Here is a 72,089-nt window from a genome sequence, read left to right as displayed (position 1 = left end):
TGTACTAATGTCATAGGAAAGACAGAAAGTCGTACTAGTGTGTTGCGAAGGCAATTAAGGATGGATCATTTGAACGCTGAAGAGAAAAGCGCTCTAGCAGAGGTTTGCGCGGAATACGGAGACGTATTTCATCTACCAGGGGACAACCTGTCCTATACTTCCGCAGTGAAGCACAGAATACCGATTGCACCGGAACACGCGGGAAAGGTAGTAAACGCTAGACCGTACAGGATCCCGGAAGCGCAAAAGGAAGTGCTAAGGGAGCAAATAGAGCAGATGCTAAGAGATGACATAATTGTCGAGAGTAAGAGCGCATGGAACGCACCGTTACTGTTAGTTCCAAAGAAGCTAGACGCTAGTGGCAAACAGAAATGGAGAATCGTAGTGGACTACAGACGATTAAATGATATCACTGTAGGCGATGCATTTCCACTACCGAATATCTCCGAGATACTGGATCAGTTAGGGCAAGCTAAGTACTTCTCGACGCTTGACCTCGCAAGCGGGTACCATCAAATATTGACGGACGAGAAGGACAGAGAGAAAACGGCATTTAGCTCAAACTATCAGCATTACGAATACAAACGAATGCCGATGGGACTGAAGGGAGCCCCAGGATGTTTTCAGAGACTGATGAATACAGTCTTGGCAGGTTTACAAGGAGTGAAATGCTTTGTATATCTAGACGACATAGTGTGCTATGGGAAAAACCTGCAGGAGCATAACGAAAAGCTCCGGGAAATATTTGACAGGTTGCGAGAGCACAATTTGAAGCTGCAACCAGACAAGTGTGAATTCCTGAGGAAGGAAGTCATCTTCCTAGGTCATTGCATCACTGACAAAGGAATATCACCAGATATGGCGAAGGTGGAGAAGGTGAAGTTCTTCCCACAGCCAAAGACAACTAAGGAACTAAAAGGGTTTCTCGGATTGATAGGTTACTACCGCCGTTTCATTGCTAACTTCAGCAAGATTGCGAAACCTCTCCATGAGCTCTTAAAAAAGGGAGTGGAGTACCGATGGAGCGAACGTCAGAACAATGCGTTCGAAGAACTAAAAGAGAAATTAATAAACCCTCCGTTACTTCAGTACCCTGACTTTACGAAACCGTTCATCATTACAACGGATGCGAGTAACGCAGCCTTGGGTGCAGTGTTATCGCAAGGTAAGAAGATTGGCGAAGACTTGCCCATCGCATATGCATCCAGAGCATTGAACAAAGCCGAACTAAATTATGGCACAACGGAAAAAGAGTTGTTGGCTATAGTTTACGCAGTAAAACAGTTCAGACCATATGTATATGGCAGAAAGTTCACTGTAGTGACAGACCATAAGCCACTAACGTGGATATTTAGTGTCAAAGATCCGAGTTCGAGACTCCTGAAGTGGAGACTGAAACTCGAGGAGTATGATTATGAAGTAATATACAAGCCAGGAAAGTTAAATAGTAATGCGGATGCGCTGAGTAGAATAAGGCATGAAGGGAAGGAAGAGATAGATGCGAAGCAGAAGGTGGAGACAGAGATCTCGGCAGCAAAAGCAAATGGGGAAGAAAGTTCCGTAAACGTGCGGCAAGGACAAGTGTCGAGTGAAATAGAACAGGAAACGGATAGTGGTGAGGAAATTAGTCCCGAAGAAAAAGAAAATATACTAAAGGAAATGCATGACAATCCCTTGGGAGGTCACCAAGGAATGCACAGGACACTCGAAAGAATTAAAGCATACAAGCAGTGGCGCGGAATGAAGCGTGACATTGAAAATTACATTAGGAAATGCCCATCGTGTCAAAAGAATAAAAACACGCAAATGAAAACTAGGATGCCCTTAGAAATTACAGACACAGCAGGAACAGTATTCGGAAAGTGTGCGATGGATATAGTGGGTCCACTAGATGTATCTAATACAGGAAAAAGGTACATGTTAACATTCCAAGACGATCTGAGTAAATTTACCTTAGCAATCCCAATTGACAAACAAGATGCCGAAACAGTAGCTGAGGCATTTGTGGAAAACGTAGTATTAAGGTATGGAATTCCATCAGTATTATTAACAGATCAAGGGTCTAACTTTCTGAGTGATGTATTTAAAAGTGTATGTAAATTGTTGAAGGTAAAGCGTATAAATACTACAGCGTACCACCCTGAATCAAATGGTGCACTAGAAAGAAGTCATAAAACTATTGTAGAGTATCTCAGACACTTTGTAACAGGAGATCAAAGTTCTTGGGACAAATGGGTACCATATGCAATTTTTGTGTTCAACACTACACCACACAGCAGCACAGGATACACACAATTTGAATTACTATACGGAAGAAAGGTTAACATACCAGGAGTACTGCAGCAAGAAACACAGCAGGTAAGTTACAATTATGAAATGTATGTAAATAAACTAAGAGCGAGAATGCAGGAAGCCCACAGAGTGGCCAGAGACTCGATTATAAGAAGTAAGAAAATCAGTAAGGAACAGTATGACATGAAACAAAATCCAAAAAACTTCAAGGTAGGAGATAAAGTATTACTGCACGATGAGTCGGTGAGACGGGGTAGATCTCGGAAATTAGATTCACAATGGAGAGGTCCATTTGAAGTAGTAAAAGTCGAAGGTCCTAACGTAGTAATAAAAGTTAAAAGAAATAAGGAAACAAAAGTACATGCCAACAGGCTGAAACAATTCTTTTAAAATTCAGGTATGGCACTCAAGTGGCAGGTCGTGAAATTCGTCATAGTGATAACAGCATACTACATCACTGCATCAGAGCATGCAACAAATGAGTACCAAGTGACGCCATTTCCGAGTTCATCAGGACTATATTACGATAATAGAGGACAGGTAGAAATATACAGTACCACATGGAGAATAGTCACATACGTAAATCTAGATATAATAACAGAAAGGTTTCAGAATGCAGAGAGGAATGGTAGGGCAGCGGTACAAAGGTGCCGAGAAACACTAACACAATTAAATGTAGGATTAATAGAATGCAGGGTACTAGACCAACAAGTAACCCATCATGTGGAAAAAATCACAGGATTGCAACTTTTAGTACAGCAGCTAACGAAACACGAGACCAGAAGGAAGAGAGGAGTATTCAACTTCGTCGGGCAGGTAAGTAAAATACTGTTCGGGACGTTGGACGAAGCAGATGCAGCATACTATAAGGAAAGAATAGACGCTATGGAGAAAAACTCAGAAGGGTTGTTGAGGCTAACAAAGGAACAGGTGGCAGTGGTAAGAGCCACATTGGCGGGAGTAAACAGGACGGTATATACACTAGAGTCAAATGAGCACGTTCTGAAGACAAGTATGCAAAGACTAGAACGATTCATGAAGGAATACGTGAAGAAAACCGATATAGGGTTCAAACGTGTAGCGTCCTTCGCCACAGTAACAGAGCAAGTATTACAACTATCGGCAGTGTTTGGTCAGATCGAAGAGGAATACGAACAAATGATAAATGCCATTGTAAATGCTCAGAAGGGAATACTACAGCCTCATATAATTAATCCAGTCCAAATTGTAAAATACCTAAGTTTAATACGGGAAGAACTAAAAGATGTAAAGTTTCCTGTTCCTCTTACGGAGTCCTCAGGTTATCTATTGTTAAGAATAATTGATTTAGATGTTTTCATCTCGGGTAGCATACTAGGATATGTAATTAATATTCCATTAATAAATAATAACAATTTCAATTTGTATAGAGTACTCCCACTACCAAAAGAAATTCCAAACATGAAAGGTAAATATGTGTACATACAGCCAGAGAAAGAATTCTTACTAATAGATGAATCCAAAAGGCAGTACGCGAAACTTTCTGCGGAGGAACTAAAATGCAAGGAGCTAAGTAAAAATAGGAGACTGTGCAAACAAGCATTCGCCTTGCTGTCAACATTCGACCACGAAGAGTGCGAAGCCAAATTGTTGCAACCGGTAAGAGAAATTCCGGAAGATTGTGTGCGAAAAATAGTCGCACTGAATCAGAGCCTTTGGACTCATCTAAACAGTAACGAATGGCTATATGTAGCACCGAAGGAAGAAGGCTTAACAGTATTGTGTGGAAGGGAACCACCAAAGGTCCTAGTAATAAAAGGGGTAGGAAAAATTAGTTTTTACAGTAAATGTAAGGGGTATGGCACTAGAGTGTTCATACAAACAGATAGAGTGATCCAGAGTAATGTGACGAAGAAAGACATAGTTCCGCAGATCAATCTAGAATTCGATTGTTGCGTGGTAAACAAGGAAAAAAGGAATGTCTCAACGTTAGCATTAGATTTGCCATTGGACCAGGTAATAACACAGTTAGACAACTTGAAAGTCGCAGGAAAAAGACTGGATGATGTCCAGAAGATGGTAGAGAGACAAGAGGAGGAAATGAAGTACTCCAGGTACTTCACACATTACTCCATAACTACGTATGTAGCCATATCAATAGTTATTCTAATCATAATAACATGCTGTTGTAAAAACTGTAAATGTTGTGAAGACTGTTTTAAAAGTATATGGAAATATTTTGAAGACAGTGATTGTTGTGGAAAAGTATGTATAAGAAATACCATAGTGAACCAATACCCAGAGACTAGTTCAGCTAGAAGACACAGTAATAAAGAAACTGAAGAGATAGTAATTTATGAAAGATGTGGAAAAGACCAAGGTGATACGGTCGCTTTCAGAAACAGACGTTAAATAACTGTATTTGAAATGTGTAATTGAAATGTAACTGTATTTGAAATGTAATTCTAATTGAAATGTGAATGTATGTATCAATGAAAGTGTCTTTTGATTTTAATGCAAATGCTTTTGACATAACTGAATGTTAGGCATGTATAATGTAATTGTATTATTGTGTGTTTAATGAATTTGACTTTACTAAATGAAAATGAAAAATATAACATATCAGATGCTAATGTAATAAACAAATCTGTAAAGCATGTAATGGAAAAAAAAGAGTCACAATTGACGCTACTCTGAGGAGTAACGCCAATTTCCCTGGCGGGGGAGGTGTTGTAACCGCAGAAAAGCCAAGTCTAAATGCAGTTGTTCTCAGACGATACACCAGAAATCATACGGGGAGACAGAGTTAACAGGGGACGCCAGGCGTGTCAGAGGGGTCACAAAAGATAACGACGCAGCCAGATAGCTGAGGCGGCGGTCCAAGCGGCCAGGCAGCTGCGCGTGATAAGCAAGGAAGCAGACTCAGCTATTAAGATAAACAGGGCGCTCTGGGCAGGTCCCTTAATAAACAATAACTTGCAGTATCAACACTCTTGGCTAGAGGGAGAAGTCTGGGAGCGGAGAGAGAAAGAAAGAGGGCCCTAGGTGGGGACCGCACTACGTCATGAGGAGCCAATGAAGGGCTCAGGACGCAGTGCGTGACCATATAGGGAGAGGCCCCTCTACCCCTCCACCCAGCTTCTGAAGAAAAGTACTGAAGTTAATACTAAAACAATCCCTAATAAGGAAAAGTTGCACTCGACGCTACGTCATGCCAAGCGCTGGCGGGGTCGAAGGGGAAGAGCTAACAAAACTCGGAGGCACGCCGCTCCGGGGATCTCTCTCTCTCGGGTTTAGGCAGCGACGGTAGTCAGCGTGAGTAGCAGCCGACTTGGGCTGAGGGCGGGCTGCAGGCAGACAGTTGGAGATAGTCGCCGATGAGCGTTTAGGCAGCGACCGCGGGTCTCTGACGTAGGGTGCTAGTGTGGGCAGCAAAGTGCTGGAAAGTTCTATCAGGCAGCCAGAACGGTGGAGGTCAGTCACCGTCTCTGTAATGGGCTTGGCTATTCTGTAGGTACAATCACTACGCAGTTAGGGTGATCTGTATTCTTTATGAATAAATTAGAACTTTTATAACGTCCATACGAGTTTACTTCTACCAACATCCTAGCCTTGTACCTTCACACCAGGGAATTTAACATCTTAGCCAGATCAAAAGTCTCCCTCTCAATTAGGTCAACCGGCTAATTCCCGTTTACGAACCGTGTCGCTCAATCCCTCGCAAAACCCACGCTTGGGACGCGACAAGCTGCATGAAACCAGTCTCTCTGAAGGCCACAACATATCTCCATTTGGAGACATATAGGCTAACAGTTATTATATTTTCTTCAGTCAGTCTTATATAACTACATCCTGCATGTATTTATGAAAAATACGGTGTAATGTCTAATTTTAAAATTTTAGATCAGGCTTGATGTAAATTCCAGTACCATCCTTTTTCTCTGTTTCCTACACCTTATGTCAGTTAAAATATATCCTTGAGGATTGAAACTGTCAATTTGATTTTCTGTTAGCTAGTGTTCAGATCTACATCCTTACCGCTACAAAAAGTTTGAGGTCTAAAAGTTTATTTCTTACATAACAGACATTGACTTGCAAAAGAGTAAATATTTAATCACTGTTTTCTTTCTCTAGCGAGGTTGGAATGTTTACTTCTGCTTCTGTTTCATCACATCAGCAGCTGAATTCTAGATTCACATCACTTTTGCCTTATGCTTAATACTCACTGCATGTTTGATTTCATATGAACTGCATAAATTCTTCGAAGTTTCCAGCCAAATTTTAACTTCACATATTACAATGGAGGGGAACATATTATTGTTACATGGGAGAGTACATTATTCACTGAAACAGTTGAATGCTCCACAAATCAGTAAACACCATCACAGGTGATGGCAAGGGGAGGGGGGGCTATAGCCCCCCTCCCAATGGAGTATCATATTACACTGGATAAAATGACTTCAGAAATCAGCAAATACATTACTTCCACAGAGTCAATAATTTTTATAATTATGTAGCAATATAGGTTGCAATGTATTTCAAACACATTTTAACATAATAAGAGTGGCAAATATCATTTAACTTAAAATGGGCATCATTATTTATTAATATACACTGGATCTATATTAATGTATGTGTACCACTTACAATAATCAAGAACCCTAAATATGCCAGGTATGCCTACCAACACTTAAATTGCTGACCCCCAGACAAAAACTTTGAAATCGCCGGACATCTGGGTCAAAGTGTATTATTTTTCTGAGCGCACATATTCTGTAGACACGCCTTTACCCTGAACTCCATAACAGTTACCAAAAACTACTTTAAACAACACCAAATTTCACCAATTTGTCGGTGGAGGACCCTAACTTCACTTTTGTTAAGTGATATTCCATTCCCTCAACCCCCCCCCCCCCCCTGCCATTAGCTGCCCCCTTGACCGACTTCCAGAACACCATTAAGCCGAGTGAAAAATGTCCCCACACCATTGTTTGTTGTTGTTGTTGTTGTTGTTGTCCTCAGTCCTTAGACTGGTTTGATGCAGCTCTCTATACTACCCTCACCATTATAATATGTAAAAGCTAACATTTGGCTAAGAACTTCGAAAAATTTACTCAATTTAGGTCCAATAAGGGATAGCAGAAATTGTAGGGTGCCTTTTTTTTTTGTGAAACCTTCTAATTCCTGAATTGTTTACTGCGTTACATGGAAATGCACTAATCTCATAAGAGCCACCAATTTTATGCATCTAAGACAATGGATATTACTGTTCAACATGCAAAGGTTACACAGTGAAAGAAGATATCATTGGTTCCACATTGCAGAGAGAGAGAGAGAGAGAGAGAGAGAGAGAGAGAGAGAGAGAGAGAGAGAGAGAGAGAGAGAGAGAGAGAGAGAGGCGGAGGGGGGTGTTTAGTGCTACAGTTTTTAAGATACTTCTCAAGGTATTTTGTGTGTTATAGCCAGACAGAACTACAATCATCTGGCCATAACTGCAGGGTTTGATTGCTCTGGCAAACAGCTCATTGGAAGTGCAACATATAAAAATTTTAGTTCACTGTATTACACAAACGTTAAAAAGACTTACCTCACTTGATGCAATATGCAATCCTTTGCCCAGGAGTGCTTGATAGTTTAAAACTGTCATTGACTATTAATGCATCACTTGATGCACTAATTAACAAATTGTTCTCTTGGTCCAATGTTCAACATTTATGAAGGTATATTTCCATCTGAGATTTGAATAACTCTTCAGTCCTACTCGATGATGTTGACTGCTTCTGTCGACGTCACGAACTGATCCAGAGCACTTCCATAATTAAGTATATATTGACCTCTGTGCAAGGGTAGTGCTGTGCTGAGAGAGACTGCATGTCTGCAGAAGTGCCTCACATTCATGGTTGTAGATTTCAGCAGGACACCACTAATGTCTCTGGTACCAATGTGCACTGCTGTGATGTGACACCGTGATCTTTGGACAATACCACATTTTGTGCACTCCATTTTGCTTTGGGTTGCTTATAGTTTTCTTTTTACAGGGTGTTTCAAAAATGACCGGTATATTTGAAACGGCAATAAAAACTAAACGAGCAGCGATAGAAATACACCGTTTGTTGCAATATGCTTGGGACAACAGTACATTTTCAGGCAGACAAACTTTCGAAATTACAGTAGTTACAATTGTCAACGACAGATGGCGTTACGGTCTGGGAAACTCTATAGTACGATATTTTCCACATATTCACCATGCGTAGCAAATAATATGGCATAGTCTCTGAATGAAATTACCCGAAACCTTTGACAATGTGTCTGGCGGAATGGCTTCACATGCAGATGAGATGTACTGCTTCAGCTGTTCAATTGTTTCTGGATTCTGGCGGTACACCTGGTCTTTCAAGTTTCCCCACAGAAAGAAGTCACAGGGGTTCATGTCTGGCGAATAGGGAGGCCAATCCACGCCGCCTCCTGTATGTTTCAGATAGCCCAAAGCAATCACACGATCATTGAAATATTCATTCAGGAAATTAAAGACGTCAGCCGTGCGATGTGGCCGGGCACCATCTTGCATAAACCACGAGGTGTTCGCAGTGTCGTCTAAGGCAGTTTGTACCGTCACAAATTCATGAAGAATGTCCAGATACCGCGATGCAGTAATCGTTTCGGATCTGAAAAATGGGCCAATGATTCCTTTGGAAGAAATGGCGGCCCAGACCAGTACTTTTTGAGGATGCAGGGACGATGGGACTGCAACATGGGGCTTTTCGGTTCCCCATATGCGCCAGTTCTGTTTATTGACGAAGCCATCCAGGTAAAAATAAGCTGTGTCAGTAAACCAAATGCTGCCCACATGCATATCGCCGTCATCAATCCTGTGCACTATATCGTTAGCGAATGTCTCTCGTGCAGCAATGGTAGCGGCGCTGAGGGGTTGCCGAGTTTGAATTTTGTATGGATAGAGGTGTAAATTCTGGCGCATAAGACGATACGTGGACGTTGGCGTCATTGGGACCGCAGCTGCAACACGGCGAACGGAAACCCGAGGCCGCTGTTGGATCACCTGCTGCACTAGCTGCGCGTTGCCCTCTGTGGTTGCCGTAGCGGTCGCCCTACCTTTCCAGCACGTTCATCCGTCACGTTCCCAGTCCGTTGAAATTTTTCAAACAGATCCTTTATTGTATCGCTTTTCGATCCTTTGGTTACATTAAACTTCCGTTGAAAACTTCGTCTTGTTGCAACAACACTGTGTTCTAGGCAGTGGAATTCCAACACCAGAAAAATCCTCTGTTCTAAGGAATAAACCATGTTGTCCACAGCACACTTGCACGTTGTGAACAGCACACGCTTACAGCAGAAAGATGACGTACAGAATGGCGCACCCACAGACTGCGTTGTCTTCTATATCTTTCACATCACTTGCAGCACCATGTGTTGATGAAAGTTGTAACTACTGTAATTTCAAAATTTCGTTCGCCTAAAAATGTACTGTTGTCCCAAGCATATTGCAACAAACGGTGTATTTCTATTGCTGCTCGTTTAGTTTTTATTGCCGTTTCAAATATACCGGTCATTTTTGAAACACCCTGTAAATTAGTGAACTGACTAATTCTAGTCAATCACGGTGTTTGATTCTCGCTGTATCAGAATGGATTGGCTATCATTATGACCAAGTAAATGTCATTTCTGCTTTCGCAGCAGCATAAAAAACAGTTGTAGGCTGCCAGCTCTCAAAAAGCTCTTCGCTCCTCAGGCAGTCTAAGTTCCTCCCCCCTAAGGTCATTAGAAAATTATTCATTTTCCTTTTATTATGCCAGATAATAAACACTGGCTTTATTTTTACAATCACCAGTTTTAACTAAACTTATCTTCACATTGGTGTTACCACATAAAAAGTCTCACAACACAATATTCAGAGCACGAGAACTATTTGTTTTCATTCTTTGGGAGTTTTCTAATTAACTGTTACAAAGCATTCTCTTAGTCCACTGCTCGGAAGCTGTTTGGGGGAAAAAATGTTGTGGATCTGTTCATCCACAAACAAATTAATTGGAAGATGATCTCCTTGTAGACCGCCATGATAAACGTCATGAGTTCTCAGTACTTCTCCCGCAATACAGGAGGTCAAACATTGTTTCAGTGTTGAAAAGGATGACAGTCCCATAACTGGATAACATTGTTTGTTAACACAATATACAGCATAATGAATAGATTTTTCTGGTTAATTCATGGATGTTTTGCCTATATCTTTGATATTACATATGGTTAAATGAGCAGTGTCAAACTTAAAAATTGCAATTCTCAGTAAATTGCCTTTGGTGCAAAAGCTACAAACACACTCACTTCTTAAGGAGTGGTAATCTACCTCCTCCTAAATCATCACAGTAATGGAAAGTCTTAGCTGGAATACAAAGTAACGAATGAGTAAACACTATCTCCAACTGCATACGGACAGACAAGGCAGTACTTACACATAGAAACAAGAAGTTTTAACAATATGACTTGCCCTTTATACTTACATTCTGTCTACAGACATACAGAAATCAACATCCTCCTTGTGCTGCAGACCAAACAGAATGATTATCTTGGAAACAGAAAGTAGGTATAACACTCCAGAAGAGAGGGAATGTGAACCATGTCCTCTGTGCATAACAGTCCAATCATACTGATTAAGCAGTAGATTACATGATACCAGCTCAGACTACAACTAAACCATATTCTCTGCTAGTGCGCCCTCTACACCAGACCAGACTATGTGTTCTAATACCAACTGCAGCAGCTACAACTTCTTGTGGTAGTCCCATGCCTCTCTAGTGTTGGTCTCCGTTTCTTCTGCGAGATGAAGTATTCAGTTCTGCTAAGAAATACATGCCCCAGCATTACACATGCCTTCCGCAGAGCTTTATGAATTGGTAGGAGGTAAAACCAACAAAGAGCTAGTAGCTAGACTTAAGGCAACATACCTGTTTGAAGAGGTAGGCTTTAAGAAAATCCTTGGTGCAAGTTTAAAAATAAACTGTTCATGTTCACTTCCAGTCGTATATTTATGCTTTACATGTCAATCACAGGGAAGAAAACCAAAGTGAAACAGCAGTTCTAACAAGTTAAACAATTCCTCACATCACAGTAATGAACTGGAAACTAAAATTGTGTATGTCAGCAGTAGCAAAATGTTTATTTCAAAGGGTGCTGGAGACAACTGAATGAGTTTCCCTTTAAAAGCTCCAGATCAGCATTTGAAGAGATAAAATGATCACATACACAGCCCAGGAAGAAAGGGCTGAGATTTGTAACTTTTTTTCAGTTATGTTTGATGTAAGCACAAATAATCAGTATACTTGGGGTAATGTGGGGAAAAGATACACCAATAATCAACACACACAAGTAACAGATTTTTCAAACAGGGATTCTCTGTTTGAAAGTTTATCAAAGTTCTGTGCATGGGTATTGCAGGCCTATATTTCTTAAAATAACCTGTTGTTGGTCTCCTTTTTCGTACAATATTTAGAATTTTTCTCACAGCAGTAATGTCATTGTACTGAAACTCCCCTTGGCTCTTAGGATCTAGAAGTGTGTCTACACACTGCAATACAGTACAATGACTAACAAGGTCACTGTCTTCATTCCAATTTTCCACCTTCACTGTTCTCACCTTTCTTTTGCTGTGAAGTAGTGGTCACAATTACAGCAGCCGTCATCTACTGGAAGCCAGGTTCCCATACGTCAATCTTCAGCTGCTCATTGAAGTTTTATTTTCAAACCCTGTTGCCACATTCATTATTTGTGCAATTGCTCATCACCAAAAGCTTCAAAATCTTTTTCTCCTGTATCAGGAAGGATTTACCTCCATGGTCAAACTAGTGCATGTGGATTGACTATCTGCCAGGCATAAAAAATCCTATGTATGGCATCAAGAATTGTCAACTTTTTCCAGAAAGCCACCAATTGTCCTCATCAACTAACACTTTCAGTAGACCAGCCCTGTAGTGCTGTATTACCTATTCAATTACACCTTGGGTTCATTGGCTGCCATGTTAGGAGGTAAAAATTTACTCAAGATGAGAGCATCACACGAGAATCCTGTAGACAGGATGTGAAGGGCTGTTATCAGGCACAGCCTTCTGTGACAAATCTTTCCTCTCCTAAAAATAGCCAACTTTATGGTACAAAATGTGGGTGGGATCAGTTTTTGAAAATTTCGCTCTCCATCCACACTCCTTTTTGATTATAATAATGCACAGGGAGTTCCTTAGCTGCAATATCTTTGAATGATTAGGCTTTTTTATAATCAATAGCACAGTAGTTTCACTTCCTGGTTCCTAGGAGCATTAGCAGTGCAAAAAATTGCAATGCATTCTTTAGATGATTCATCCAGGAGCATGAACTTTGCTCTTAACCCTTTGCGTGCTACATTTAAAAAAATTGTGATGAATATTTACTGTATAAGTTGTACATATGCCATATCCATTGCAAAAGTTCTTTTGAAGCTATTGGTTAATAAATAAAATAGTGATTCCAAATGGCATCATTGTCACAGAAATTCACCGTAAGTATTACTTAGGTGTAAAGTAGTCAGTATAAGTACATAAAGTAATTTGTTATTTATTTTATTAGAAAGTGTTAAAACTCATTGTTTTATTAAGGAATAAAACAGCATTTTCGCTTTGAACCTTTCATTTATTTTTAACACAAAACCTTACTACAAAGTTGATTTTTTACTGATTTATTTACAATGAAACTTTCTGAAACAGTTGCTTTGTTTGTTAAAACACAATGCAACATTGCACATTGAGCATTTAACTCTTGAATATGCCTTTATAAAAAGTCTGCGTCTTAATTTTGATTCTAAATGCTCATGGCCAAAGCACACGTTAGTGACTGGGTGAATTGCCTTAGGCTTTCTTGTGGGAGCAAGTAGACTTGGAGAGTCTGTGGTTGGACGGCCACTCTTTCTTGCAAGTGTACCAATTCCTTTCTTCAGCAAGGCACTTGCTATTTCTGCTCAAAGCCTTGTCTATAAAATGAAAAATAATTCTCAGATAGTACCTCCTGCTTTGTGTTTATTCTGTATATTTGGATCAACATATCATAGAGGTCCACTTCTCCAATGTGCATATTATACTCTTGCACAATGTTGGGCTGTGGAATGTCTATATGATCTGTTCTTTTATTTTTATTTCAATGTTCCACATTTTTAACAGGTTCCTTGCCTTTACAAGTAGAAATTAGGTGGCCAGCTTTATTATCATACCATTTCATTCTTTCATCTACATAGCAATTACAGGTTCCTCTGCCTTCTTTTTTCATCTCTGCTTCACTTTCCAGACGGCATCCACCCAATCTCTTTTTCTGATGGTTCCCACAACATATATTCCTTCATTTCTAAGCTTTTCTGCTAGGAGGCGGGAGGTAAAGGCCGTAAAGAGTTTGAAATTGGCGTGCCTAGGCAAGTTCTCAATCAGCCAAATCACTTCATTTCCACTCATTCCTAACTCAGGATTAGTTGCAGCGTTTGTTCCCTTCCCGACATACACTTCAAAATCATAAATGTAGCCACTTACACCAGCTCGAGCTAATACTTTAATGCCCCATTTGTGTGGCTTTGATTTAATATACTGGTGCAGAGATGTATGTGATGTTAGAGGAATAATAAGTTCATCAATACTGTTGTATTCAACTTTGGTTTTTAGAAAACTGTACTTTAGTTGATCTAAAAATGGCCAGACATTGAACAACTTGTCATGATGAGGGTCATCACTGGGTAACATATTTACATCGCCGTTCACATGCAAATGCCTCCCAAACTTGTAAAATCGACAGAGTGGCATCATGTCACCTATCTGATTATACCTTGTCTCATTTGCCCAGTACATCTTGTAACTCAGCACACTCACAATACTTCTTAGTAAATGAATGCCAATGAACTGTCTTATTTCATTGGCACTAGTGTTTATACTTTGTCCTAACACTTGAGTAGAATATAGATTTGTCTACATAGCTAAATTGTCAATTATAGTCTCATCAATAAAACTTTCAAAACATTGGAGGGGAGAAAGTTCTTCACTTGGTGGATCTGAAAACTGCACAGCACACTGGACATCCATAGCCTGCAGATCCTTGCACATCCACGTATAGTTCAGACAATTTGCATTTCCTGCTCCTTAAAGTTCAAGCCGTACAGATAGGAGATTTTCATCATGAGTAAGAGCTGCTTCTAAACTGTCCAGTTCAGGTCCTGTCTGTAGAGGCAATACTTATTGTACTGGTGGATCATAGTCACTTTCATCATCCAAAACAGTTTCGTTTTCGTCATCTGATATGTCAGAGTCATCGCCACACAGTAGAAGAAGAATTTCATCATCCTGTAGATCATGTTTTCCATGCTTAACCTATGGAGAAAATATGATGCAAGAATTAAAACTACAAAATATTACATAAGAACAAAACAATTCACTCTTATGATACAAATTCATTTTTTATTACTTCATGCATACTAATGCATCAATGACTCCACATGGTGTCATTAGAAATGTGACAACTATATTGTAAACTTACCACATTTCTTTCCCTTGTCCTTAAGGAACTAGGTAAAGTTGGTTCCATAACCAAGAATTTCGGTGTACACAGAATAAAACTAAACAACAATGGTCGTTCACTCACAAATGCAGTAGCACAACTCACTACGCATCTTTGTTCTGCACTTCAAACAAACGCCAAGTAACGAAAGCAAATGCCACTGATCTGTTGGCTGAACTTGGAACTACGCGAAGCAATACCAAATGGTTTCTTTGAAGCATTGGGAAGCTCAAAAAGCCAGGAATACTTAATGATGCCATTTGGAATCGCAGATGCAGAAAGGGTTAAAATTCAGGTTTCTGGCAGGCAGATATTTCCAATACAGGCCAGTTTCGTCTGCATTATAAATTTGGTCTGGTGTAAAACTCCCTTCTTCCACAAATTTCCGGAACTTTTTCCAAAAGGAATAAGCAGCCACAACATTTCAACTCTCACTCTCCTTGCACAGTAAGTCTGTGAATCCCCTGACATTTGAATTGTGTTAGCTAGCTAGAGGAGGCATTAAATTCTCCCTGTAACTGTAGAGCTTCATGGAAAAAACAGCTTTTTCAGCACACATCACACCTGAAACATTGACAGCTTTTGTCATTTTTGGCTACACCAAAGCAAAAAGCAGCATTTCATGAAATGTACGTCTTTTCATACTTTTACCTGGAGTTGGTCCCGAACTAGAATCACATTTCCTGAAGACTACCAGTATTTTCAGCCCAATTTTTTTTTTTTTTTTTTTTTAATGTCTTAAAACAGTCTGCTTTCCAATACCATAATCAGCAATTAGTTTTGCATAAGTTTCACCCTTCTCAAATCTTTCAGTTACTCCTCATTTTTGTTTCAATGTCAGCAAGTTTCTTTCATTGCACCACACTATCTTAAAATTTTCTTTAGCTTGCTTCACTGACACACACTGATTAACATAAGAAAACTGAGTTTGTTTTGTTTTTCACAGAACACACTGCCCAATAACAATGGAAATGGTAGCTACTCTGTTTTCACATGGCACTGGTTTGAACAATGTTAATGGGACTTGTCATGCACCAGGTTGTTTATTTATCAATCTAAAAAGTGCAAATTTTTCTCTGGTGAATAATAATAATAATAATAATAATAATAATAATAATAATAATAATAATAATAATAATAATGATCAGTAGTCTACTGTACCTGACTTGAGACAACTTTTACTAGCTTCGCATTATTCTGACATGAAGCTGCAGGTAACTGACAGAATTATAGATGTGACACCACTCAATTATAGAATAACAGGGCTTCAGAATTATAGCTGCTTGTGAAATACTGGGAAAAATAAATGTGTTCTAGATAAACTGAATTCTGTACCCATAAGTGAACCACTTAGAGAGGGGCATCCAATGGCGATGATGGATCACGTGTGCTGGAACTTATGGTTAGCTGTAAGCAGATTGCTTCAGCCACAAATAAAATAAAAGGCAAAGGAATTTAAGAGTATTAGGGATTCAGTTTTAAAGTGTACTCTGAATAACTCAGTAAGCCGACACTATTTTTCATTATTGTTTCAAAACTAAAATGCTAAATTTCAGAAGCACTATAAACATATTACATACTTTCAACAAATATTTGTAAAATATTTCTATTTCTTTGATGTAGCATCAGCCTGAGATTACATTAACACCACCACCAGTGGCTGGCAGCATTTAAGGTGAGACTGCTGGCCCATTTGATTGTTGAACACTAACGACAAAGTTTCTTGCAGCTGATACATGTGCAGGTAAGCTCCAATGGCTAGCTCTATAATGCAAGTGGTACCCTTTGAGGCCAACACACACAGGCCATCAGCACGAAGTCATGTCATGGCACAGTCATGTCTAGGGGTATTAATACTATTTGTAGGATCATATACATGGCTATTCTCAACGCGTGTGCGCGCGTAGGTGGTTTCTTTATTTACACAAGTTAAAAACAAAAAACACATTGTGACTGAGAACACAATGGAGCTGCCTGCTTACACTTAAACTATTTTCTCACATGTTTTCCCGGCACTTCATCTTTTCAGCCAGATTCTTTCTTCCTCCATGTTACTAGTTACAAATCCCTGTTAATGACTACATATAACACACACACACACACACACACACACACACACACACACACACACACACACACACACACACACACACACACTTTCGAACCTTTTTACTATTTAACTTAACAAGCATACATGACACTTTCAGTTCCAAGACCACAGTAGTTCTTTAAGTCTCGTGTGTTTTGTAGTTGTTATATGCTACATTTTAACTTCTTTGTATGAACTTATGATCATCCACAGGCTTGTCATTTTTAAAATTAGTAAATTTTTTATCTTATCTACATTTTTCCCTAGCTGATTTGCCTTTTAGTATAGCTGCATTTCTATCAGTATTCAAGGGCACAAGTCAAATGCATAAAAGAAGATGTAACTGTAGCAGTGGAAATCCGAAGATGTACGAAAATCATTAAAAAAAGGAGGTCTACAATGAAATGATCAACATTCTGAGTAACAAATATATGTCAAAATCTAAAGAGAACTATAGAAGGCAGGTAAAAGAAAGAAAAAATTTGTGGAGATGCAAATGAATTCCATTTATTAACAACGTCATGATGCAGAATTTTCACATTTTCTTTTAAAAATTAAGGAAATCTTCAAACCATCTAAATTTTTATAGTTTGCCTTTGAGGCAAGTAAACAAGTTTTGTCAGTGAGTATATATGTGGCATATAAGTATATTCACTGTCAGATACGTCTGACTGTAAAAAGCAAGTAAATAAGTAAAAAAATTTATACAGCCTTATAAAATGTGAGTTTTACTACCAATGGGGAAAAAAAAAATCAAATACCTCAATACAAAGATGTATAATCCCTTATAAGATTCATGATAGTTGCAGCTTTAGGATTAAAAAACTCTGTTCCAGGTTGGGAGTCACTAATTATGCCAGCTAATTTAACAAAAATCTCATCACCAATACCAAGTATGGCCAGAGTGCGTTGTAACTCAACACAGCGTGGGTCACACATCACCTGAGGAACATTCTTTGCTTTTGCCTGCAACTCCTGTATCTTAGCTGCTTGGGCTTGTGACACTTTAGAAACCCTCGTAACAACGTCCTGGAGGCGGAAGAGAGAATTTCTCATGCCAGCAATCCTACGCTCCCTGTCCCAGAACCCCAGCTGGGCAGGCTGTGGGGCCTCCGCTTCTGGCACAGCATCCTCAGCATCATCTGCTAGCCGTACTATTTTGGTTGGAGGCTCAGCTGTAGTCTCATCTTTTGTGGGGCTTGATGTAGTGGTGGTTGGCTGACGAATGCTCTGATCTGCCTCCACATCGAGAGTGCTGGTACTTGTAGATGCTGCCTCAGCTTGTGATGAAATGATTGGCTTCCGAAGCCGCTGTTTGGCCTGTGGAATTTGTTTTCAGTGGCTTAGTCAAAAACATTTCAGCTTTTGTATACTACTAAATGATCTTACATAAACCAAGAACAAATGTTAGTACAACATAGCAAGTAAAGCTAAGTATTGATATCATACAAGCCCAATGGGAAAACAAGGAAACCTTATTGGCTTATATCTCACAAGATTTAAAAAAAAAAAAAAAAATAAATAAATAAATCATGGAAGAACTGACCAAACTAAAAGCACTAAAATCCTGTTCTTACTAACTAATGAAGGAGGTGAAATGCTACACAATATGTAAATTCCAACCACATTCAGCTCAATGCCTGTTAAATTTAGGGAAAGTCAACATTTAGTTAAATGTTGCACTTGACAGCACATAAAATGGCATTAAAACAGAATCATGAAACATTATAGGCCTATATTTATTTATGATTACTTAGTATTCTAACTCAAGGAAAACTTTAGTAGGGCTATTTCTCCCAACTCTGAACTAAATATCACACACACATCATGCAGCACTTCCGACCATTAATCTACACTTAAACTGCAAGCATCTGCCTTTAAACTTTAATATTACACAACTGAGTACTGTTTTGCTGTACGACTACATAAGATCCAAAAATATGGACAAACAACTCAATGAGTTGATGCAAACCATTAAGGGTGCTACAAGATCAATCCCAAAAGTGTTCCTGAGTCCCATACAAACATCTAAGCTACACTAGAAAAATGCATCTGTGAAACATTGTAACAAAATCACTGTCATTTACAGAACACATGGTATGTGTAGCTGATTCTCCCAGGCTTTGATGTAATACTGATGGTGTGTCAGCCGAAAAGAAGAAAAACTGGACATAGTAAGTGGTACTGTGTCTGTGAGTGTGTTCACCAAAGTAAAACAATAGTGTGGAGAAGTAGACAGACATGTAGTACACTCTTAGTGCAGGTCCCAAAAGCCTGTTGCTTGCTGAGCAAATAAGAATTTCTGTGCACAACTCATTTGAAGCGGTTGGTATCAGATGACTAACAGCACTTACAGTGTTGGCAGCTTTCCCATGGCTTGCTGCTACTGGCAGTGGTTCACACAACAAACCATGGCAAGTGCACAAGACAAATCATGATGTAGATAGTCAACAAGATTACTGTTTGTACTTTCCCATAACTTGTAAATAAAGTGAACTCTTTACTTCATTGTCTTAGGTTAGAATTTAATCACATGATCGGAATTTTCATAAAAATTGGACATAAGACAGACACATAGGCCTCTGCACTGATGAATGTTTACTTCTGGCTACATTACATGTCAATCTATTATGGCACTCATTTTTCCACTGAGATTTGGCAACTTCTCCAACTAATACGCAAATTATCACATTCTTCCAGTCACCACAGAAACATGAAAATAAGGCACTCTCCATACTGAAAACAAATGTCACCAATTTGTATCTTCTGCCGAGGGGTGGGGTGGGGGGAAATCGCAGACACACTTTAGCCTCAGATGACATGAGAACTAGCTTCAAGAGTAGGACTGTTGACCTTTTAAAAAGTATTGTGAATCCAATATATCAATTTTTAAAAAAACATTTTTATTATCAACTATTGATATATCAAAGGAAAAAATATCAACGTACTGGCCTATAAAATTATCAACTGCACATTGTAAATATACTGCCAGCTTTAGAGCTGTACATTTAAGTATTGATTTGTTGTTGTCTTCAGTCCTGAGACTGGTTTGATGCAACTCTCCATGCTACTCTGTCCTGTGCTAGCTTCATCATCTCCCAGTACGTACTGCAGCCTACATCCTTCTGAATCTGTTTAGTGTAGTCATCTCTTGGTCTCCCTCTACAATTTTTACCCTCCACACTGCCCCTCCAATACTAAATTGGTGATCTCTTGATGCCTCAGAACATGTCCTACCAACCGATCTCTTCTTGTCAAGTTGTGCCACAAACTCCTCTTCTCCCCAATCCTATTCAATACTTCCTCATTAGTTACGTGATCTACCCATCTCATCTTCAGCATTCTTCTGTAGCACCACATTTCAAAGGCTTCTATTCTCTTCTTGTCCAAACTAGTTATCGTCCATGTTTCACTTCCATACGTGGCTACACTCCATACAAATACATTCAGAAACGACTTCTTGACACTTAAATCTATACTCAATGATATATTTCTCTTCTTCAGAAACGCTTTCCTTGCCATTGCCAGTCTACATTTTATATCCTCTCTACTTCAACCATCATCAGTTATTTTGCTCCCCAAAATAGAAAAACTCCTTTACTACTTTAAGTGTCTCATTTCCTAATCTAATTCCCTCAGCATCACCCGACCTAATTCGACTACATTCCATTATCCTCGTTTTGCTTTTGTTGATGTTCATCTTTTATCCTCCCTTCAAGACACTATCCATTCCGTTCAACTGCTCTTCCAAGTCCTTTGCTGTTTCTGAGGTTCGCTGATGACTTTGTAATTCTGTCAAAGTTTTTATTTCTTTTGAAAGGATTTTAATTCTTACTCCTAATTTTTCTTTTGTGTCCTTTACTGCTTGCTCAATATACTGTTTGAATAACATCGGGGAGAGACTACAACCCTGTCTCACTCCCTTCCCAACCGCTACTTGCCTTTCATGCCCCCTTGTCTCTTATAACTGCCATCTGGTTTCTGTACAAATTGTAAATAGCCTTTCGCTCCCTGTATTTTACCCCTGCCATCTACAGAATTTGCAAGAGATTATTCCAGTCAACATTGTCAAAAGCTATCTCCAAGTCTACAAATGCTAGAAACGTAGGTTTGCGTTTTCTTAATCTAGCTTCTAAGATAAGTCGTAGGGTCAGTATTGCCTCACATGTTCCCATATTTCTACAGAATCCAAACTGATCTTCCCCGAGGTCGGCTTCTACCAGTTTTTCCCATTCGTCTGTACAGAATAGTTATACAATTTTATTGTAATCAAACAGGAAATTTACAAGAACATTTTTTGACATGGTCTCCTTGCGTTTCAACACACTTGGTCCATCGTTTTACAAGCTTCCTGATGTCCTCTCATACAAGAAGGTTCTCGGTTGAGCTGCAAGCCAGGAATGCACCACTTCTTTCTCTGCTTTGTTCGAGACAGCCCCTTAATGCTTATTTCAGTGGACCGAACAAGTGATACTCAGAAGAGGGCAAGATTGAGACCATATGGAGGATGATCCAGTACTTCAAATTTGAGTTTCTGGAGCATTTCAGCAGTGTGGGCAGCAGTATGCGGATGAGCATTGTCGTGCTTTTGACAGCAATCCCGCGAATTGCAGCCTTTAGCCTGGCAGTAAGCATCTCACTGTAACGTACACTATTGTTGTACCCCTTTCCCAATAATGTTCCTGTACTGGACCTTGTGCATCCCAAAAAACTGTAAGCATCAATTTCCTGCAGTCGGTTGGTTCTTGAGCTTTTTCTTGCACGGCTACTTTGGATGTTTCCATTCCACACTCTGCCGTTTACTCTACGGCTCATAATGATGGATCCATGTTTCGTCACCTGCAACAATTCTAAGTAGTTGCCCCTTCGTTACCATAGCGATCCAAATGTTTTTTTGCAGATTTCCAAGTGCATTTGTTTATGCAACTGTGTGAGTTGTTTTGAAATCCATCTTGCACGAGCTTTATGAAACCCAAGTCTGTTGTGGATGATTTCGTAAGCAGAACTGTGACTGATTTGCAGACGATGTGCCACTTCGTCAATAGCTAATCATAGGTCTAAGAGAATCATTTCACAGGAACACTCAATGGTTTCTTCATTTGTGGTAGTAAATGGTCATTCGGCTACTTCATCATGCATATAACTTGTGCGACCATTTTGGAATTTTTCCAATCCATTCGTAGACACTCCGTCATGGCAAAATGACGTTCCCATACTGTACCAAAAGTCTTCAATGAATTTTGGCCCTCAATACGCCTTCCCACTACAACAAATGGATCACTGAATAATGTTGTTCTTTGGTGCAAACCAACAGCAGAGCAGCATTGATCAAACAGCATGGCAGTGATAACTAAACTAACCTAGCAGCTTGAAAATTGCAAAGATATAACAAAAAATAACCAAAGCACACATCAACATAAAACAACAGTGCTACCGCAAAAATAGCTAATTGTGGATAATAATTGACTTACCCTCACATATTCTGAAGTAACAAATTCAAACCATTCCCATCCTTCAGGAAACTTGACTGTAAAGCAGCAGATGTGGCAGAATTCAAAAACATCGGTGTTAAATATCTTGCAGATACAGACATACTGTTCATCCCAGAAACAGACCATCAAAAATCAGGCTGCCCCGTTTGGATGACTTTGTTCAAACTCTCATCATATGACACACAAAAGAAACCAATTTCCCTAACTTTGTTAGGAGATTCTGGAAATGAGGGCCAAGTCCATAATGACAACTTATCCTTTCATAATGGCAATCACGCCGTCAGGAAACAATTTGAAATTATTCTAGTGTTTCCAGAACTTCTTACTAATGAATGAGAGATGATTATTCACAGATCATATGATTTTAGATTTTATTATCTCTTTGTTCTTTTAAAAAAGTTTCAATGAGCCTGTTTTGGAACTCTTCGACTGAAGTTCTAGCTGTCGCAGGAGCAAGTGTTGGTAATTTGTTACTGCCATTCACATTCTATTCAGAAGAAACTAGTGACTGTGATGGTATTAGCTACAACAATAGGCAACTTTGCTGTCTTGAAATTAACAAATGAACCAGCATTGAAGGTCTCATGTGTCTTACACACGAAATTCCACTGGCACTAGCACCAAACTCACATTTGCTCACAATGCTCGACAGACGTGAAGTTACGGTCTGTGAGAGATATTAATATGGTGTGGGAAATGTTTTGGCTAGCGAGAAATTGGTGAAATGTCTTAAATATGAAAAAAAAATAAAAATGCACAGATTAAAGTGATTTAAAAAGAGAGAGTGGATAGAATTAAAGAAACAGCTGTTCTAACTGATAATCTTACAGCAACACTGTCATGAGCAGAGCTACAATTTGTGTCATTTTCACTAAGCATTTACACCTCATATAGCTCAACAATGCCACACCTCCAAATTTCTCCATCTCCACCTGCCCCACAACACTACCAAACTAAAATTCATGACCACCCACTCAATAGGTTCTGCAGACACCTAGGGCCACTACTACAGTACATGTATTGTGATGGATAACCTACAGAATTTATAGGATACCATCTGGTTGGCTTCCAACAGTGAAAATCCATGATTAAACAAGCACTATTGATGAGAGTTCGCAGACACAGCCTCTGTTACTGGGCACTTGACTTACAAAAGGCTGTGGAGTTCCTTTTGTTTAGTCAGCTTTATGGTAACCTGGGTAGTTTCATATCCCTTTCAGACACGATATGCACAATTGTGTGGGTGCGGTTTATTTGCGTTGCAGCATGATATTATTCCGCTATGCAGCTGAGTCCCAAGTCACACAAGTGTGCAGGAACCGCTGTTTCATATACAACTCTATTTATACCGATATCTCATTACAGACGAGAGATATTGTGTCTTAATTTTCAGTAATTTTCAAGATGGTGGGTCGGAAGCATGTCTGTCGAGTTAAATGTTTATTGTGCTTTATTTATTGCGTTTAGACATTTGGAAAACTGTTTGAGATTCCAAAAGGTGTACATAAGTAAATAAAAATATGTCCACCACAATTATTTGAATACTTTCATAGCTATAATGACTAATATCCACACGCACAATTGTGCATGTTGGGACTATTTTGCCAGCATATGGTCGCTTTCAGTCGATTATCTATTCCGAATTGTAACCACAAACATCATTTTACTATTGTATTTACACATTATTTTCACAGTTTGTTTGTTTGTTTGTTTGTTTGTTTTGTTTTAGAGCTTACTGACGAGGAAATTCTAGCCCTATTAGATGACTCTGAAGTGGAAGTCTTCAGTAGCGATGACGAATTGTTAGATACAACTTGGACTCTTCCAACAATCAAACCTAGACTTGGAGAAAGCTCTGAATCTTCTGACGAGGAGGAAAATTGTAACAATGCTTCTGCAACAATACTACCAATTGCTCCAGAAGTTCAGGACAATTTTCCCAGTCACAGTAGAAAGAATTCTAAAAAACCAGTGGAAACACATCGTTGTTTGTCCACTTTGAGAAAGAGACCATTCATCTCCAAAATTTTTGCGCACTCAGAGAGTGAGGTAGGAAACGAAATTAAAACTCCAATGAGCTATTTCAGCGAGTACTATCTAGAAGAGTTTTTTCAGTTAGCATCTGACTGCACTAACAGTTACTACTTTTCGAAGAAAGAGAAGTTGCTTCATACAAATCCTCAAGAGATAAAGCTGTATGGCATGCATGTACTTATCGGATGCATTAGATATCCTCGTACGCATATGTACTGGCAGAAGTCACTGCATATGCCAACTATTGCAGATTGTATGCCTAAAGACAGGTTCTTCAATCTCAGAACAGCACTGCATGTTGGGGACACGAAAAACATTCCATGTGAATCAGAAACTAATAGATTGTGGAAAGTACGACCTGCAATTAATGTTGTATGCAGTGTTTGAGACTTCCATGCCCCCCTCTGAAAATGATTATTCCATTGATGAGCAAATGGTACCATTTACTGGACGCTGCACATTGTCTCAGTATGTTCCAAACAAACTGCACCCTTTGGGAATTAAAAACTTTGTTTTGGCAACAACGAAAGGTTTAGTATTTGATTTTGAGTTTTATCTGTCAGATGTTGGCCATGGCCTAGCTGTAATACTTCTCCTTGCTCAAACATTACCTCCAGGTGCAAGACCATATTTTGACAGATTTTACAGCTTCACCATTATTGCAACAGTTACTTGCCCTAGGGCTAGAAGGAACAGGAACCAGGGTGAAACCAATTCACCAGACAGAAGAAAAAAGACTGAAGAGAGGAGATATGGAAGAATTCTGTAGGGGCGATGATAAAATAGTCATTGTCCAGTGGAAAGATTCAAAAGCTGCAACCCTTGCCTCTACTTGTACAGGATGTGAACCTATAAGCAATGTTGAGAGATGGAGTAAATCAGAAAAGAAGTACATCTTAGTGCCATGTCCTGCCATCTTAGTGAAGTACAACCTGTGTATGGGAGGAGAGGACCTCTGCGATCAAATGATGGAGATCAACAGGACTTTCTTGAAGACAAAAAAGTGGACTTTAAAAGTTTTGATTCATTTACTTGATTTGGCTTGCATCAATTCCTGGTTACAATACAAAGTTGAATGCGAAGCCAATAAAGTACAAAAGAAAAACACTTTAGATCTTCTTGGATTCCGACAAGTGATTGGGGAAGCACTAATTTCTTCTTCTTCAGGACAGGAACATGAAAGTGAATCCGACGAAGAGTCACCAAATAAAATGTACAAACCAGCAAATACACCATGTGATGAGAAGCGGCTAGGCGGGTATCACCACTGGCCAACTGTTGTTGATTTGCCTTCAGCTCGTTGCTGCAGGCAAAAGAATTGCAAGAAGAGGATGAAAACAAGATGTCTTAAGTGTAGTATTTATTTGTGTTTGTCAAAAGATTGTCATTTCTTCCAGTGATATTCACGAAAGCAATTACTAATATGCAAGATAATCCCGAACCACACAATCGTGTGGGTTCAAAATTTGTACCAAAATTAAAAAATAAAATTTTCTAAGCAATTGGTCCACGGTTCTGTATTTTTTGTTACAACAAAAAAAGCATTCAGTTTTCGCAAAAACCAATCCTGGTGCAATGCTAAATGCAGTGGTGGGGAATAATATAACAGAAACAAGTCAATTGGACAAAGGTGCTCACGTTGTGATTATTGGCGGCGGCAATGACATATACAAAAATAATAGCAAGACAGCCCTGCGAGGCTTCCGTAACATCTTACCAAAACTGTTTCAAACGACATTGTCATCACATCTGACACCGGAGTGACGGACACATGTTCCACTAGAATAGATTCTGCTACAATCAACGAAGATGTTATAGATAAGGTAAATTACAGTAACTTAGATTTTTTTATTCTGACCATTTCTGTCAGGTGACAGGATACAAAAATTCAGTTGTGCCTAAAATAACAAAAATTGTTCTACAGAAACAAATGCTTAATACCTCAAATATTAATGCTCTTAAAGACAAACTAGCGAATGAGAAATGGGATTCTGTTTACCAGGTAAAAGGGTCGGATAAGAAATGGAATGAATTCTACTCAACCCTATTGCTTCATTACAAATATAGTTGTCCAGTCAGAGAAATCCAGAAGGTAGTTAAATACTGTCAAAATGGACATAATCCTAGACTAAAACTGCCAACAAATCTGATTAGGCTCAGGCAGCAAGTACATGATCTAAACCAGCTTTATAAAGCTACTACTGTGCAGGTTTTCAAGGAAAAATACAACAAGGCCAAGCAAACTTTTAAAACTGAAACTGTCAATCTAAGGAAGTAGGTCAACAGCAAAACAAAATAACAGTCTGACAACATAAACAAAGCATCTTTGAAGCTGATAAATACCAAAAAGGTCCCAACAAGATGAACATGGAACCACTCAGCATAAGACATGATGGTAACATTATAAAAAACCAGATACTATACGTAATATTTTTAATAACTACTACATTTCTGGTGAACAATCAACACATATTACAAATTCACAGATAGAGCGCCCATGCCATCTCACCCAGTGTACCGAATTTGAATTTGTGGAAGTGAATGAGCAGGAGGTTCGCAGGGTGCTAAAGAAAAAAAATTCATCTGGATGGGATGGCGTATCCAGTGCTATTACTAAAGCATGCTTAAAAGAAATTTGTAAACTTCTTATTCACCTGATTAATTGCAGCATTAGAGAAAACATGTATCCAACGGGTCTAAAAATGAGTAGTGAAACCAGTGTATAAAAAGGGAAGTAAAGAAGAAGTCTCCAACTATAGACCAATATCATTAATTCCCACTATTAGTAAGATATTCAAAAGCATTATCGTTTCTCAGCTAAGTGCCTTTTTCACAAAACAAACTGCTTATAGATTCACAGCATGACTTCAGAAAAGAGCTAAGTACAGCCACAGCAGTTACACAGTTCATCCATGAAGTTTAATGTCTGTTGGACCAGAAGATGCAGACTGCAGGTATATTTTGGGACCAGACAAGAGCATTTGATATGGTAAACCATAGAGTATTTCTTAAAAAGCTAAAATCTTATAGTATTGGGGATCAAGCCTTGAATCTTCTAACCACATACCTGTTTAATCTTAAGCAAAGCTCTAAATTGTCATACAAACTAGATAATAAAATCATGAACTCCCAGTCCACCAGCGAACTAGTATTACAAGGTTTACCACAGGGCTCAATCCTTGGACCCTTCTTCTTTATATATATTAACAACATTGCACAAGCCATTAACTCCCATATTGTAAGCTATGCAGATGACACGTCAGTCTTATTCTATGGGAGCGAATCTAAAGAGCTAGAATCTCTTGCTACTAGTGGTGTAACAGAAGTAACAAAATACTTCAATGATCAGGGACTCAAGGTGAATGTCACCAAATCTCAACTACTGACATTTAAAACAGGCAGTTCTCATCACAACAATATGAATGGTGTGTGTATAATATCTGTGCAGCAGAAAATGGTAACTGCAAATTCCTGGGTGTATATGTAGATGAAAATTTGTGGTGGACATGCCAGATTAATTTCGTCTGTGGAAAAGTCAGTAGTGCCATGTATCTCCTCAGCCAGCTCACAAAGATAGTTCCTGGCCAAGCACTGAAACTAGTATATTATGGAACACTTTACCCCTTTCTCAGTTACGGAATTTAACTATGGGCCTGTGCAGATGATGTACTACTACTGCTGCTGCTGCTGCTGCAGAAAAGAGCAATAAGACTTATACATGGCATGGGACAGAGAGATTCGTGTTGTGAAGTGTTTGTGCAGCACGAATATCTGACAATATATTCTCTGTACATCTTCAAAATAGTTGTATTTTGTATAAGTCAACCAACAGACACTATCTATCAAGGGTAGCGATGTACACGATCACAACACTACAACAAAGTAGCTATTTCCATAACAGAACAATGTTAAAAATGACAGAAATCCATATATCAGTGGTTTGATTTGGTATAACAAGGTACCAAACTCTCTAAGAACGTACACGGGAAATATTTTTAAAACAAAATTAAAATCTTTTCTAATAAAATTCATTGAAAGACTATAAACATTTTTATAAGATATTGATTGTAACATGAGGCATTAGCATATCAGTTGTAATGTGATAAATGTAAGAAAATAGACAGAAAATACACTGTATTCTGTAGCTGTTGCTTCTTATAAGTACAAATATAACCATAGTCTTAAGTCTGACGTTTGCAAAGGCCATCATTACAATGGCTCCATGCAAAGAAAATGTAAATAAATAAATAATATGAATATAATAGAGGGAAACATTCAACGTGGGAAAAATATATCTAAAAACAAAGATTATGTAACTTACCAAACGAAAGCATTGGTATGTTGATAGACACAAAATTCAAGCTTTCGCAACCCACAGTTGCTTCATCAGGAAAGAGGGAAGGAGAGGGAAAGACTAAAGGATGTGGGTTTTAAGGGAGAGGGTAAGGAGTCATTCCAATCCCGGGAGTGGAAAGACTTACCTTAGGGGGAAAAAAAGGACAGATATGCACGCACGCGCACGCACGTGTGTGTGTGTGTGTGTGTGTGTGTGTGTGTGTGTGTGTGTGTGTGTGTGTGTGTCAACATACCAACGCTTTCTTTCTTGTGCATCTCTCTAACATTTGGGTACATACATTTTGTTGAGTGGCTGGTTGTCTTACAATTGCTAAAAATGGGGATATGAGGTGATCAGTCTTGGCACAATGATGTGCAAATGTAGAAGGCACTAGTATCACACACAAAATGTATAAAAAAGGCCATGTAATGGCAACGCTATCTCTTGGGCTCAGGCGATTACGTGAAAAGGTTTCCAACATGATTATGGGTGCACAACAGAAATTAAGTGACTTTGAATGCAGAATGGTAGTTTTATCTAGATGTACTGGACATTACATTTGGGAAATTGTTAGGCAATTCAATATTCTGAGATCCATAGTGTCAAGAGCGTGCTGAGAACACTCGACATTACCTCTCTCCACGAACAATGCAGTTGCCGCAGGCCTTCACTTAATCACCGAAACCAGTGGCAATTGCACAGAGTTTTCGGAGCTAACACAGGAGCAACACTGCACGGAATAACTGCAGAAATCAATGTGGGACTCATGATGAACATATTCATCAGACTAGTATGCGAAATGTAACATTAATGGGCTACGGTAGCATATGACCAACATACACTATGCTAACAGCACAACATCACCTGCAGTGCGTCTCCTGGGCTCATGACCATATCATCAATAAGGCACTTCACAAGCTGGTGGTGGCTATTTAATGATGTTTATAGGGCCAGTCTGGGTCTTCTGGCTGAACTGGGCCAATCTTTGACTGGAAATGGTTATGTATGGCTGCTTGGAGATTTGTTCCCAAACGATGACAGAATTGTTATGAATGACAATGCACCATGTCACCAGAACACAATTGTGCACAACTGGTTTGAAGAACATTCTGGACAATTTGAGCAAATTATTTGAACAATCAGATCACCCCAACGTGAACCCCACTGAAAATTTACGGCACATAATTGTGGGGTCAGTTCCTACACAAAATCCTGCTCTGGCAACACTTTCGCAATACAGACAGCATGGCTCAATATTTCTGCAGGGGACTTCCTACGACTTGTTGAATCCACACCATGGGTGAGCTACTGCACTATGCCAGCAAAAGGTCGGCACAGTGCCAGACGGTATCCCATGACTGTCATATCAGTGTATTCTATCACCTTACTCTGAAAGGAACCTAGATGGTACACAATTTGAACCAAAACCCACTTTGTTAAGTTAGTTTCGCATACCAATTATATCTACTTCCACACAACTCATGTTGACATCATCTCAATTTGAATTCTGAAATGAAATATTAACTGCATCTTCTTTTGTTACAGAACCACAGGAAACTGTTCAGTCATTCCACTTCCGTGGTGTTCTAAATAACATTACTACTGCCACTGGTATATTTTACATACGAACAGACCTCTTTGAATTTTCTACAGAAGAATGCTGAAGATTAGATGGGTAGATCACATAACTAATGAGGAAGTATTGAATAGGATTGGGGAGAAGAGGAGTTTGTGGCACAACTTGACAAAAAGAAGCACATGTTCTGAGGCATCAAGGGATCACAAATTTAGCATTGGAGGGCAGCGTGGAGGGTAAAAATCGTAGAGGGAGACCAAGAGATGAATACACTAAGCAGATTCAGAAGCTTGCATAGGATAGGGTAGAATGGAGAGCTGCATCAAACCAGTCTCAGGACTGAAGACCACAACAACAGAAACCATGTTTTGATCGAGATCTTGTTGTGGAAACTATTAAAAGCGTCACACACTGATGTCTACACTAACTCTTGAGTATCTGTAAACTGTTGCCAATCTTTAGATTCTGCATTCTACTAAATTTGGCACATTTTTTCTGTTACTCCAACATCTGTTTGCTGGCCTATTTGTGTACCAAGGGATATGTTCCACCACTTATTTACTTGGTATAAAACCATCAACTGTCAACAATATTTATTTACAAGATTTACAACTTTGCTTCCACCACTTGCCAATAGGTGCCGACAACGGTAAGTAGTGGTCGAAAGAAACAGATCGCAGACATCAGGCAGTTAGCTTGGACCCCTGTCAACATAACCTCATTCAAACATTAGGTGATTTGTCTCTGCATCTGAAAGTTGTTTTGGATTGAAAATGACAGCTTATGAGCCTGCATCTCATGATTTGCAGGAGGTGTTACTCTTTTGTTTCAATATGAAGAAAACAGTGGCTGAGTATCATAGAATGCTCTAAAGTACGTAAGGTAAGGATGCTATCAGTGAAAGAACGTGTCTCAAGTGGTTTCAAAGCTTCAAGAACGGCGATTTTAATGTCAGAGTGGCATAGTGGTGGAAGGGAGAATGTTTTTGAAGATGCACCATTGGAGACATTTTTGAGTGAAGACTTCTGTCAAACTCAAGAAGAATTGACATGATTAGTGGGAGTGACACAGCAAGCCATTTCAAAATGTCTCAAAGCTATGGGCACAATTCAGAGAGAAGGAACATGGGTCCCATTTGAGCTGAAACCAAGAGACAAATGTGTGTGTGTGTGTGTGTGTGTGTGTGTGTGTGTGTGTGTGTGTGTGTGTGTGTGTGTGTGTGTGTGTGTGTGAGAGAGAGAGAGAGAGAAACTGAAGGGATTTCTGCATCACATTGTGATCAGGGATGAAAAATGGGTTCATTATGATAAAAATGGGTTCATTATGATAATCCTAAATGCAAAAAATCATGGAGATGTACCAGCCATGCTTCCACGTCGGCAGCCAAACTGAATATTCAAGGCTCCAAGATCTTGCTCTGCATTTGGTGGGACCAGCTCGGCATCGTGTACTATGAGGTGTTAAAACCAAGTGAAACAATCACAGGTGCTCATTATCAAATCCAATTAATGAGTGAGCAGAGCATTAACAGACAAATGGCCACAATACAGCGAGAGGCACGATAAAGTGATTTTGCAGCACGACAACTCTCGACCCCTCGTTGCAAAATAGGTCAAAATGTACTTGGAAACTTTAAAATGTGAAGTCTCACTCCACCCGCCATATTCTCCAGACATTGCTCCCTCTACCACCTGTTTAGATCAATGGCACATGGCCCTGCTGACCAATACTTCCATTCTCATTAAGTCACAAATTGGACCGATTCGTGGATCGCTTAAAAAGTAACAATTTTTTTGATGCGGTGTTTGTACACCGCCCAAAAGATGGGAAAAGGTAGTGGCCAGTGATGGAAAATACTTTAAATGATACATGTGTAACCAAATTGTTTTATTAAAGCCTCAAATGTTGGGAAAGAAACAGAGGAAGCCATATTTGGTGAATGTTTACATAGTTAGTATGCAAGGGATGGGGACAGTCTTACGGAGGTATCAAGCGAATTTGCATTTATTTTTGGTAGATTTGGTTAATGTAGTATTCAAGCTTGGTGCAATAACAATGTGGTCACTAACTCCTGTATCCGTGATGACACATTCAATTTGCTCACAACTGTTTGTTGCTAGATGGTTTAGTACATCACAGCAACCATTTATCCTTCACATGGGCTACTGTTCTTATTGCTTAAAAAATTTTCAGTAAAAACATTGACTAGTTGTCAGTCAAAAATTAAACATGAATTTTCGTCAACACATTATGGTACATTGAAGTCTTCTCACAATCACTTGAATCTGGCATCTATTCAAAACAAGTCACTTTATCATATGACTCAGGAAGGGTTGGTAAAAGGAACTAATTATTAATTTACCAGGTGTAGAAGTACGAAACCTGAATTTACCCATAGATGCTAGCTGTCTGTAGGGCTCATGAGATCATGTCTGCAGTACCTTCTGCTTTCTGTAACAGCTGACAACGAATGTCAACACACAGTAACCCAAGTTCCATACATGGGTATCTGTTTCAAACCTGTGAACATGTTGAGTTTTGTGCCTACAATTGTCTACAATTTGCAGACAGCATTGGTTCTGTTATCACTTGAGGAGGGGAAAAAAAAAAGAACAACCATCTACTGCAAAATCACATAAAATTCTTGTCAAAGATTTTGACAAACATGCTTTCGGGAGTTGGAGAACAAGTGTGTTTCAAGAGATTCAAAAAATTCGAAAGTGGTGATTTTTACGTGAGAATCAACCAGTGCGGGAAACCACTGAGAAAGATCGAAGACAACGGATTGCAGGCCTTATTGGATGAAGATGATACCCAAACTCAACAGGAATTCATGGAACAACCAAATGTGACTCAGAAAGCTGTTTCTATTTGGCTAAAAGCTATGGGATAGGTGCAGAAAGTGGGAAAATGGGTTCCGCATGAACTAAATGAAAGACAACAAGCAAGACCACTTGTGAAATGCTGTTCGTCAGATACAAAAGAAAGTCATTTGTCCATAGATCAGTGACAGGTGATGAAAAATGGGTACATTTTGGGAATCCTAAGCGTCATAAATCATGACCGAGTCCAGGCAAAACATTGACATCCACAGAAAGACGAAATCGCTTTGGAAAGAAGACAATGCTGTGTGTTTGGTAGGATCAGAAGTGTGTCTTCTATTATGAGCTGCTAAAACCTGGTGAAACAGTTAACACTGATCGCTACCAATAGCAAACGATCGATTTAAATCAAACGTTACGTGAAAAACAACAGGAATATGGGGAATAGCAAAACAAAGTCATATTGCTACATGATAATGCCCCATCATACAAGCAAAATGGGTCAGGGAAACAGTCTAGGCATTCAATTGGGAAATACTAGGGCATGTGGCTTATTCTCCAGAATTGGCTCCATCTGATTATCATCTATCTGCATCATTGGGACAAACACTTGCTGAACAATGCTTCAATTCATATGAAAATGTATAAAAATGGTTCTCTGACTGTTTCCCTTCAAAATTAGAACTATTTTTTGGTGTGGCATTCAGAGCCTGCAAGAGAGGAGGGAGAAATGTGTACACAGCAATGGAGATCATTTTGAATAAAATAATGTTTATCAGTTTCAAACAACAGATTGTTATCGTTGCAACCAAATTCCGATTTCAAAATTCTACACCTAGTATTTCAGTTGTTGAGTGTAACTTCTGCCAACAACAACTCACGTTAACTACCTACTTCAATTTGATTACAAGATCAAACTAAAAAAACCAGCAACATTCCACCACAAACTTAATTTAGTTCGTACTTTCTGTACACCATCAGGTCCTTGGTAAAAGCTTAGGCTGAATTGATCTCCAGTTACAGCCAGCTTTCAGTACAAATAACTTTTGCTTTCTGTAAGTGTTTGGAGCTCTTGCCCTTTCACACCACTGTAACAACATTTTACAACTGATACCAATGTTTCCTAGGTCTACCCTCATCACATGTTTGAACTGCTCCCTTTGAGTATGTACCTGTATGAAGTATTTTGAAACACTAATCTAAAAACAATCTGCCTAGGCCAGTCCACTTCATACAGCCTCTACTACAGGTGTAGCTTTCTCCTGTGTGTAGTAGGAGGCCTGTCTTCTCACACACCTTCAAGGGTTTACGATCAAATTTTATTTCAGCAATTCTCAACTTCTGTTACCTTCTATGCTATATGGTAAGTAATCAAATTCCAAAATTAAAACTTCAAAGAATCCTCTTGGAAATGGTCAGTACTTTACATCCAGTGTTGGTGAAAACACACACACACTTATGATCTACACTTTGCACAGCTGGTTGCAATGTTGCCCAGCTTTCAACTGAAGTGTAAAAGTACTTTGACACTCTTCATACACAGTACCTCCAATGAAACTCACTGATGGTAATTGTTAACTGGTCAATTGTGGAAAGAGCTCATTTTATTCAACTAGAAGCTTCCAGCTCACTGCGAAAGGGATTTGACACACAAAGTGTGGTTTGAAATGGGAAAAGTAGTACAAATGGCATGTTTATAGTGTACTTCATACCTGTTCTTAGGGGAAAAATGTCAATTCCGTTCCTTGAATCACTCCATATGACAGGTTTAGTTACTTCGTATCATGACAGGTTTAGTTACTTCGTATCAAGTGACCAAGGGGTCTCAGGTCTAGCACCTTAATTTTGTCGCAGATTGTACCTAAGAAAACTGCATGAACTTCTGCCAAGTTTCAGCCCCATCTGTAACTTTGTATAAGGTACAAGAATCATTTCCACTTTTTTCATGAATGTGAAAACAAAAAATTCTCCAGTTTGTCAAACGATTGTTCCTCAGGATGCTTCAACTTTCCATTCAGATGAAATCTGATACCTGAGATACAGAAATAACAAACGAAAATCAAAAAGCAATGCCCCACTGCAAGTTATCTATATGCAGTGTAACTGTTCATTTGCACTTTATACATGATGTGGTTTTGTACTTTTGGAAATACTGTTTTGACTATCTGATACGCAAGTCTTAAAATGATATGTTCTGTACTTGTGGTTTGTGCTTAAAGACTTGGTAATACCTGTAATTTTTTTTACGGATATGAATTTGGTTTCCTGTCCTGTAGGATAATTTGAAAATGGGTCCTGGCTTGAAACTAGTCATTGTGTACATAAAGTGAAATTTGTAACTTGGGCTCGTTTTTCATTACATTACTTAACATTTCTGTTGTCCACTTCCTTTACAAAATGTACTTGACACATTGTTGGTTGTTGAGCTTAAGTCTGATATAAACTAGGCCAAAATCTGTGACAATTGCACAGAAAAGATTTTTCTGCAATGAAAATTCCACAGATCTTAATTTCATTCAGATTTATTTTTTGTCATAGGAAGTAATTTTACATTCATGGGTAGCAACAAGAAAGTACAATTACAACATTATTCGTGCACACAGGGAAGGATTTTTACAATGTTCTGCAATTATGTAATTCATACAATAGGGCAATAACTTGCTCCACAGTGTAAAGTTGGTTTTATATGCAATTTAGTACTGCAGTTATTGTTATAATAAGACTTACTTACAACATTACTCATGGCAGTTCCAAGTTATATGAACTTATCAATAAGCCATTGCTTAAGTCACTTTTTAGAAGTATCTACTGAACATTTCAAGATTATTTGGTAGCAAATTATAAAAACTTTTATGACGTGTACTTTTTGCTTACATCTTCTGCTAACCATATTTAAGTTGTTTTACACCTCTTATATGGTTGTGAATTTATATGTTCCTGTTTACAGCCTTAGTATTCTCTTTCACTGACATACTGGTCAGCAGCATATACAGGACATAACTTGTGAGAATATTAAAGTACTACAGTCTTTTACAAGATGTCTCTTGTTTCACTTTCGTTACAAACTTCAAAGCTCTCTCAAAGTATGAACACTTTTCTCATTAGTTTGGTAGATCTTGCCCCCATAGTACTATTCCTTACCACAAGAAAGGTTATATTAATCCATAACACATAGTACTTAGTGCTGTGGTTGGCAGGAGAGCCAACCGTATGTTTAAAGGAGGGCGAAATGCACGTGTTTTAGCTCACGCAGGCTGGCGTGAGGTCTGGAACATGACAAGGGAATTAGAATTGAGAAACACGGACGTAGCTGGTGGAATACTTAACTTTAATCCATTCATGGAGAAAGTCGCTCTTTATGGTACATGATTCACAATATCAATAGTACGGATACTGGCACCTTGCTAGGTCGTAGCAAATAACGAAGCTAAAGGCTATGCTAACTATCGTCTCGGCAAATGAGAGTGTAGAAGTGAGTGAACCATCGCTAGCAAAGTCGGCTGTAGAACTGGGGCGAGTGTTAAGAAGTCTCTCTAGACCTGCCGTGTGTCGGCGCTCGGTCTGCAATCACTGATAGTGGCGACACACGGGTCCGACGTATACTACCGGACCGCGGCCGATTTAAAGGCTACCACCTAGCAAGTGTGGTGTCTGGCGGTGACACCACACTTAGGGTTTCAGAATTAAGGTACAGTTATAATCTACTCTCAGACAGGACATTTATTTTTGTAGACATGATGAACCTGTTACTTCCATGAAAGTTGGTACTCTATGCCTAAACCATATTTACTTACGTCGTCTCTTGCAAAGTGAGCTCTTGAATTCCCGATTCTCTTTATCTGTGCTGACCTCACTATCTGTGCAGCCATGAGCCTCTTCAATACACTGGCTTGGGCAAAGCCAGTACTGGACGGGAAACTACGTGGGTCACACGTAAGTGTAGGCAAGCATAGTAGTTGTGCGTGCAGTGTCGTGTGTGTGTGTGTGTGTGTGTGTGTGTGTGTGTGTGTGTGTGTGTGTGTTGTTGGGGGAGGGGGTGAAGAGAGGAGGGAGAGGATGAAGTCTGGTGCCAGCACATAGCCTGCTTCTTTCTAATAGCACCAAGGGGGCCATAGAGCTTAACATCCACACCTGATTGATGGATCACCATCAACAGTGTCACATGGTCTCACTTTGTGAGACTGGAGATGTCGGAATTTAATCATGGACACTGACGCAAAATCTGGTGATTATAAACTTCATACGGTCACCCATTTTACCTTGAAGGCAAAACAGAAAGCAGCCAACTCTGTGTCTGTGCGTGTGCTTTATTTATTTATTTTTTTTTTTTGGGGGGGGGGGGGGGGGTTGAGAGATTAAGGTGCACAACTACAGTGGTCATTAGCACCCAGACTAAGTTATGAATGCACTGCAAGGTACAAGGTTAAAACAACAATTAAAAACTAAAAGACAACACTATAAAAGGCACATTAACAGGCAAGGGATTAAAAGAAAACAGCATAATCAAATGTCCTTAGACAGGTTTGTCAAGTGGATAAAACGAAGAACGCGAGCAGCTGCTCCTGGGTCATCCGCTAAAATTTCATCCAGAATACATGGCAGACCAAGACCAATGTGCATTGTATTAAAATTCAGACAGGACGTTAAAATGTGGCGTACTGTCAGCAATTGCCCACATGAGCAGAACGGCACTGCCACAGCCATCAGCAGATGGCGATGGCTGTACCGGCAGTGTCCAATCAGTAACCGGGCCAGAACGATCTCCTCCCACCGAGAAGCGTGTGAAGAGGTCATCCAAGCCGTGGCGAGAGGTTTCAAGGGCAGAAGCTTGTTTTCAGTAAGCATAGACCAACCGGCATGCCACAGCGATAAAATGCGCTGACAAATGACCCTGCTAAAATCAGATGAAGGCACACAACAAAAAGCTGTCCGAGGCTGGAGTACCACAGCCTTGGCCACAGCATCTGCAGCTTCATTCCCAGGGATACCGACATAGTTAGGAACCTACATAAAGTTAACCGGAGAACCGCAGTCCGCCAGCTGCTCAAGAGAGGGTTGGATCTGGTGCACAAAAGGGTGAACCAGGTACAGATCACTGAGGCCCTGGATGACACTCAGGAAATCGGAGCAGATGACATAAGCAGAATGTCAGTGGCGGTGGATGTAAAGAACAGCCTGATAGAGGGCAAATAGCTCAGCTGTGAAGACCGAACAATGGCCATGAAACCGGTATTCGAAAATGTGTGCCCCGACAATAAAAGAACACCAAACACTGTCATTGGTCTTAAAGCCACCTGTATAAAGGAAGATTGTATTAATGAACACTGAATGAAGTTCGACAAACTTCAAGCAGTATACTGAAGCTGGGGTAACCTCCTTTGGGAGCGAGCTGTGGTCAAGGTGAACACGAACCTGAGCCTGGAGCCAAGGTGGGGTTTGGCTCTCACCCACTCTAAAGGTTGCAAGGAGTGAAAAATCAAAGTGCTGAAAGAGGTGACAAAAGCAAACTCCAGGGGTAGAAGGCAGATACATACAACCCGTACTGACGGTCAAGAGTCATCAAAAAAGGAACAAAAAGACAAGTGGTCAGGCATTGATAATAGCCGACAGGCACACCAACAAAGCAGTATATCGCGCCAGTAGGTTAGTGGAAATTCACCGGTTTCAGCATGAAGACTCTCGACCGGACTAGTAAAGAACGCTCAGATCACAAGATGTAACCTCCGATGTTGTATAAAGTTGAGGCGGCATAATATGGACAGCCGTGCAGAGGAGTATACAAAGCTCCCATAATCCTGCTTTGAGTGGACGATAGACTGATATAGGCGAAGTAGGAAGTTTGATACACTCCCTACGACGTACCGCTAAGAACACGGAGGACATTTGGGGAACAGGTACAATGGGCAGCCAAATATGACATGTGGAGACCAGCTAAGTTTCCTGTCAAATGCAAGACCTAAAAATTTTGTTGTTTCCACAAATGGGAGAGCTAGGTGGTCTTGCTTCCTCTGCCTGTTTTCGGGGGAGGAAGGCACGGTGGTAATGAGCGGAGCTCTAAACCTATGTGAAAAATCGGCCGAAGGCATTGGAGCTATCCTCAGGGGCCACAAGGACGCCATTCGCGACCGTCACGCCAGAAACTGGTGAGTGGACCTTAGTGCCAGATAGCCGGTGCAGGCTACCCCAAACAACAAAAGAAGGAATGGAACTATTGAAGGAGCTCGTGAAAGCACCCCAGCTGGCTTTCTTGCTTTCTATAATAACACTGACACTGCGCACGTAATCGTTTATAATTAATAAATTCACGATTGTAGGGTGGCGTTTAGAAGGGCATAAGGCACATCGACGAGCACGTAAATCGTCTCTACATGCTGCGGTCCACCAGGGGACCGGTACGTGATGTGGAGAAGAATAGTATGAGGGATGGAATATTCAGCAGCAGCGAGAATGACTTCTGTGAGGTGTGCGACCTGACTATCGCAGCTTGCGAAGTTTTGATCCTGAAATTTCGCTCTGGAAGAGAAGAACCCCAGTCTGCTTTGGAGATGTTCCAACTAGTTGAGCATGGAGATGGGGTATGATGCAGGAGATGGATAACACAGGGGAATTGATCACTCGAATATGGATCAGAAAGAGCGTACCACTCAAACTGGCATGCAAGTTGGGTAGTACATATAGAGAGGTCTAAATGGGAATACGTGTGAGTTGTGTCCGGAAGAAAAGTAGGGGCGCCTGTATTGAGACAGACAAGATTGAGGTGGCTGAAAAGGTCTGCTAACAGGGAGCCTCTTGGGCAGTATACTGGAGTGCCCCAGAGGGGTGGTGGGCATTGAAGCCTCCAGTCAACAAAAATGGTACAGGTAGCTGAGCAATAATTTGCATCATGTATTCCTTAGTAACGGCAGACTGAGTGAAAACGGTTGTTGTTGTTATTGTTGTTGTTCTCAGTCCTGAGACTGGTTTGATGCACCTCTCCATGCTAGTCTTTCCTGTGCAAGCTGCTTCATCTCCCAGTACTTACTGCTACCTACATCCTTCTGAATCTGCTTTGTGTATTCATCTCTTGGTCTCCCTCTACAATTTTTACCCTCCACGCTGCCCTCCAGTGCTAAATTTGTGATCCCTTGATGCCTCAGAACATGTCCTACCAACCGATCCCTTCTTCTGGTCAAGTTGTGCCACAAACTTCTCTTCTCCCTAATCCTATTCAATACCTCCTCATTAGTTTCGTGATCTACCCATCTAATCTTCAGCATTCTTCTGTAGCACCACATTTCGAAAGCTTCTATTCTCTTCTTGTCCAAACTATTTATCGTCCATGTTTCACTTCCATACATGGCTACACTCCATACAAATACTTTCAGAAACGACTTCTTGACACTTGAATCTATACTCGATGTTCATAATTTTCTCTTCTTCAGAAACGCTTTCCTTGCCATTGCCAGTCTCCATTTTATATCCTCTCTACTTCGACCATCATCAGTTATTTTGCTCTCCAAATAGCAAAACTCCTTTACTACTTTTACTTCTGTTGATGTTCATCTTATACCCTCGTTTCAAGACACTGACCATTCCGTTCAACTGCTCTTCAAAGTCCCTTGCTGTCTTTGACAGAATTACAATGTCATCGGCGAACCTCAACGTTTTTATTTCTTCTCCATGGATTTTAATACCTATTCCAAATTTTTCTTTTGATCCTTTACTGCTTGCTCAATATACAGATTGAATAACATCGGGGATAGGCCAAAACCCTGTCTCACTCCCTTCCCAACCATTGCTTCCCTTTCGTGCCCCTCGACTCTTATTCTAACTGCCATCTGGTTTCTGTACAAATTGTAAGTAGCCTTCGCTCCCAGTATTTTACCCCTGCCACCTTTAGAATTTGAAAGAGTATTCCAGTCGAAATAGTCAAAAGCTTTCTCCAAGTCTACAAATGCTAGAAACGTAGGTTTGCCTTTCCTTCAGCTATTTTCTAAAGTAAGTCGTTGGGTCAGTATTGCCTCACGTGTTCCAACACTTCTTTCTGCGGAATTCAAACTGATCTTCCCCAAGGTACGCTTCTACCAGTTTTTCCATCCGTCTGTAAAGATTTCACGTTAGTATTTTGCAGCTGTGACTTATTAAACTGATTGTTGGGTGATTTTCACATCTGTTAACACCTCCTTTCTTTGGGATTGGAATTATTATATTCTTCTTGAAGTCTGAGGGTATTTCGCCTGTCTACCATCTGGTGACCAAGATGTATGAGAGTTTTGTAAGGACTGGGTATCCCACAGCTGTCAGTAGTTCTAATCTAAGTCAGTAGTTGTCTACTCCCAGGGCCTTGTTTCGACTCCGGTCTTTCAGTGCTCTGTCAAACTACACGCAGTATCGTATCTCCCATTTCATCTTCATCTACATCCTCTTCCATAATATTCTCCTCAAGTACATCACCCCGGTATAGACCCTCTATATACTCCTTCCACCTTTCCGCTTTCCCTTCTTTGCTTAGAACTGGGTTTCCATCTGAGCTCTTGATATTCATACAAGTAGCTCTCTTTTCTCCGAAGGTCTCTAATTTTCCTGTAGGCAGTATCTATCTTACCTCTAGTGAGATAAGCCTCTTCATCCTTACATCTGTCCTCTATCCATCCCTGCCTAGCCATTTTGCACTTCCTGTCAATCTCATTTTTGAGACGTTTGTATTCCCTTTTGCCTGCTTCATTTACTGCATTTTTATATTTTCTCCTTTCATCAATTAAATTCAATATTTCTTCTGTTACCCAAGGATTTCTACTAGCCCTCATCTTTTTACCTACTTGATCCTCTGCTGCCTTCACTACTTCATCCCTCAAAGCTACCCATTCTTCTTCACTGTATTTCTTTCCCCCATTCCTGTCAATTGCTCCCTTATTCTTTCCTTGAAACTCTGTACAACCTCAGGTTCTTTTAGTTTATCCAGGTCCCATCTCCTTAAATTTCCACCTTTTTGCAATTTCTTTAGTTTTACTCTACAGGTCATAACCAATAGATTGTGGTCAGAGTCCACATCTGTCCCTGGAAATGTCTTACAACTTAAAACCTGGTTCCTAAATCTGTCTTACCATTATATAATCTATCTGATACCTTTTAGTATCTCCAGGCTTCTTCCATTATACAGCCTTCTTTTATGATTCTTGAACTAAGTGTTAGCTATGATTAAGTTGTGCTCTGTGCAAAATTATACCAAGCGGTTTCCTCTTTAATTTCTTTGCCCCAGTCCATATTCACCTACTACGTTTCCTTCTCTCCCTTTTTCTACTACCGAATTCCAGTGACCCATGACTATTAAATTTTCGTCTCCCTTCACTATCTGAATAATTTCTTTTATTTCATCATACATCTCTTCAATTTCTTCATCATCTGCAGAGCTAGTTGGCATATAAACTTGTACTACTGTAGTAGGTGTGGGCTTCGTATCTATTTTGGCCACAATAATGCGTTCACTGTTCTGTTTGTAGTAGCTTACCCGCATTCTTATTTTCCTATTCATTATTAAACCTATTCCTGCATTATCCCTATTTGATTTTGTGTTTATAGCCCTGTAGTCACCTGACCAAAAGTCAGGTTCCTCCTGCCACCAAACTTCACTAATTCCCACTATATCGAACTTCAACCTATCCATTTCCCTTTTTAAATTTTCTAACCTACCTGCCCGATTACGGGATCCGACATTCCACGCTCCGATCCGTAGAACGCCAGTTTTCTTTCTCCTGATAACAACATCCTCTCGAGTAGTCCCCGCCCAGAGATCCGAATGGGGGACTATTTTACCTCCGGAATATTTTACCTCCGGAATATTTTACCCAAGAGGACACAATCATCATTTAATCATACAGTAAAGCTGCATGCCCTCGGGAAAAATTACGGCTGTAGTTTCCCCTTGCTTTCAGCCTTTCACAGTACCAGCACAGCAAGGCTATTGGCTATGAACTGTAGATTAAAACTGAAGAAACTGCAAAAAGGTGGTAATTTAAGGAGATGGGACCTGGATAAACCGAAAGAACCAGAGGTTGTACAGAGCTTCAGGGAGAGAATAAGGGAACAATTGACAGGAATAGGGGAAAGAAATACAGTAGAAGAAGAATGGGTAGCTCTGAGGAATGAAGTAGTGAAGGCAGCAGAGGATCAAGTAGGTAAAAAGACGAGAGCTAGTAGAAATCCTTGGGTAACAGAAGAAATATTGAATTTAATTGATGAAAGGAGAAAATATAAAAATGCGGTAAATGAAGCAGGCAAAAGGGAATATAAACGTCTCAAAAATGAGATTGACAGGAAGTGCAAAATGGCTAGGCAGGGATGGATAGAGGACAGATGTAAGGATGAAGAGGCTTATCTCACTAGGGGTAAGATAGATACTGCCTACAGGAAAATTAGAGACCTTCGGAGAAAAGAGAGCTACTTGTATGAATATCAAGAGCTCAGATGGAAACCCAGTTCTAAGCAAAGAAGGGAAAGCGGAAAGGTGGAAGGAGTATATAGAGGGTCTATACCGGGGCGATGTACTTGAGGAGAATATTAAGGAAATGGAAGAGGATGTAGGTCTACATCTTTCACAAGATTCACTTTTCAAATTTTGGCTGGAGTCCTGGAAACCAAACTGACTGTGCCTCTTCATAATCTGGCAAATCTTTCTTGTTCAAGACACAAAAATGGCAAAAAAACAAGCTTGTTTAACTCTTCCTCAGGGTCCTACAGCTTACATGTTCTTGGAAATATGGCTTACTAAAGCTGGTGGTTGTTTAAGATATTTTGCTTAGATACTTTCCTGAAATCTCTCAATTCTTACAACAGTTTTTCAGTGTCTGATACAGCTTTCACTCAATGCACCAAGATCCTTAGAACATTTCTGCAATGGATGGCAGTTTCCAGTAAACATTACAGCAGATGAGGACATCAAGAAACAGCAAGGCACCTTATGTATACTTTCATTGTGAACTTTATGTTGTCAGGATACTGTTGACATGGTCCATGAATTCTCCTAGAAGAATCACTGACCACAAGATTCTTCAACAAATATGATGCTAAAAGCAACTAGGCTTTGCAGGAGCTGCATCCAGGGCAATGACATCTAAGTACTTCATAAACAGGTTGGCTATAACTGGAGCTAATGGGCTCCCATCGTGCGAGCGTGGACAGTTCTGCTGGACACACTGAGTACAGTTGAACAGCACCGTAGAACACGAGATGTTTTAGCCTTAGGTACCCTAAGAAATCAGCAGCAGCAGAGCAATCTCTAGAAAACCCATCATATTGCTTTGAAGACATCAGTTATTACACAGACTGATAAGTTTCTGGGATAATAGCATAATACAAGAAGCAATCGAGATAATTAGTGACAACACACTCAAAGATGGCAGCCTGCAGTTAGTTTTTGCTTGGGAATCAACTTTATCAGTTAATGCTGCTGTAAACCACGCATTCATATGTTATAAATCCCTTGCCCATCTAGTCTGCCCTACCTTTTTCACATTCCTCATCTTACCGTGTCTTTCCTGAGGAACAGACTATTAGTTCCAATGATTACGATAATATCTGAACGAGGGTGGTTTGATAAGTCTGGTAAAAAAGGAAGAAAATAGATTGTTTACAAAACAATCCATCTTACTTCTCAACTTTGTTCATCAATCCTCCAGCTTTCCCATCCTATTGAAAAATATTATGTTCTATCAAATTCTGAAAAAATACTCATCGACTTCTACAGCTACATACATACTCTGCAATCCACCATACGGTGTGTCACGGAGGGTACCTCATACCACAACTAGCACCTTCTCTCCCTGTTCCACTCCCAAACAGAACGACTTCAACTTTAATTTCTTCATTTGATGAGAATTTCTTCCCAGCAAGCCAAAGTTTCAAGCTGGGGAACAGGAAAGGCACTTGGGACAAAGTATGATGAATAGGGTGGACATGGAAACAATTCCAAGACCAAATCACACACTTTTACCATTGTTATTGCTGATGTGTATAATGGTGGATTATATCCATGAAAAAGTGCTTTTTTGCCTGCCAACCTTTTTTCTTTTTAGCCAAGAAGTATCAAACGATCCGACAATGAAGCACAATAGCATCCAGTTACTGTTCTGCCCTTTTCCAAGTAATCTTTGAGGATTATTAGAATGAAATTTTCACTCTACAGCAGATTGTGCACTGTCATGAAACTTCCTGGCAGATCAAAACTGTGTGGTGCCAGACCGAGACTCGAACTCGGGACCACTGCCTTTTGCGGGCAAGTGCTCTACCGACTGAACTACCCAAGCACGAAAGGCAAAGGTCCCGAGTTCGAGTCTCTGTCTGGCACACAGTTTGGTCTGCCAGGAAGTTTCATGTCAGTGCACACTAAGCTGCAGACTGAAAATTTCATTCTAGAAACAACCCCTGGCTGTGGCTAAGCCATGTCTCCACAATATCCTTCCTTTCAGGAGTGCTAGTTCTGCAAGGTCCGCAGGAGAGCTTCTATAAAGTTTGGAGAGTAGGAGATGAGGTACTGGCAGAATTAAAGCTGCGAGGACATGGTGAGAGTCGTGCTTGGGTAGCTCAGTTGGTAGAGCACTTGCCCGCGAAAGGCAAAGATCCCGAGTTCAAGTCTCGGTCCGGCACACAGTTTTAATCTGCCAGGAAGTTTTATGAGGATTATTCCTTGGGAATGCTGAAAAACAGTGGCCACCACTCTACCAACTGATAAAATTGTCTTTGCTTTCTTGGGTGCACTTTCACCAGCCTCTGTTCATTGTTTTGACTGATCGTGGACCTCTGTTTCATCGACAGCCATAGATCAGAGCAAAAATTCTTATGGATTGCAATTAAACTTCACCAGACATTGTGTTTAAATGTGCCAGTTGTGCTTTTGCTCGCTTGAGCAATCATGGCACCCAGCTCATGCACAGCTTAGTGTATAATGTCCCGCATGGAGAATTGGCTGTGACTGACTTAGTTGAGATGCCTACAGTCTCAGCAACCTTAGGAATTTTGATTAAACAGTCTTGCACTGCCTTATCATAGATTTTGTCAATGGGGGTGACCTCACCTGGATGGCCAGAGCACACTTCACCTTTGGTGCTTCTACAAAAGTAAGCAGTCTTCAACAATAGTCGAGTCCGTATGAACTTTATCCAATTCTGTGCAGCAGTCCAAGCCTTCCAATTCTATTTTCTCCATTTTCAATCACTGTCAACACTGACCAGTTCATACAGCTGTCTATGAACAGTATGCTCTATGTGAAAATCTTTATGCGAACAATCGAGCTAACCAACCATGAAATCGCGACAAAATTTTTCCATCATTTCATGAAAATTTAGCAGACTTCTCGAATCAGCCTCATACTTTTGTGAGTGTCTACTGGCAGCCTGACATCTGGGCAAGTGCGAAGTGCCTGATAAATTCTCTATTACCAATGGTCTCAAACAACAATGTGTCCTCATGCCAACACTGTTTGCCCCATCCCTCACAGTCATGTTTTATGAGACACCATCTGAACAATGCACATGTAGAAAAATACAGAATTGGTAAGGGACTATGCAATCAGTCTGGATTCCATTTTAAAATGTTCACAAATCTCACCCAGGTAACTGAACTGCAGTATGCGGATAATGCTTCTCCTGGTTATACATCAGCAAAGCTGCAGCCATCTACATTGTTTCCAGTGGTGCACATAAACGGTTTGGCCTGATCAGTACCCAAAAAACAAAGGCCCTCACAGAACTAACCCTTTAAATTGCCTTTCCCAATTTCAATATCTATTTCCAGCACACATTTGGAACAAGTAGAGCACTTCCTCTCCCTAGGGTGTGCATTATCAACTAACTTATCATTGGAAAAAGATGTGGAGAAAATAATGCTTGCTGCCCGCATTGCTTTTGGAAAACACACACACACACACACACACACACACACACACACACACACACACACACAAGTCTTCCTCAACAAAGAGATCCCACACTGTGCACCAAACTGATGGCTCTATGGTTGCAATACATGGATGCTACAGTACTGTGATCTTAAAAACTAACAGTTCAGTATAAGCTTAGATATCTTATGAAGATAAAACTGAATGCGTTCATAAATGTGTTCCTGAAGTGGCAATTAGTAACACTAAGGAACTCAACATCACTGGTCACCAACTCAGATGGATTGGGCATCTCTGACCACCTTGCCAAATTTTGTGGAAGTGCACACATGCAGAAACCCCCATAATACTGCTCTGAATAAGGATTAAGTCAAGAACAACCTTAAGAGCCTAAATATTGATCTGTGTAACTGCTGCACCATAACAGATCATACTAGCAGGGATGTGACTGTTTCCACTACTGTTTTAGATTTTGAGCATGAACTTCAAAAAATGGAAACTGCCAGAGATGTACACTTTACCAGGTCCAGCCACACAATCCACACACTATAATGTGTAATCCGTGTCACCATATGTTTTATGCAAGGAGCAGTATGCAAAGACATCAGAGGCATCTTCGCACTTTAACTGCAATGCAATAAAGGAAATGCAATAGAAAAATGGAAACTGGTGTAAGTATCAAGCAATGATTGGTAGTAGCCCACTGAAATTTAATATCTTACAGGTAAATACCCAACAGAACAGCAATTCTATCTCATTTTTATGATGAAATTTATATTATTGCCCAAAGACTAATACATTAAAGAGGGAGAAAATCCACAAAACTGTAGAAAGGTACAAACTTTTAAGTGTGTCTCTGAAATTTAATGATGTATAACTATTTGTAGCTAAATGACACTTTATAAGTTAACATTTTCTCAGTTGGACACTACAGACAATTGCTGCCAGATTTGGTAAATCAAAAATGACAACTTCTAAACATCTGCATGCCTGAAGTAATTGTGAGCTGACAATCAGATCATTTATGAAGGCACTGGCCAACAACCATCTTACCTCACTGTCTAGTACTGCCATTGATGACACAGAGACAATTTTTGGTGTGGGCCAAAGCCGGGAACTAGACGAAGCATCAGGTGTTCCTTCTCGACTAGATATGTCATCTGCACTGTTCACAAACCCATCTTCCTCATAATTTCCCTTCTTTACACTGCTTGTGGATGAGACTGCTGCTCTGGGTGGGCAGCTAGAAGGCCTCTGACGTGAAGGTTCCTCAATATCCGCATGGAAACCTAATTCAGGCTGCGAGTGATCAGGAGGTTTGCCCGATGAAAGAGCTCTTGCTTTCAGTCTCTCACTTTTGTTGGTTTTGTGTGTGTCCATAACTGGCACTTCTTGTTCATCAGAGTGAGATGCTGTACTTCCTTTCCGTTTTGGACGAGAAGCTGCGATAGGACTTGAGCCACTGGAGACAACATTTTCTTGCACACTTTGCGTTTTCAGAAAATCTATGCTGATTTTGCGCCTTGGTGGTAGTGGAAGCACCTTTGTGATGGGTGTGGCTGCTTGTGTAACTTGTTTCTTGGGTTTTGACAGATGGTATTTGCTCAGGGATGTCAGATTCAAACGCTCCAGCACAACCTTTGGTTGATATTTTGGGGAATGGTAGATGCTTCTAAGTGTTGGCTTCAGTTTTTTTCGCCGCATTTTCAAAGGCAACCTGAAAAAAATTGTCATTCTATAAAACACAAATCTTTAATACATTTCAGACTACTTTCATACTAAAATTTAACCCAACTTTATAGCACCTCATGTTTAGTGTTAAGTGGTCTACAGCAAGGTGGTTTGATGTGCACTTCTTGGTGATGTAAAATGCCTGGGCATTTATAAGCTGGAGTAAATACTCAGGATAAATTCCTGGATGAATGCCCAAAAGTCACAAAATGCCGAGCAATTTATGTATTTTACAGATTAATTGGTACACACAGCTTATAATTTTTTTTGAACTGATATTCTGTACTTGAAAAAGTGTTTTGTAACCTGCTTCTGTAGTGGTTGGGTAACAAAGTTGAAGCTATTCAAGAGCTAGGGAAGAGTTATTGGGTGAAATAAATTGCACTACGCATTTTTAATGAGGGCAATTCTTGGAGCAGTACATAATAAACAAGAAAACAAAACCCAAGTTTAAAGTCCAAGAATCACCATTTCTAGTACCGGAATCTAACAATTCCAGCACCTTCAGCATCAAGTCTTTGTTATTAAATCTTTATATTAGTGTACTCATTTTATATTCACAGCAGTGCAGCCATACAAAATTAGATGAAGAAAGGAGCAGAACAAAACAATGGCCTATCTGAAATGTCAGTACATCTGACAAAGCATTTTTTTATCATTGATAACAGTTTAACATTTAAGGATACATTTATTATTAAGAAACACGTGCCAACTGTTTAATATCTTCAGTAATAATTCTGTTATCAATAACTGTTCTTGATGCCCGACACGGATTTGTAAAGTGCATTGCATTACAAAGCGATGACCTACTGACATTGTTTTTATACTTGCTTATCACTACACAGTTATTCAACCCTGTGTGAGTGTGATTAAAACTGTGTGCCCGACCGAGACTCGAACTCGGGACCTTTGCCTTTCGCGGGCAAGTGCTCTGCCAGGAAGTTTCATATCAGCGCACACTCCGCTGCAGAGTGAAATTCTCATTCTGGAAACATCCCCCAGGCTGTGGCTAAGCCATGTCTCCGCAGTATCCTTTCTTTCAGGAGTGCTAGTTCTGCATGGTTCGCAGAAGAGCTTCTGTAAAGTTTGGAAGGTAGGAGACGGATACTGGCAGAAGTAAAGCTGTGAGTACCGGACGTGAGTCGTGCTTCGGTAGCTCAGTTGGTAGAGCACTTGCCCGCGAAAGGCAAAGGTCCCGAGTTCGAGTCTCGGTCGGGCACACAGTTTTAATCTGCCAGGAAGTTTCATATCAGCGCACACTCCGCTGCAGAGTGAAATTCTCATTCTAGAATTACAAGTTGCTCACCATTCTATGCAGGTGGAGAACCAAGTTCACATACTGAGTAACTTTAAAAGCATCTGAGGAGACAGAATGTATGAGGAATACTATAGCATGATTACATCTCATCAGCTTTATTGTCTGACATCATATACTGCTCCACAGCATAAACTATACATCCATTTGCTAAGTGAATCCTAAGAAAGTAATGTATTTCTGATGCACAGAAAAGAGCTCACCTGTTTGGAGCAATATCTGTAAACATCATGGGGGGGGGGGGGGGGGGGGGTGGAACCGAAGCATCCGATTCAACCTGTCGGCTTTGACCCATGATGTAGGGCTGTTATGTGTGACGTCACGACAGAGAGGAGTTTAGTTTATGAGTGTGGTGTGTTTGTAGATGTCGTTATGATGTGATTGATGCTGCTCTCTGGTGGTGTGTTTATGTGTTGTGTGTTTATGTGGCGTACGGTGTTCACTTGCGTGGTAGCATTGCATGTGTGTGGTATTGGTGGTGACTGCTTCCAGCAGTCAGTGAGTTAACGATTTTTGTTTTGTTATGTCTATGTTATTGTGTTTTTCTGTTCATCGTATGAGAGTTTTGGTAAATTGCTTTGTTTATGTCTTTGATAGGTATGGATATGACTGACAAGGTCAACAGTTTTTGAATGTCAGTGATGGGGAACAGTGCGTTGTCGCTAATAACATTTCTTCAGCTATTTGGCCAGTTGGCTGAACTCTTGAAGTGTTCAGTGTGTCATCAAGAAATGAGATTGTGGTGTCTTGTTTTCTGTTTTTTTGTCATTTGGTGTAGTGGCGTGTGTTCATATTTAGTTTGTCCCCACCCAAAAACCCCCAATGTCCCACTCTTGTCCCGTTAGTTTGATTAGGTTTTTTGTGGAAGGTGTGTGTGTTTTTCGGTGTATTTTTGTGTTTGTTATGTTTACGAAAAGACGTCATAGGCGCCATATTTGAGTCGTACTGGATGGTCGTTTCCGTCATATTTGTGACGTCATGGGTCAAAGCAGACAGGTGGAATCAGACACTTCCGTACTTCCCCATTAGGGTATTCCTTTGAAATCTTAAAAGGTGGATGTAAAACCATTCTGAAGCTCATTACTTTCTGTATCCCAATATATTTACAATGAATCAAACACTTCTTGCAACAAGCAGGGGGGGGGGGGAGAAAGGAGGCCATATCCATATCTAACAACAAGGAGCTCTGAAGAAACAATCAATGCTTGTGAAAGATTTATGAAATATTTCATTAATGCACAGGTAAAGTTCTATATGGTTCTGATAACAATTGAGAGCTACATGCACAGCATTCAATTCACAGTTGGCTCAGAACCCTAAATTCTACTGCTATAAACCTTTGCATTGAATAGGCTATTTCCAGATGTTATGCCATTTTCGCCATTTCAATTCCAAGTTTTGCTATTTACAAATTTGACAGAAAAAGACCTTCCTCCAAGCAATGACAGAACCAAATTTTTTGTCTGCTGGATTGCTTAGCATATTGCTACATTTATTTATTCAATTACACATCTGCTTCAATGGAAGTTTCATTTACACATCACTTGCTGACAGAACATAAAACTAAACAACAAGAAATGGAACAGAGAAATACCCGGATAAACATGACATCTATGATCATGGTTATCCCAATATACCACCTCAAACAGGACCACACCTACTAAAGCACTGTGATGTTCAAAACACTCTTCAGATTGGCGACTGCTTTACTTAATTCAAAGAACAGACTGTCAAAGTCAAAATAAAATTAATTAGCTTATTTTGCAAAAATTGAAAACAGTTAACCTGCAGATAAAGAAAAAAACAGAAAGGATATGGAAAAATGCAAAATTACTCAAGAGGATATCCAACTTCTTTAACTTTGATTGAAGAAAGAAGGGAATAGGTGTGGAGGACAATTAAAGTAGGAAAAACTGATAATAGTCCTTAACCACCCATACAAATAAAGTAACAACGTATAGGATTTCACTACAGTCAGCAAGTCTTCATAATGTGCATAGAAACAGAAATTTCAGTTACAGCCAATAGCTGGAACCAACAAGGCATATGGCGGCAAGTGTACACGTAACTTTAAACCGCTCTGCAGTTTTTGAGGACTTCATTTCCATCAAGTGTATTGTTTGTGACAAAACAGTGCTAAATGGAATTAGAATATGCGTGTTTCAACATAAATGGTACCATTCACACTGCTTTGCTCAAGAAGATTTACAAATACAGTGTAAATGTGACAGAGTAACGGCCACGAGATCGCGAGTGAAAAGCGCTACGCGGGAATAGAAGACAGTGTGCATGATGAACTTAAAAAAGAACTTGATATTATAAAAAAATATATAAAAACAATGGAAAATGTGGTACTAACCATACAGGAACTGCCTGAATCGTGAAGGCAACAAGGTCTCATTAATGCTAGCCATAAAATTCGTAGGTCTGCACAACCAAATGTACAAAGTGTAAACAATACAACTGTAGCTAGGAATATGAACGAACTGATCACTCAAAAAGACAAGTGAATTAAACGCAAGAAAAGAAAGTGTTAATAGTGCATCTATGGATAAAAATATGAACAAACTATCCACACAAAAAGATACAAGTGAATTAAACGGAGAAAAACACAAGGTAAATATTCGTAAAGAAAGAAAAGTAAACAATGACGTTATGCATAAGCAAGGATACAAGCAGACAGGCATATATTTTTGCAGATAGTCATGGGAGAGGAGTTACAGAAGTTATGAGAAGAAATCACCCAGACCTTAATGTAGCAGGCATCATCAAAACCACGCACGCCATTATGCGAAATTCTGAAAAACAGTGACAACATATTAATGACCGGTAACAGCTGCGCAAATGATGTTTACTGTAATGAAACTTGGCGTGCAACGAGAATCCTAAAGGAAACAATCAAAAGGATGCCTCGAGTGCATTTCTACATTGTTAGTATCCCCAGGAGACACGATCTGATGGAAAACTTGTGCGGAAACATCGAGATTGTGACAGCAAACAGGCTATTCGAGAAAATATGTAGAGGTTTCCAGAATATGACTTTCGTAGAGATAAACAGTGTTCACAGAGAGCACTTCACAAGACATGGTCTCCACATGAACGTAAAAGGGAAAAGATTATTATTGCTGAAATATTTAAATTCATTAATGAGTCATCTGTAATGGAAGTGTCTCCAATCCTAATTCCGCCAAACAAGAGTTGTCTGTAACAGTGGAACCATCATTATCTGCAGTAGAGCTACAACAAACACCAGTAGCAGCAGCAAAGGCTCAGATATTCTCAGCAGCAGTGTCAAATAAACCAACAGCAGCAAAATCACTGCAATCCTCAGCAGAGCTGTCATCAGCAACAGCATCCAGAACAGCAGACCCCATAATACTACCCCAAAGCAACGAAAATGCATCTGAGGAAAACATACAAGGGTCATTAGCCGCAGCAGCTAACAAAGATGGGCAGCCACCAAGCCGGAGAGCACAGGCGCCACCAGCAACAGCGAACACATAGAAGAGGTACTTGAGGCCTGGGAGATCAACAGCAGAAGCAACTCCCAATCAAGACAGATGCCTGAGAACTAGGAGACCTGCTGCACTAAGAGGATTTTTTATGGTACCGAGTAAGCAGAAAGAACATGGAAAAAGATGTAAGTAAAACTGTCCATCTTCAATACCAGCGTGATAATAGTGAGAGGAATATAAACACCGGACAAAGACACGATCCAGGTTTAATGACACAAACTGAAAAAAATCACTGCATAGTACCAGAAGCAAAGGGAGCAAGTGAAGTGCTTAGTATGTTCAGGAAGGGAAACTATTACATTTAAAGCTAACTGTTAGAATACTTCACCAAAATGTTCAATACATAAACAATAAAACAGAGGAACTAGAGGTAATATTACAGGAGTATAGGCTGAACATTCTAGTAGTTACAGAACATGGGCTAAAAGAAAATCACATAGGAATGTACAACTTTAAGAATTATGTTAAAGTAGCCAGTTTTTGCAGAACTTCCAATAAAGGTAGTGGGGTTGCCATTTTTTCTAACTATAAATCAACTAAAGCCATAAACATAACAAGATATACTATATAATTGAGCTTTGAAGCTACAGCACTGGAAACTAAAATTGCTGGGAATTTATGTTGTGTATCAATCACCAAATGGTGTAATTAAAACCTTAATTGAACAGCTGGAAGATATAATCCAACACCTCTCAAAAACATATGCTTATTTGATCATTATAGGAGATCTGAACATAGACACGAGTAAAAATACAGACAATACTAAGATCCTACTGGACTTATTGTGCATATACAATCTAAAAATAAAAACCAACCAGAGTAACAAGACATAGTGAAACTATAATTGATCGTGTAATAACAAATATTCCTACATGCTATTGTGACACACAGGTAATAAACCCACATTAGCAGACAATTTTGCAATCATGATAGACGTAAATATAAATACTAGTGATTCAGAGCAGAAGATATGGGAGATGCGAAGACAGAACTACCCACATAACATAAATCTGCTAAAAAAAGATGTTAAGAGGCAGAAAACTGGGAAACAATATAGGCCTATGCAGCTAAAGATGCAAACACCAAATGGAACCAGTTTTTTTCTTTATTCACTTATTATGACGTTACATGTCCTGTTAGTAAAAGGACTGTCAAACAGGAAAAAAAAAACAAAAACTGGGTGACTGGAGAAGTAATCCATGCCAGAAATAATCAGAGTGTATTATGACCTCTCCAAACAAAAAAATATTGAGGCCTACAACACACTGTATAAAATAAAAGAGTACTGTAGTTCTATCAGAGAAACTAAAGCATCATTTATCAGGATGTCTATAGATAAGGGAAAGAACTACTCAAAAGGTTTATAGTCTTTCATTAATGAAGAGAGAAAAAGTAACAAATCGGGCAGAGGACATCTGTTCACTGATGAGTGGGAAAAGCAACACAAAACCTCTAGAAATAGCCAATACTTTTAACGGACATAATATTACTGTAGCAGGCGAATTAATATAACAAAATAAAACAAATGCAGTAAGTAAATTGTTAATCCCCCCCCACATACAAATCATACTATGGTTTTCATACCTGCAACAGATACAGAAGTGCCAAACCTAATAAAGCAACTTAAAATTAAACATTCATCTGGCTTGGATGGTGTCACATCACATCTCATAAAGGAATGCAGAGAATGGTTATTAAAACCATCGACACACATGCTGAATGCTGCGATAGAAGAAGGTATATTTCCAGCTTCACAGAAAGTAAGTAACGTGAAGCCAATATTTAAGAAAGGGAACAGGGATGAATTTGGAAATTACAGGCCAATACTACTGATCTCAACATTTGCTAAAATCTATGAAATGATGATAAAGAATAGAATTCTAAGTTTTATAACAAAGTACAGTATACTGCATTGACCACAACATGGTTTCAGAGAAGGGAAGTCAACAAAAGACTTGTGGGATTTTTATGGACCTAAGGCATTTGATTGTGTGAACCACTCAAAATTAATGATGAAATTATATCAGTATGGAATTAGAGGAAAATGCTATGACACGCTTAAATCATAAATTACAAATAGGAAATAATGCACAGAAATCAGACATACTAGTGGGGGAAATATAACAAACTACAGATCAGAATTACAAACAGTTAAACACAGTGTGCCGCAAGGGTCTGTGATTGGGCCAATACTATTTATACTCTACATAAATGACTTCCCTGGCTATATAAATCAGAAACTTATAATGTATGCTGATGACACAACAATCATTTGCACAGCTGACACAAAGGAAGACCTGAGAAGGAAGCACTCCTGAATATAGAAAATGCAAATAAATATTTAACACAAAACAACCTGTTTATGAATCAGTCTAAAACAATGAATGTAGTATTTCAGACCAAGCATTGAGAAAATTATAATTTAAATGTTAATATAAATGGGAAAACTATTAAAGAAGTAACCAGCACAAACTTTCTAGGAACTATAGTAAACAAACATTTGGCATGGGGGGTCACATAAACACACTGTAAAACAGATCATGCATAAAACAGCAAAGACTGTGGATGATAAAGTCCTCAGATAAATGTATTCTGTACTTTTCTTCCCACATTTGTCTTATTCAGTTCCTATATGGGGAAGTGCACAAGCTGGCTACCTAAAAAGAATATTCACAATTCAGAAAAGGGCAATGAGATGCATTGCAAAAATACCACGAAGACAAACCTGTAGGCAAGCTTCTGTGCAGTATAATATGACAGTATATTCACTGTACATATACCAAAGCAAAATGGCAGTAAGGTCAAGCGATAAACACCTCCTAAATAAAGATGTACACAAACACGGTACAAGAGGAAATAAAAATCACTGTGTCATTCCACGTCTAATCAACAAATGAAACCATTTTCAACCTTACCCACTTGGATTTAAATGAAATTAGGTATGCCTGTAGTACTCCTAAATAGTACCACAAATTTATTTTTTCACATATTTTCTTTATAACTCGTGTTCTGATTAAGCTAGAACAATAAAATTTACTTCATTGGAAAGCTCTTTTAAAGAGCTTTTATATGATACCAAACATCATTAGTTTAATACATATATACACATTGTTTATAAAAACAACATAGTTGAATTATCAGATTTTGAAAAACTGTATTTTTAAAATTCTCAAAAAATAAATGTGAAAGACACACTTTACATCTACATATTCAGAAAGTTTCAACTTGGGACGAGAATGGAATCACTATCAAAAGCACATTTACGTTTACCACGATTCTCCAAAATCACAGATGGGTGAATTTCTAATATTTTGCTACACATGGGGAAAATATTACGGAGTCGGATTCTGTTACATGGTACAAAAATTGTACTTTTGAAACGAATAACTGCTTATTGAACTTTAGTGCTAACTATTTATTAATAGCGGTAAAACCACAGGGGGAAAAAAAGGAAGCTCACTCATTTTAAAGATTTTATATAAAATGATTCTTTGGTGTTAGTATCTGCAATCTATTCAGTATTTTATCTCTGGTTAATATTGTCAGCAATTTTCACCTATTGTTGAAAGTGACCCACACATTCTTTTGTTGTGAGGCAGCTTTAGTGAAATTATGTGATTAATTTTGAAACGTGTTTTGAATCTAACTTGAAGGTACTTTGGTACAACCCTAGAAGAGTCTTAGTTTGTATGCCTACAACCAGTTAATGTTTGCATACTATTAACATAATGTAATTTTCTTTTTACAGGAAGTTAAAGAATAGAGAAGTAATATACTATTGTATAGTATTTAATATAGAAAGCTGGGGCACTCAACTTCAAAAACATTTTTTTAAATTATGTTTGTTCACTTGAGAACTAGAAAAGGCATAAAATTTCAGCTTTGTGCTGTAATCCATTTAATGAAAAGGGTCACAATAACCCCAAGAAAAGCTTACGGCCTGTTTCACAATGGATGATAACAGGAAAACCTTTCTTAACTTTGAATCAAAAAGTGTGTGACAACTGCCATAAAAAAATTGCACAAGTAGAAATTTGTGATACTTCTAGCACAGAAAATAATAATGATCTACTGTATTCTGTGGTGAAACAAGGTTTTATGTGATGGTGACGTACCTGACATTGCAGCAAGTGAGACCTTAGAAAGGCTGAATGCTGCTTTGCACTCCGCTGGTGAATCGCCAATTAAGAAGAAATGACTGTGTGAAGCAAAATATCCTAAGGAAAAACTAATTAAATTAACTTCAACAATTCAAACAAAGGTATTATTGCTTCCTTCCAAAAAAGAAGGGGTGGTACATTATCATGGAGAATCTGAGTGATCAGTCAGCTAAAAGATAAATTTCGTACATGTGCCTCTCAAAGTAAACAGATGGAAATTCTTACCATTTTACCCAAAAGCTGGAGTGTTAAGAACCTTCAAGATGAATTTACCATAACAAATTACATGGCTCGAAGAGTAAAAGATTTGGTGAAGGCCAAGGGAATTTTGTCTTCACCAAACCCAAAACCTGGCAAGACTCTTGATCAAACTGCTGATTTTGTTAGAAACTTATTGTTCTGAGATAAGCAGGGCAATGCCTGGGAATAAAGATTTTGTGCTTGTGAGAGATAGTGGGGAAAAACTGCAAGTACAAAAAGGGATAGTTAAGTAATTTGAAAGAAATTTACGCGGACTTTAAAGACAACCATCCAGAGCTCCACATTGGACTTTCAAAGTTTGCAGACCTACATCCCAAAAATTGTATTTTAGCTGGAAGTAGTAGTAAGTAAGTAAGTGTGTGAGTGTGTGTGTGTGTGTGTGTGTGTGTGTGTGTAACTTACGAAGACTGCATTGCAAGAGTTGTATGTAATCCGTCATTAACTGCTTGTCATTTTGGTGAATGTAAATTCTGCCCTGGCCCAGAAACATGTAAGAGATATTTACAAGATTTGTTGAATACTAATGATATTGATAATATAACTTATCAGCAATGGGTTTCTGTTGATCACACATCTCTAGAAACAACCATAAAATCATTTGACAACTTTGATTTTTTTTTATTTTGATAAATTAAAATCGCTTGCACAACATTCATTTGTTGCTAGTCAACAATCAACCTTCCAAAAGAGACTGAGAAATAAACTTTAAAGAAGGCGAGGTCTTAGCGATCTGTGACTTTTCTGAGAATTACTCCTTTGTCATCCAGAACAAAGTTCAAGGCTATCATTGGACAAACATGCAAGCAACGATTCATCCCATTGTTGCTTATTACAAGGATGGGAACAAATTCGTGCGCACAAGTCTTGTAATCATATCAGAATGCCGAACACATGACACTGATGCTGTGCATTTGTTCCAGTCGTACTTGATGGACTTCCTGACTTAAATCTGGTAGAAAACCAAGAAAAATACATTATTTTTCTGATGGAGCAGCAGCTCATTATAAAAATAGGAAGAACTTTATCAACCTGTGCCATCATGAAGAAGATTTCCAAACTTAATCTGAATGGTATTTTTCAGCCACCTCGCATGGGAAGGGAGCTAGTGATGGTGTTGGCGGAACAGTGAAATGACTTGCAGCTCGAGCAAGTTTGCAATTGATCAAATAATGACACCAAAACAACTTTATATGTTTGCCAAGGGTAACATAGAAGGAATGAACTTCAAGTATGCTACTAAAGAAGATCACAAAAACGAAGTGAAACTTATGGAGAGATTTGAGAAATGCTGTAAAATTGTAGGGACATAAAAACTTCACGCTTTTATTCCTGTTAGCAAGGACAAAATAATAACAAAAGTCTATTCAAACTCTGATGATAGTAAAATTGAAGTGGTAGCAGTTTCTGACAGTGATACAATACCGTTCAAAGACATAAAAGGATATGTTGCTTGTCATTATAATGGACACTGGCGGTTAACCTGTGCACTTTAAACAAAATCAGGAGAAGGATGAAATCACAGTTTCTTACATCCACATGGACCGCCACCATCTTTTACATTTCCAAGTCACCCAGACATTCTTTCCACAAGCAGTAGGGAAGTAGCGGCAATCATGAACCCTCAAACTGCTACAGGGCGAACATTAAGTTATCCATTGCGTAAATGTTGATGTGCAACAGACTGATTAGTTTGAAGTATGAAGAAGTGCACTAATAGGATGCCCATTTGTAAATAATAGTAATTACTAACTGAATTTAGGTCTGATCTCGGGTATTCATCTTTCTCTATTTATTTTAAAGTTTTCATTTCATATTTATTAATTACAGAAGCATAAAACATATGTTCTTTTGTCAATTATAAGTTATTTTTAATTTCCACATTTTACAACAACAAACAGCTGGCAAGAAGTCTGCCCAATATATAAAATAAATTAGTTTTTACGAATTTTTAAAGCATCACCCTTAACGTAAAATTGCTTTTGATAGTGATCCCATGCTTATCCCATGTTGAAACATTCAGAATATTTAGATGTAAAGTGTATCTTTCACATATATTTTTTTGAGAATTTTAAAAATACAAGTTTTCAAAATTCGGCAAATTCAACAATGTTTTTAACAATTTGTGTATATATATTGAACTAATGATGTTTGGTATCATATAAAAGCTCTTCAAAAGAGCTTTCCAATAAAGTAAATTTTATTGTTCTAGCTTAATTAGGACACGAGTTGTAAAGAAAACAACATTGTTCCGCAAGTCAAAATTTTGTCATCTTTTCCATTTTTGAAGGTCCATTACTTCACAACTTTTCATCAGATATATGTGAAAAAATTAATTTGTGCCATGATTTATGACTAACATATGCATACTTAATTTCAAAAAATTTTGAGGGGGTCAGGTTGTAGCATTTGTTGATTTGACATGGAATTGCCCTACTACATGATAAACAAATCAAAAACTCTATGACTGCCCCAGAAGAAGCAGGCAAAAGGTTTTTTAATAAACTCCCCAAAATCATTAAAAAAGAAACAGACCTAAAATGTTTTAAAAATCATTTGAAACTATATCTCACATAGAAATGTATATACAGTTTGGATTTGTGTGTACATATAATGTGGAACACGTAATACCTTTGTATGCTTATGGACTATTTCTGTTTAATTATTTGTTTCATTTATATATAATGAAATGAAGTTTGATGCCTATTTTATGACGCACCCAATACTCTCAGCTGGAGTCCATGGGCAAAGAATAAATAAATAAATAAATGAAACAATATGGTTAACACAAGGGAAATCCACATCAGTATTACTGAGCTAGGCAAACAAAACAAAGTGGAAACAATTTCATACGAAAATTTTTTGCACTGCAAAATGGATTTAGTTGCTTTCCCTTATAAATAAAGCATGTCCCACACATCTATATACAAAAAGTATATTTACTTTTCCAGAAATTTCAGTGAATCACGTGTCCCTATAATGAACTGAAATGGACCTCAAGCATTCCTGCAGTACATAGAAAAAATTGCCAGGAGGAAAATTCTTTCAACTCAAATTGTAAATCAGCAATTTTCCTTAACAGCATTCAATACCGTTTCGAAAGTATCCAGCATTTGCTTGCAACATACAGAACACTTCTGTAGGTGTTCATTGAAAAGATGCTGCTCTTCATTTTAAGGACATTGTTGATATCAATAAAATCTCACAGGCAAGTAACGTTAATTTAAGACTCCCTAACTTATTGGGCCTTAACCAAAGGCTACTTGAACTACACAAATTAACACAGTGTGTATTCTAGGTAGCTCACTTCTGGGCTGATACAATTTCTGGCACACCAAAATATGCTCAAAATATTATCTTATTACATGACAGGAAATATTAAACCCACAAATATCATCCATCTACTCTGACTCTTGACAGCAAAACCACTTGTCAAATTCAAATATTTGTCAAACACATGTCACAACAATACTTACAGTTATTTTAATGCCGTCATTTTCTGGCTTCACCAGCTCATTACCAAACTATTCCCATTAAATTCAACCTAACCTGCTGGCTTTACTCACTCACAAGCAAACTATCACACATTTCAAATGTTTTCTTCAGGCAAGTATCAGCAGAAAATATATTTTTCAGGAAATTCATGACACTTTGCTGCATCAGAACAATTTGTTAATTTGCTACCAGTTTCAGTCACTGGCCATTATCTATTTTCCTTAATAAATTACTCTTTCTAGTGTAGTTTTTTAAGCTAACTACTACTACTACTATACCCCTCCCCCTTTCCCCTCCACTACCTGTAAGGGTCTACAAAGATTCTGCATAGACGAGTTACCAGAAATGGGATCCCTAGTAGTATGTAGTAAGTATAAAGGAAAATCATGAAGTTTCGAACTTGTCTGTGCGGCTGAACCTAATAGGCAGCCGGCAAGTCTCTGAGCAAGAACTTTATTTCTAGCGCACTTAATCTATAGAGCCGCAATTATTAGGCCTACGCTACCGGTATTTCACTCCTTACTGCAAATCTCAGTATCCCTAGCGAACAGTATATTATGTTTCTGAAACTCAATTCACCATTTAGAATGTTTTCGTCATTAAGTTTTCAATCATAACATAGAACTAATTATCTGTAACTTAAGTATACGATGATACAAAGCGTACTTTTGGTGAAAAGATGATTCCATGACGTTCACACAAGTTCAAACGACGATCCGCTGTCAGAAGAAGGAATCTTTAACTGTGAAAGATTGGCAATGACAACCCATTTATATCCCACGAGCAACACGATACTTTCGCAATGCTACCGTTGTCGGTAACAAACGACTGGATGAAGTTGCCGACATGTGACAAACTACACTTATGCAGACGTTCTTCCACTTTGGTTTTTCCCCCCAAAGACCATAACACAGTTTCATCACACAGTCAACCATTGACAAATTTAAATAAGCACAACAAAATAGTCTCGATCGACACCTGTCTCTATACGATGTTTCGCATGCGTAACATTGTACTGCTGTTTCTTTCTACCTGACTTAGTGAGAAATAATGTTAGGTAGTTTACCACAACATTCATTTCCGAACCTCTAAGAAAATTATATTCTACAGCCTGTTAAGAATTGTTTAATCTGCCTAAGCAAAAATGACATCCAAATTCTGTCGTAATAAAACCCATTAACTGAATATTCCTCTTTATCTGAGTGTGTCATTTTAAATACACACTAATAGCATACCTTTCATCACGTAACTAGCCCTTGCCTTAATTTGATAATTTGTGCGTACTAATACTATTTTACACATACAAGTATCCAAGGCAAGACGCAAGGAGTAATGCGCGGTTCCTTCAAGCGTCTACCACAAATTACCTACTCACGACGACAATAATAAAATATTTTTTCAAGCAATTAAGCATAATTAAACCAGCGAAACAAAATTGTACAAGATAGAACATAAAATAGTAATTATAATAGTGTTCTACTCACTTATTACCCCTTCACCTTCCACTTCTTCGACTACCCTTCCGCCACTCCAACTTCGTAGTAGCGTCCAACTATTTTATTCCAAACATTATCAGTTGTATATTATACTTGCTGAAGATAAACCACTGCGTACCATGAAACGTCTGATAAAAATAAAGCGCTAGAAGACAGGAAAAAATAGCATAAAACTATACTGTAAAAAGAGTGAAGTATATATAACCATAATTTTAACATAGCCAACAATAAGAGGCATTTTTACTGCAGTATGATACAACTTTAAGCAAGAGCCATAGAGGGTATGTACACTCACAATTCCTAGAGTGTAGTTACAGGAACTTTTTATTCGTGGAAAACTCTCCCTAAATTGTAACATAATTGACCCTAATAGACGACTTAATTTTCGTAAGTATTCTGGGCTAAATGATATGAGGATTTATTTCACCATTTATCTAGACCTAGCCCAACATATGTCTCCACAAAAAAAGTATTGATGCTCACTGCTATTCGATGTTGTGTTCTTAACCAATAGTTCTGTTCTGGCCTCTTCCACATTGTACCATGTAAATGGGAAGTGCCTTAACAGAAAGCGTTTGCGTTACAAAAGACAAAATGTGTATACTTGGTACTATCACATATTCAGTGATGAAGAAACATTTTCGTTGATTAGTCATTTGGTACCATGATCGAATTTCATCCAAGTCTAAATACTATAGGTGTGCCATACGTAATCATCTTCAAAACAGGCAGGCAAATGTCATAAATGTGGACCAGCCACAGCGGACCAAACACACATGAGCTGAGTGAGCAGTCTGAGGCTTGGCTTTCTCAGCTTTGCTCAGTCCTTCTCGAAAATAAACGGTACATCGCGATACTTCCTTTAGTGCTGCGATCTGAATAACTCTCTTCAGTGCGGAAGAATCGTGGTGTCGGCGCCGTTCACCCTTCGCTATTTTTTCGTGGTATAAGGGACGTTCACAAGTCCATTGCCTGCCACAAGAGGTAATCTAGGGATCTATCGTCACAAGTCTTTAAAACTGAATGGGGATAACAAGAGAAAAAAATTACAACGATCGTTAGGGGCGATTCATTGTTCTGTACATCAATAAGCACTTTGTGCTGACTTTGCAAGCACAGTGCATGTGAAGAAATTGGTGGTATAAACAGGAAAGTTTCTGAAATTACACATATTACTCCACTGTCAGCTGTGACAGTTTTCAATGGAATTGAACGAAGAGTATGGAGACTTTATTTGCTGTTGCAAGGTACCTTGGTTAAGCAAAGAGCCATACCTACAACAGTTTTTTGATGTGAAATCCGTAAATGGAATTGATTTCAGATCTCACATTTATGTGAACTTAACTGTCCACTGCACACAGTAAGATATTGCAAGAGGTGAAACAATTTATTTCTGTATTCCATGATACTTTGAGAGTGCATCCATGATACTATTAACTCATGTGCTGATATTTTGGCTGATAGCCTTTCACTCATTCTCAAGGTGAGTCGCTTGCGAGATTTTTAACGCACTTTACACTGTGGAGTTCGCATCTAAAAATAAAATTACTTTGTAGGAGGGACAAATTTTGAGAAACACAGACCAATTTCCTAAGCTCACTTATATTAATGAAAACACAAGTTCTGAAGAATTCATTGTCTACTGGAAGGAAATATAGGCATAGTTTTCTAAAAGTTTGGAAGACACTGTCGGTCTGACATCTTTTTGTTTTGAGCTGCTTTCGAGGCCATTTGCTGTTTCAGTTGGATGTGGCCCTGTGCGCATACAGATGTAACTGATTTTCTGCAGTGTGATTTCTGTTTTATAGACAAATACTTTTACATTGAAATTTTCTGGAATTTTTATATTGAGAATTCATACAATGAGTTTGCGAAAATGCAGTATTTTGATCAACGTATGTGTGTGTCTGTGTGTGTGTGTGTGTGTGTGTGTGTGTGTGTGTGTGTGTGTGTGTGTGTGTGTGTGTGCATGTCTGTGTGGGTGTGTAAGACTTTTTATCGATTATGAAACTAAACAAGTCGCGATTATGTGGCAGTGTGACTGAGAAAATCTGTGATGTTGTCTGTTCTTGTCTGTATATTGAGAGTTAATAGTTATATTATTTCTACAGTGTACCAAATATAATTAAATAATATTAAAATTTGTTTTGCTTGTGATATGTGTTCTTGAGAAATGTGAAATATGAAAGATGTTCTATACAGTGCGATTTCATTACCATTGAAATGTGATGAATTCACATTTTCCCCCTCCCCATGTTCAGACAGTGTGTCATACTGGTGGGGAAAATATGCAGCTAGGATGAACACTATGGAACTCATGCCAGGGCACAGCTCATGAGTCGAGTTCTTGGCTACCGCTACCATAAATTTTGAAGAGCTGCAATCAGCAACTTATTTCCTAACAAAAGTGAGGCTGCATGATTACTGAATCTCCCCTCCCCTCCATCTCTCCAGCTCTTCTTGCTTCTCTCTCTCTCTCTCTCTCTCTCTCTCTCTCTCTCTCTCTCACTCACTCACTCACTCACACACACACACACACACACACACACACACACACACACACACACACACACACACACACATAATTGATTTTATCGCCCAAAAAGGAAACATTTTTGTGAGTATAACACTTGCGTAGGCAAGCCAGTAAATATACACAGAGAAGACAATGTGTACACATATAAATAAAAACTATGGCCACACAATTCTTCAGAATTATAGAACAATTATGAATTAATAAATTGTTTACACATTTCTCAAACTCCTTCAGCTCCAGAGTCTCTACTGAGAACAGTAGTTTACTAAGTAACCTAATGGATGTGAATTTGAAGTAGTTTAGAGTTTTGGCATAGACACAGTAGTTTTTATGTCATTGCAATGTTGTGTATTATAGCTATGGACCTCAAAACCGATAGGATAACTGGACAAGGTTTTCTCAATGTATAAGAGAGATTGAAATATGCACGTACTTAGGAAGGTTGTGATACTTAGCTTAATAAATAAATCCTTACAATGAGTTGTAGCTGGGACTTTGCACATCAATCTGACAGAATTTTTCTGAGCTACAAATAACCATTCAGAATAGCAATTATTTTCCAGTGTGTCAGAAGAGAATGAATATTAACACAATAGACAGAAAACGAAATGTTCTCATCTACTGTTGCTTATAACTTTCTGATCATAAACATTGCCTCAGAAATGTTTCGTCTTAAATAGTTTACATGTGGCTGCCAGCCTAAGTTAGTTTACAATCACAATGGCTAGAAACTTCTTCTCTAAGGTGTTTCTAATGTTTTAGGAAATATTTACTTCCTGAATTTTTTTCTATGCTCGTAGACAGTAAATCTATTTTGAATTTGGTAGAGGAAGTTAAGCTGCTATTATGAGAACTTGTAACTCTGAAACTGAAGAAGCGTCTTTTCTTCTGCTTTGTAAGTCAATCACATATAACATGAACAATATTGGTCCTAAAATTGACACTTGAATAACATAATATTTACTGGATAGAAACCTGGAATACTGGTTGTTGAAATACGCAGTAAGAAAATGTTTATTTATCATTTGAAAAAATTATGCTTCTTGCACAACATTGCTCTTTCATTTTTAGAATTGTTTAACATTTAATAAATTGAGCTCATGTGTGTAAATTAGTGATTCACATCTCATCAACAAAATTAAGCGACTTCACTGTGGAATGCTCAATCGAAGAGGCACCTCATATTTGATGAAAGGACTTGAAAAATTATCTAACCAATGACAACTGCCTACAATTCAAGAATCTAAGCAACACAAATTAAAGTGATGAATCTTTATAACTAAAAGTGGTGACTTAGTAGCAAAGAATTGTATGGCTTCACTGAAAGTGATAATTTAGTATAGTCACGTAGTGAGGATTTTGTTTACTATTGACACAGTAATATTCCAATATGTTGAAGGAATCAATACTTGAAGCATATTCCCCTATCTGCTTCATGTTAATTTTACACAAAACCTTTATGCTATGTGTCAGAAGACTATTGAAGATACAGCAATGAAATAAGGCTGCAGAAAATAGTGCAAATCCTTTATCTCCTACAAAACTAAAAGGCTGAAGTTCTCCTTCCTTGTCACGAAGTAATTTTTGAGGATTTGGAAAGTTCAACTGATTAGCTTTCAGTCTTTCATAGAAGTTGGATTTCTTGAATACATTAGAATCCCCAATGGCCCCATATGAGCTAAAAAGGATTGTCTAAAAAATTCTTGTAATTATAAAACTCTGAGCCACTCTTAACGGGTTTCTTCAGTCTCACATGCTTTCTGTCCACAGAACCAATGCAATTTGGAAAGTCAGTTCTGTTTAAAAGCTGTTTGGCAATAATTGTCCAGTCACCCTGAGCTTTTTTGTGCCATATGAATAGGCTGTAGACATTCCCCAACTATTCGCATGTATCCTTTACAATTTCTCCGATAGAGAAATCGCCTGTGAGCGCTTTTCATTAGGGTTTTCGCTTATAATGCAAAGGAATAACATTGGTCTCAGGCTGCTAATGCATTTCTATTGCAGATGGACAGGTACCATTAGGTTTCAAGGAGTGCACTTGCTCCTTATTTCACGACCCTTCACTAATTGAGACTACACGACAGTCAGTTGCATAGTGTGTACCACGCTTATTGTTAGCGTTATTGTTGCGCCCACTCAGCAACAGTAGTTTTTAAAATACAATACACATAAGTAACGATTCAATACTTTTTTTACAGCACTGGCTGACCTTTGTTGCATGCACTGTAGTTGGTTATGCAGTAACATCTGTACTGTAGGTAGGTCACATGTGCCATGTTAAAGTGTAGTATGTATTATAGTGGAAGTGGTGGAAATGAAAGATTAGGGAAGGTAAACCTTCCCTAGTGGATGTACACCATCACTAAAATGATGAGTGAGAGCTTACCATAAACTGAAAAAAACACATCCACCATCGCAGCTCCCGGGTTATTAATGGTCCGTCACCTTGAATATAATTATCGTCATCTCGTTAGTGTTATGTTATACATCAGTGCAGTTATGGTTGACAGCAGTGTAGGTATGGTTTACAGTAGTGCAGCTGTGGATGACAGTAGTGTAGTTATGGGTTCACATCAATGCATCTGTCTACATCTACATCTACATGGATACTCTGCGAATTACATTTAAGTGTCATGCAGAGGGTTCATCTAACCACCGTCTCAATTGTATCTTATTCCAATCTCGCATAGCGCACAGAAAGAATGAGCACCTACATCTTTCTGTGCGAGCTCTGATTTCCCTTATTTGATGGTGGTAATCGTTCCTCTCTATATAGGTTGGTGTAAACAAAATATTTTCGCATTCGGAGGAGAAAGTTGGTGACTGGAATTTCGTGAAAATATTCTGTCGCAACGAAAAACACCTTTCTTTTAATGATTTCCAGCCCAAATCCTGTATCATTTTTGTGACACTCTTTCCCATATTTCGCGATAATACAAAACGTGCTGCCTTTCTTGTTTGGTTAGTCTTCCCCACAACATTTTCTATGTGTTACTTCCAATTTAAGTTGTTCACAATTGTAATAACTAGGTATTTAGTTGAATTTACGGCTTTTAGATTAGACTGATTTATCGTGTAACCGAAGATTAACGAGTTCCATTTAGCACTCATGTGGATGACCTCACACTATTCATTATTTAGGGTCAACTGCCACTTTTCACACCATTCCCATATTTCTTCTAAATCGTTTTGCAGTTTATTTTGATATTCTGATGACTTTATTAGTCGATAAACAACAGCGTCATCTGCAAACAACCGAAGATGGCTGCTCAGATTGGCTCCCAAATCATTTGTATAGATAAGGAACAGCAAAGGGCCTATAACACTATCTTGGGAACGCCAGAAATCACTTCTATGTCACTCGATGGCTTTCCGTCAATTACTACGAAATGTGAGCTCTCTGACAGGAAATCACAAATCCAGTCACATAACTGAGACGATATTCCATAAGCACGCTATTTCACTATGAGCGGCGTGTGTGGTACAGTGTCAAAAGACTTCCGGAAATCCGGAATCGATCTGAAATCTCTTGTGAATAGCACTGAACACTTCATGTGAATAAAGAGCTATTTGTGTTTCATAGGAACGATGTTTCCTAAACCCATGTTGACCGTGTGTCAATAGACACGAGGTAATTAATAATGTTCGAACACAATATATGTTCTAAAGTCCTGCTGCATATCGACGTTGGCGATATGGGCCTCTAATTTAGTGGATTACTCCTACTACCTTTCTTGAATATTGGTGTGACATGTGCAACTTTCCAGTCTTTGGGTACAGATCTTTCGTCAAGTGAACGCTTTTATGTGATTGTTAAGTATGGAGCTAGAGCATCAGCGTACTCCGAAAGGAACCTAATTGGTATACAGTGTGGACCAGAATACTTGCTTTTATTAAGCTGCTTCACTACTCCGAGGATACTTACTTCTACGTTACCCATGTTGGCAGCTGTTCTCGATTCATTTTCTTTTGTGAAGGCATTTCGGAGGGCTGTGTTTAGTAACTCTGCTTTGGCAGCACTGTCTTCGATAGTATCTCCATGACTATCGCGGAGAGAAGGCGTTGATTGTTTATTGCCGCTAACATACTTCACATACGACTTTGGTGCGCCGGCCTAGTGCCGAGCCAAGTCGGGCGGGTTGCGTCACTGACTCGCTAGGCGCTCAGCGGTCAGTGGGGCACTATGTTTTCATGTATGGATGAAAGGTCTTGGTGTACTGGCTGAAAAAGTAATTGTAACTGGCAATATTACTCTGTACTATAATTATTAGTAAAGTGTGATCCTCGACCTCTGTAATCGCTAGATGTACATCTAGTGAATGGGGGTCAAGGATGCAACAGTTGGAAAAAATTCGAAAACATAGAGCCGCACTGCCCCCTGAGCGCCTAGCGGGCTACATTCCTTCGAGGCTGCTGGTTCAGTTTTACTCTGGACGTCGCTACTGGAAATTCTGGCAATGGTTGGTTTACCCTAGCCATCGTTCGTATGAAAACGCTTCACTTCCTGGACTTGAGTCTTTCGCCGACCGAGATGTCATCGCGTACAAGACCTGGCATTGTGGAATTGATCCGAAGAAGCAAAGTAGTCCCAGTTATGTGTATAGTAATATCCATTTTACATTGTATTCCCGCTCCTGTAGAAAAGTTAGTAATTGGTTTTCTGCCAGGTTTCGAGACAAAGTTTCGTTGTGGAAACTGTTATAGGCATCTCGCGTTGAAGCCTGCGCTAAATTTAGAGCATCTGTGAAAGATCGCCAAACTTGGGGATTTTGTGTCTGTTTGAATTCAGCATGTTTGTTTGGTTGTTTCTGCAACAATGTTTTAACCCGTTTTGTGTACTAAGGAGAATCAGCTCTGTCGTTTGTTAATTTATTTGGTATAAATCTCTCAATTGCTGCCGATACTATTTCTTTGAATTTAAGCCACACCTGGTCTACACTTATATTATTAATTTGGAATGAGCGGAGAATGTCTTTCAGGAAATCCTCAAGTGAATTTTTAGCTGCTTTTTTTGAATGGGCATATTTTTCGCTTATTTTTCGAGGATTTGGGGAATACAATATGCAATCTCGCTACGACAACCCTGTGTTCACGAATCCCTGGATCGATTTTGATGCTCGTTATTAATTCAGGATTATTTTTTGCTAAGAGATCACGTGTGTTTTCACAACGAATTTACTATTCGTGTGGGCTCAAGGAATAACTGCTGAAAATAATTTTCAGAGAATGCGTTTAGAATAATTTCAGATGATATTTTATGTGTACCACCGGAATTAAACATGTATTTTGGCCAACATGTCGAGGGTAAATAAAGTCACCACCAACTATTATCGTATGAGTCGGGTACGTGTTTGAAATCAAACTCAAACGTTTTCTTTGAACCTTTCAGCAACTGTGTCATCTGAATTGGGAAGTCGCTAAAAGGATCCAATTATTATTTTATTCCGATTGCCAACAATGACCTCTGCCCATACAAAGTCACAGAAGTATCTACTTCAATTTCGCGACAAGTTAAACTACTTCTGATAGCAACAATCAAGCTACCGCCAACCATGTTCAGCCTATCCTTTCGGAACACCGTTAGGTTCTTCGTAAAAATTTCGGCTGAGATATTATCCGGCTTTAGCCAGCTTTCAGTGCCTATAACGATTTGAGAATCAGTGCTTTCTATTAGAGCTTGGAGCTCTGGTACTTTCCCTACGCAGCTACGACAATTTACAACTGTTATACCAATGGCTTCTGTACCTACGTTCTTCCTGTGTTCAGCTTGCTCCTTTTGTGACTGAAGCCCTTCTTGTGTTTTCCCAAGACCCTCTAACCTAAAAAACCGCCCAGATCACGCCACACAGCCCCTGCTACCCGTGTAGCCGCCTCGTGCGTATAGTGGACACATGACCTGTTTCAACGAAACCCAAAACTCAACCACCCTTTGATGCAAGTCGAGGAATCTGCAGCCTACACGGTCGCAGAACCGTCTGAGCCTCTGATTCAGACCCTCCACTCGGCTCTGTACCAGAGGTCCGCAATCGGTCTGTCTACTGTGCTGCAAATGGTCAGCTCTGCTTTCATCTTCAGCTTTCTGCTTCAGTGTAGTTCTACGAGCACCTTAGAGTGGAATGGGGAAATCTCTGTTATAATTCTGTCTTCATGGACAGAGAAAAGTATGAGTCACTAATTAGCAAGGCTAAATCACTAAAATCTGGACCAAAGAGGGATGGCAATGACTACAAGTTGTTGAAGAAATATGAAGGCTGGAAGTGAATGGAGTAAAGAAATTAATACAACTGGTAACTGAAGAAGGTAAGATTAAATATTATGTTTATGATGAAGAACTGTATGATATTCTGTATGATGATCATGTAACAACTGGCCATAGTGGACGGGGCCAAATGATGAAATGTTGGAAGTCAAAGTTCTGAAATATAACATACAGAGGTGTCCAAATTTATCTTCGTTTGTGTGAGCCTTGTATACGAAAGCAAAAAGGTCAGAAAAAAGGAATAGAAGTGAAGCCAATGCT

General features: G+C 39.0%; 1 protein-coding gene across 2 annotated transcripts; it reads right to left on the bottom strand.

Moving 5' to 3' along the window:
- Window positions 1-17,419: 17,419 nt before the first annotated feature.
- On the bottom strand, window positions 17,420-63,121 carry LOC126353774 (uncharacterized). 2 transcript variants are annotated; one of them, XM_050002854.1, is made up of 3 exons: window positions 63,019-63,121; window positions 48,114-48,777; window positions 17,420-18,250 (listed from the first exon to the last, which is right to left on the bottom strand). In XM_050002854.1, the coding sequence occupies exons 2-3, from the start codon at window positions 48,762-48,764 to the stop codon at window positions 17,693-17,695; spliced, it is 1,209 nt and encodes a 402-aa protein (XP_049858811.1). In that variant the 5' UTR covers window positions 48,765-48,777; window positions 63,019-63,121; the 3' UTR covers window positions 17,420-17,692. The 2 variants fall into 2 exon arrangements, with proteins under 2 accessions (XP_049858811.1, XP_049858809.1); XM_050002852.1 differs by lacking the exon at window positions 63,019-63,121 and adding an exon at window positions 62,201-63,015.
- Window positions 63,122-72,089: the final 8,968 nt, after the last annotated feature.

Source organism: Schistocerca gregaria, chromosome 3 (assembly GCF_023897955.1).
Source record: "Schistocerca gregaria isolate iqSchGreg1 chromosome 3, iqSchGreg1.2, whole genome shotgun sequence".
NCBI classification, from domain to species: Eukaryota; Metazoa; Arthropoda; class Insecta; order Orthoptera; family Acrididae; genus Schistocerca; species Schistocerca gregaria.
The sequence above is the reverse complement of the archived record's forward strand: the minus strand, read 5'-3'. Positions and strand labels throughout refer to the sequence as shown.

Coding starts and splice junctions, on each gene's coding strand:
- LOC126353774 (XM_050002852.1), bottom strand. CDS start 62,223: ATGGAATCATCTTTTCACCAAAA. Junction 48,778..62,200: donor GAATCATCTTTTCACCAAAA/GTACGCTTTGTA, acceptor AATTTTTTTCAG/GTTGCCTTTGAAAATGCGGC. Junction 18,251..48,113: donor TGGCAGTACTAGACAGTGAG/GTAAGATGGTTG, acceptor CAAATTCCACAG/GCCAAACAGCGGCTTCGGAA.